At 45.7% G+C, this 71,860-nt stretch overlaps 2 protein-coding genes across 2 annotated transcripts in view; one reads left to right on the top strand and one right to left on the bottom strand.

Moving 5' to 3' along the window:
* The window catches only part of LOC308419377 (phosphatidylethanolamine-binding protein 2), a gene marked incomplete at both ends in the record, with an annotated part of 564 nt that extends 198 nt beyond the window's left edge, over positions 1–366 (bottom strand). Inside the window, one exon of the mRNA XM_080915091.1 lies at positions 1–366. This exon is cut by the window's left edge and continues 198 nt beyond it. Within this exon, the coding sequence (XP_080771217.1) occupies positions 1–366 (366 nt within the window).
* A 47,038-nt stretch (positions 367–47,404) lies between these two features.
* Positions 47,405–64,949, top strand: EMP1 (epithelial membrane protein 1). The gene is made up of 5 exons (XM_080913672.1): positions 47,405–47,526; positions 61,010–61,120; positions 63,749–63,845; positions 63,947–64,087; positions 64,770–64,949. Exons 2-5 carry the CDS (start codon positions 61,043–61,045, stop codon positions 64,934–64,936), a joined length of 483 nt encoding a protein of 160 aa, XP_080769798.1. The 5' UTR covers positions 47,405–47,526; positions 61,010–61,042; the 3' UTR covers positions 64,937–64,949.
* The last annotated feature ends 6,911 nt before the right edge of the window (positions 64,950–71,860 follow it).

The following is a 71,860-nucleotide window of genomic DNA, read 5'->3' as shown; positions in this document are numbered from 1 at the left end:
CCAGACATAGCGATGGAGACCAGTGCCCTTGGGAGGCCCGGAACCCACGTAATCCGAGAGGACCTTCCCACTGCTGATGTCGTTGCCTTTCATGTTGACCACCAGAAAATGGTGCCATTCCCTGTACTTGGGTTCTTTCCTACTGGGAGCATCCGGGTCTGTGAGGACCAAGGTGTAGAGTTTCCCTGGGTCAAGGCCATCCCACGAAATGCTGCTGGGTCTGTTCTTAACCTGGGTGGGCGTCAGCATTTGGCCCAGCTCACCTACCTCTGCCGCTGCGTAGGTGACCCGCAGTAGGTGCTGAGGTTGTTCGTCCACTTCCTGTAGGCTCAGCGGCCCGGCCCACATGCCCATGTCTGTAGCCATAGCGAGAGGCTGGAGTGGCGGTTGGGTGCTGGAAGGCACGTGCTGCGCCGAGAACTGGTTGGTGACCACGCAAACTCTGCAGCTGCGGGAGCACGTACTTTTTTATTCTTATATATCTCGATGAGTGATCCCAAAGTTCAATTTTTTTTTTCGTGCTAAAATTAAAATAACTCAAGAACAAACTTTTACAAAAATTATGAAAACCATAGTTTGAAAAGTACAAGATAATTGTATGGCTCTAAATAAATAAGTAAATGGAAATCACTCCATGTTTGTGGATAAGACTTAGGAATTAACAAGAAATGAACATCCTCTAAGACAGTGTGTAGATTCAATGAAGGTCCTGTCCAAATCGCAGTGTCTTTGTAGAAACTGCTGAGTTTAAAATTTCTAAAGGTGGATTTGCAAGAAGCCAGAATAGTCAAAGGTATCTTGGAAAAAGAGAAGGTTGGAAGATGCCCATGCTTTTTAGCTTGAAGTACAAACAGTAGCAGTGGAGCTAGTGTAGACTCACATGGTGTGAGGCACACAAGGATCTGTGCTAGTACATCCAGATGTCCAGCCATGTGAAGGGATGCTCAGCAAAGACAGCAAAGCTCTCAATGGGGAGAGAATAGTTCAGTCAGTGATCCTGACGTCACTGGACATTTACATGCAAAAGAGTAATGTTGGCCCCTAACGTAGCACCAGATATGAGCTAATCAAACCAAGGACCTAAATGTAAGAGTCTAAAAGAATATTAGAAGAAAACATAAAGTTTTATGACTTTGGGTTTGGTAATGGATTCTTAGCTATAACACCAAGATGTGGTGGCAAGATGCTCAGTGGATAAAGGTACCCACTGATAAGCCTCATGACCCACGTTTATTCCCAAACCCCATGTAGTAAAATTTGTTCTCTAACCTCACATGCATGTATGTATGTATACACACACACACACACACACACACACACACATGAGTGTGCTTATGCACCCCTACCATCCATCCAACCAACCAAATAAACAAAGTAATGTAACAAATCAAAACCAATCAAATAAAAAACATCATGACACATGAGCCATAAAAGAAAAAGACAATTTGGATTTCATTAAAATTAAAATAGATTCTGTGTTTCCAAAAGCTTTATTGACAATGAGAAAAGGCTGGGATGGACCAGCAACATGGTTCAGTAGGCAAAGGTGTTTGAAACCAACCTGACTCTGAATCAGATCCCTGGTCCCCAGATGGTTGAAGGAGAGAACTCCCAAAGGTTGTTCTCTGAGCTCTGCACACATGCAGTGGAACAACTCTCTTAACATCCATGTTAAATAAGATTTTTAAAAAGTACTTAAAAAATAAGAAAAGGCAGTGCATGAAGTGGTTTTTAAACATCTTTTCAGATCATATATTTGGTAAACGTTTTATATCTTGAGTCTATAAAGAATATTCACACTTTAATGATTCATTTTATCTAATCTAAACAATGGGTCAAGGCTTTGAGCAGACATATTTCTCTTAGGAAGATACACAAATGGCCAAGAGCACATGGAGAGATGCCAGATATTATTAGGTCATCAGGAGAGAGCAAATCAATATTATACCCACCCAGGGTGGTCAAATGAAAAGAGTCAAATACAAGTATTGTTGGGTGTGTGGAAAAATAGAAACCCTCAAAGACTCCTGTTGGAGATGAGGAATGGTACTGTTTACTCCTCGAGTGACTGCCCATAAAAGTTAATTTACTACCTAGCATCAGTTTCTGGTTATACACTCAAGAGAAGTCAAAATAAATGCCCACATAAAAACCTGTAGGCCAGTGTTTATAGCAATGGTATTCACAATAGCCCAAAGTTGGAAGCAACCCAATGTCCATGAATGGATAAGCAACACGCACTTATAAACAGCGGTAGCAGGATCCTATTCAGCCATAAAAAGAAATGGGGTTCTAACACATGCTATAACATGGGTGGACTTTGAAAACAGAATGGTAAATCTCTATCAGTCAGAAACTACCACTCTCTGGGCCAAGGAAAGTAGGTGAAGATGCTTTCCAGGCAAGCCTGTCGGCCCAGGTTCTATCCCCAGAGCCCACATAGGGTAGAAGGAGAGCAGAGGGTGACAAAGCTGTCCTCTGACCCCTAAGTACACTGTGGCATGAAAGCCCCTGCCTCCTTGAATCATGCGCATAAACATACAATAATAAATAAATTGAAAAGAAAAAAACCTAGTCTATATGAATCTACTTCTTTAAACTACTCTAAGTGGCAAATTGACAGAGATGAATCTAGAAGTCGTTCCGTGGTTGCTTTGTAAGGCAGGCTTGGGAAATAAGAAGTAGACAGCCAAAGGGTATAGGAGTTCTTTCAGCACAAAGAAAATACTTTCAGTTTGAAGGCGTTGATGGCTTATGTGTATCTGCAACTGTTTTAAAAGGCCACCAGACTGTACCTTTTAAGTGGTTAAATTATATGGCACGTGAATTACATCTCAGTAAAGACATTATGTGGGCTGGAGAGATGGCTCAGTGGTTAAGAGCACTGACTGCCCTTCCAGAGGTTCAATTCCCAGCAACCACATAGTGGCTCACAACCATCTGTAATGGGGTCTGATGCCCTCTTCTGGTGTATCTGAAGACAGCTGCAGTGTATTCATATACATAAAATAAATAATTCTTTTTTAAAATAAAAGACATCATGTAAAACACGCAGTCAACAACAAGAACAAAAAGTAAATTCCAAAAGGAATCTGAAGGTTCTCTGGGGGGACAGAGGATCTTCTTTGTAGCTATTCTTGTCTGTTGTCACTATGTGAGCTACTCCGAGGGGACTTGAACGTACTTTCAGACAGCAGCTATCTTGCCCAAAGGAAGTGACCCAATGAGGTGAGAATCGGAATGTCCAAGACAGCCTAATCCTGGAGACTGCATCTGCCCTCCTTGCAGAGTCTCTTGGTTACACAGGTCAGCCCTACACAGTGTGAAGTGGCTGACCAAGGGTGACAGTCTTTGCAACCAGAGCCTGGCTAGCACCAGCCCGCAGGAAGCTTTCCTTATGAACTGGGGCATTAAGTCTTCGACGCTTGGTAAATGTTAACCTGCTAGGTAAGCATTAAATATCCGTTGTAATGTTGACTTAGATGGTGCAAGGCGAGATGTGGCTTATTCCTATTTACCGCGTCATTCACTCAGAGTTCTCAGAGTCCCCCAGGTTCCTTCAGTATCACAAGCACTGTTACCCATTCCAAGGTCCATGCCAGCATCTGAGCTCTTCTCTCCTCTCCTACCCAAACTTCCTGGGCTCAGAGGCTCCCCTCCCCTCTGCTACTCCTTATAACCCTGCTGTTTCTGTGAGTCTCTCTCTGTCTCCATCTCCTCCCTTTTCTCTCTCTGTCTTTCTCCTCCCGTATCTCTTCTTTTACATGTCCCCAGTCGTCTTTCTTTTGCTATGTTCTCTCTCTGTGTCTCTGTCTCTCTCTCTGTCTCTCTCTCTCTGTGTGTCTCTCTGTGTCTCTGTCTCTCTCTCTGTCTCTCTCTCTCTGTGTGTCTCTCTGTGTCTCTGTCTCTGTCTCTGTCTCTGTCTCTGTCTCTGTCTCTCTCTCTCTCTCTCCTATTTTCCTGCTTCTCTCATGGCCAGGTCCAGTCTTCTGACTACGATCAGTCTATTTTCTCTCTCTGCTCTGTTCTCTCTCATGTCTATGATAAAGTCCTTCCTCTTAGCCAGACCATGGTTTACACACTTCCTTCCACCACGTGTGTCCTAGGGATTGACCTGCTACTGGACTTCAAGGCAAACACCTTTACTTGCTGGGCCATCTTACTAGCCCCCTTAAGGTATATTTTGGAGACTGTGTCTGTGTCTCTATTGGCATTTAGGTGACTCGATTGTGAAGTCAACATGGTGTGACAGGAGGAAAAGCAGATATGAGGGGGAAGCTGGCAGCTCTAGAGTTTACCAGGAGCAAGACCCAGAGTTCTTTGGTCTTTTGGACTCTGTGAAGTCAACATGGCTTTATCTCCTCACAGCTCAAAGGCATGCTGCAAAATTCTCACAGGGAAGGGAAAACAAGCTCAGGATGGATGAGCTGGGTAAGGGGGAGAATCACTTTACACTCCCACCCCCCCCCCCCCCGCTTGTTTGGCTGTACTTCAGGCCAGCCCCAGGGGTGCGGTTTCAGACAGGATGGAGATGAGGGTGTGGTAGCCAGATGTCTGCGATCCACTAGCTAAGCTCACTGTCCTTTCAGCTACCTCTCCCTCCCATCCTGATGGCTCAGAAACAGCACCCGAAGCCTCTGGAGCCCAGCGTCTAAGGGCACTTCAGATGCTTCCTGGAGTCTCTTGCTTAGGATTCTTTCTCAGAGAGCATGTAGAGTTCAGCAGGTTATAAGCGCAGCCTCCGGACATCTAGGAACTTTTTAAAATTGGCCGTGCATTTCCATTTAACTTTCTAAGTCTGGGACATCTTCTCCAGGGGACCCCCAGGAAGTGTCCAAACTCATCTAGTCCCAGCCAATTCATGCAGCTATGTAAGGTATTTCATGCTTTATAAACTGCTTCCCTGAGCAAAATGACAATGGCAGTAGGCATGCAGACAAGGCAAGTTCCACGTGGTCCCATCCCAAAATGAAGAGCTACAGAGCCACAGATGGCCAATGGCTGGAGGAAGGGGGAAGGAAGAGAGCGAGAGGGAGAGAGAGAGAGAGAGAGAGAGAGAGGGAGAGAGAGAGAGAGAGAGAGAGAGAGAGAGAGAGAGAGAGAGAGAGAGAGAGGAGGAGAGAGGGGGAGAGGGAGAAGGAGAGAGGAGGAGAGGAAGAACCAGTTGCCTTTAGGAACAAATTCCTGTATATGTTGTCCAGTCCCAAATGGTCCTCAAGGGACACACACACACACACACACACACACACACATTCAAGCAAAGCTAAATGCAGTTAATATGTGTATATGCATACATATAGTGTGTGTGTGTGTGTGTGTGTGTGTGTGTTAATAACGAAGAGGAGATTGTGACTTTAGAATGGAAGGAGTTCCATAGAAGAGAGAGAGGGTCTGGAATTGAGTCTTAGTTATTGGTGGGATCCTTGGGAGGCTGACACAGGGAAGGGGAATCGTCCATGTGTGGTTGCCATGGCTACAAACTGGCTTGGGATATAGGGGCTCTCCGTGTTTCCTCCCGATTCACTTTCTCTTTTCCTCTGCCATAGAGGCCATGGTTTTCTTCTAACTAATGGCAGACCTGCTCTTTCTTAGGGGCCAATACCAATAATAAATCTACTAGCCCTGGTGGCCATTGTACGAGGATCACCCAGGAACTTCCTTAGGAAGTAATAAGAAGACTGGGAATCTTGCCTGGAGATCACAGATGGGGTTATGATAAGACGTGAACCCGTGAGCTCTGGAGTCCCAGGATGAGCCGTAGAGGATGGAGGCTTGGCTTAGTAGTGGAACACTCACCTGGCAAGCTCAGTGCCTAGGGTTTGGTCCTCAGTCCACTCCCTTCGTCTCCCTGTCTCTCTCTGCCCCTCTGCCCCCTGTCACTCTGTCTCTGTCTGTCTCTGCCTGTCTCTGTCTATTTCTCTTTCTGTGTATGCGACAAAATTACAAAAAGACAAAACAAAAGTAACCCAGATGAGCTCTGGAATCACTCTCACCGTCAAAGACGCCTTTAAGTTGGACTAGTTCAGAAGGCTTAGCTGGGCTTCGGCTCCATTGTGGTGCAGGCTTCTGCCCCATGAGTGGAAAGTGCCATTCCCCCGTGGGCAAGCGGAGGATTTGCCTTATGGGGTGATGCAGCTGCTTTCGCCTTGTGGCCTCTTTCTCACCCAGTAGTCCTTATTGTCTATTTAATTAAATTATAGCCAATATCCTCTCCCTCTTCTGGCAAACTTATTCTAAAAATTAAATATGCTGAAATGAAGCCCTACCCACCATTTCTCTCCCGCTTTCTTCTTCCCCCAGCCTTCCAGGTCCTTTTTCTTCCCTTCCTTTGTAACCTCTGGAGCACTTGTGTAGAATGTTAATACATTAAGGCTGACTGTCGCCTTCCCACGAGCTCTACCCAGAGCAGTGAAGGAGAAACAAGTAAGACAGTCACACTTGACCTGCAGGATTCTCCTCTGTCCTACAGAGCACACGGAGAACACAACGCATCATTAACTCTACCTCAGATTTTTTAAGCTCTGTATTTTAATTTCCCACTTCCTGAATTAAAAGGCTATTATTCATAGCTCTCCACGCCCACTCCAAGAAACACCACAATCTTGAGCTTTCTGTGGGTGGCCTGGGAGGGTTCCTGAGCACATGCTCAGGGATTTGCTTTCAGCATCTGTAGACTTGAGTCTGGATTGCCGGGATATCGGGAAGTTTAATAAGCTGTCACCCGGGGGGTCTGTATTCTCAGAGCATCCCAACCTTCCCTCTTGGCTCAATGTTCTTAACATTCTCTTTTTTGTTCATTCATTCATTCATTCATTCATTCATTCATTCATATATATATATGTATATATACAATGAAATATTCATTTCATTCATCCATGTATATATATATACACACACACACATTTGTGTGTGTGTGTGTGTGTGTGTGTGTGTGTGTATGTGTTTGCTCAGTTACTTATTTGCCATGTGTGTGAGTGTGGTGTTTGTGTGGTATATGCACATGGGTGGGCATATGGAGGGTGGAGGAGGACGTCTGCTGTCCTGTTCTATTACTTTTCACTGTAATCCCCTGACATGGTCTCTCACCGATTGTGGAGTTAGACTATAGCCACTACACCCCAGTGACTCCCCCATCTCTGCCCCTCTGTACCCCTGCCTCAGCACTGGGGTGACACCTGGCTTGCTACAGGAGTGTTGGGATCTGAACTCAGATCTGGACCCAGGCAGCAAGCAAGTGCTTTGTCTTCTCTCCAAGAGAGCCGTCTGTCCCCTAAGAAGGCAGTGTGCTTCCAATGACAGAAGGAAAAAATGGTCTCATCCTTGAGGAAGTAGCAGAGGGGAGGCCATTAAGTGAAACTGGCTGGGTTAAGAGCCACTGGGAAATGATCTCAGATGCACAGACTTCACCAGGGTACCAGCAAGCAGGATGGAAAAAGTTTGAATGATTTGGTGAGAAAATCAGAAAAGCTAAAACAAATGAAGTGCAATAGGTGGTCAGAGGAAAACAAAGGAAAAATATTAGTCGAATATTTAAAATGAACATGAAAGATACAGAAAAATATTACTTTTCATAAGTTAAAAAAGCTAAAAATTGGGTCGTTTGAGTGCTATATTTTCAAGTTATTATTATTATTATTATTATTATTATTGTGGTAGTGGTGATGGAGATGGAGGTGGGGGCCGCAGCAGCAGCGATTATAATGATGATGGTGATGATGGTGATGATGATGATGATGGTGATGATAAAGATGATGATATTAATGTCGGGGTCTCATGTAGTCAGACTGGCCTCAAATTTTCTGTGTGGTCAAGGATGGCCCTGAACGTTTGCTCTTCCTGCTTCTGTATCCTGAGTCTTGGGACTGCAGGCATACATCCATGTACCTTTGTGTGCTGCTTGGGATCCCACCCAGAGCTTCATACATGTGGGGCAAACCCTCTGCCGGCTGAGCTACCTCTCCAGCCTTCAAGTAATGAAAGTAACTTAACACTTCGTCCTGCCATTCAGACATAGCCACACCCCTCATCTTGTCTAGAAGCCCAGTTGGAGGACTCTAAAGATCTTTATGGAGGGGCTAATTAGAGAGGGCATTTTTTTTCAGTGCTTGTAGGGCTTTCAGAGCCCAGAATGCCGACCCTTCCCCTAACAAGCACCTCTAACTTCTTCTTGTCTCTGACAGCCAATGCCTCCTTCTCGGATACCGCGCAAGACAGAGGATTATGATTTGGGAAAGCCACCTGGTCCTGTAAGTCATGAAGTCGGGACAGTGACTCCAGCTCCGGATGCCCCATTTGAGTCCAGCCGTAGTCTTTGGGACTCGAGGGGTAGCGGGGGCTGACGACTGTGTAGACCAGGCTCCAGGTCACCCACTCTGGCTAGACTTTCTGTATCGCCAGTGGTGCAGGAGTAGGGCTGGGCTTCGGTGCCACTGTGTGGACTTGAGCTTGACCTCAAGGAGAAGACCTCATCTTAGTAGCTGTCTGCCCTCCCTGCCTGAGGCAGAACAGAGGTCAAACGTGCCACCCAATGAGTATGTGGCTCTTCTCTTATCTTGTCACTCGGAAAGCCAGGGGTCAGCCAGCCATCCAGGAAGAGGTGGAGGCATTCATGAAAGGGTTAGTTCAGGAGTTTCCATGGATACGGGCATGAGATTCATAAGAGAGGAGGTTTAGGAGGTCCTGGCTCTAAGCTCAGATCCTCTTGCAGCCTCTGTTGAGTGTCTGTCATTAGCCTCTACAGTCATGACAGTGTTGAGTACCACCGGGGACAGATCCTGAAGACAGAACCACAGAGCCCCACAGAGAAACTGAGCATGCTGGGAATGGAAACAAGCTCCAGACCTACGGAAAGAAGACGGTGAGTTCAGACTGAGGTTCTCACCAGTAAAACTGTACCTGCCCCGTGACTAAGGCACATTGATGAGATTCTCTAGGGGCCCAGTGTGGACTCAGATTCTATCTATGTTTGGGATAGTTTCCCGACAGGAAAGGTGGAGAAGTGTGGAGAGATGGCTCAGTGGTTAAAAGTTCATATTGCTCAGGAGATGATCTGAGTTTGGTTCCCAGTATCCCACACCAGGCTGCTCACAAACATCTCATTTCTCTGGCCTCCTGGGAAACACACACACACACACACACACACACACACACACATACACACACAGAGTCACACACACAAAGATAGAGAGTCACAGAGAGAAAGAGACATACACAGAGAGAGTCACACACACACACCACACCCCTCCACACACACACACACACACACACACACACACACGGACACACACACACACACACACACAGAGAGAGAGAGAGAGAGAGAGAGAGAGAGAGAGGAGAGAATCACACACAGAGAGATAAAGAGAGTCACAGAGAGAGACATACACAGAGAGAGTCACACACACACACACAGAGTCACACACCACAGAGTCACACACACAGAGATAGAGAGTCACACAGAGACATACACAGAGAGAGTCTCTCTCTTTCTCACATACACAGAGACAGAATCACACATACACACAGATAGACACACACACACACACACACACACACACACACACACACACACAATTAAAAATACCTAACAAGCAAACAAACAAAAAAGCAACAGTAGATAAAGGTAGTGGAAATGTGGTCCAACAGAAGCCCAGATAAAAATCCTGAACAAATCTCTAAAGAATATGTGGACAGTTGCCAGATGCTAGTTTAAGATCTCCTCAGAGACACAGAGAAGCGTAGGCTTAGCTACAGGTTTGGATCCTCTTCCTGTTAGAGTCCTAGGTGTGTCTTTGGGACTCTAGTTCAGACGTAGCTGGAGACATAGGGCAGGGGAATTAGCTGTGCCTCCAGAGCTGGGTGCGGTATCTCTAACTTCTCTGACGTCTTCCTGGTGTGGAGGGCTTTTGCCTATGTTTCCATGGCCTATAAGGACTCAGAATTGGCAGACAGCTACTGAGTCAGATACGGTGACACACACCTGTAAATTATAGTGCCCTGGAATCTGAGATGCTTCACATTCAGTTTAGCTTGGGCTACAAAGTGAATTCCAAACCAGCCTGGGCTATACAGACAAGCCCTGCCTCAACCACAGAAATAACAACATAACAACAACACAGAAACAACAACAACAACACCTGCATAAACAAAACAAAGAAAGTAGGGGCTCAGGAAACTGCTCAGTCTGTATCTTGCTGGCTGAGCAAGCATAAGAACTCAAATTTGTATCTTCAGGACTCACAAATGGTAACACACACACACACCTATGGTCAGACCACTGCGAAGGCAAAGACAGGAAGACCCCGTGGAACCTGCTAACCAGGTGGGATGGCCAAATGGAGGGTCTCTAGCGAGAGATCTTGTCTCAAAAAATACAGCATAAGAAGATGACTTGGTGGACAAGCATGAGGAACAGAGCTCAGAGCCCCAAAACCCAGGTAAGATCTGGGCATGGTGGCCTGCATCTACAGTCTCAGTGCTGGGGGCAGAGACAGGCAGACTCGGCCAGCCAATGACACCAAAACAGTGACTGTCAGGCTCAGTGTGAGACTCGGTTCAAAATTTAAGGTGGAGATGTAATTCAGGAACCCCTGGCTACCACCATGTACATGCAGAATACAGGCACAGGGACACACACAAGATATACACATGCAGAGACACACACATACTCAGGACACATGCACAGACACACAACATACACAGACCCCCCCCACAAACACACACACAAACAGACCCCCACACACAGACCCACAAACACACACAGACACACAGACCCCCCCAGGCTTTGCTGAGTCTCAAGTCTTATCACATTTTTCAGTAGCAGAGCTGGAGCCAGGTCAACTCCTCATTTATGGCTTTGGGGGTGTCATCCTGAAATTCTTGGATGTCAGTGTCTCGGCTGAGGAGTCTAACACAACCACCTCTGTCTCAGATACCCCAGGCAAGTCCCAGAGGATGGGTGTTTCCCCCTGTAGAGTTATTCACACATTCTTTGAATGTTAGGAGAGTTACTCAGAGAACCAGTCACGATGCCCAAGTCTCCAGAGGCAGGCTATAGTTCACAGGGTTCAGTGGCTCAATGCTCCCTCAAGTTGTTTCCTTTCGCAGCAGGTGACATGGAATGAACATTACGAACCAACTGACTGACTGCATGCCCATTTCCACAAAACCTAAAACATATCTTGCTTTTACAAGTACTGATCAATAAAGACTTAGGGTATGCACTGGGAGGGTGACTTTGCCAAAGAAAATAAAGCTCAACACACCTTTTGCTTCCTTCGAGGCTTTGCGAAACAAGCATAAGGAGGAACGAGTTTGTGGAACTGTTTGAATTGTTGGTCAGTTTCCTCAATAGCCTCTAGTAGGGCGTTAACTGTCATTTCAGGCTCATTGTCATCATCTCTATTGTCTTTCTAAATTGTTACATTGCATTGGGGGGGGGTGCTCGCTTTGCTCATATCTGAAGGTCGTAAGACCTAAGGGAGTCGGTTCTCCCCTCTCACGTGACAGGCTTGGCAGCAAGTGCCTTCATCCTGAGATGTCTTGTGTGGACTCTTCTGTCTGACGTCCCGGGAATTTGGTGATTACTGCAGATTCTCACTTGCTAGTGTTTATGTCTGCGTTTGTGCAGCTCAGAAACTTTCTCGTGTTCCACAAAACCTTAGGCAGTGAGGATGTTGGTAGATGGGACCCTCTATGTATTCCTGTAGCTGGCATAGCCCTGTAGTACCAGCCTAGAGGGGACAGGGCAACTTACCACCACATCACAGACAGTTTTCAGTGTCTAAGAATTTCTTAGAAACGTCTACACAAATGACTACAGGCTCCCTCTCAGGCATAAATCCTAGCTTGTAATTTACCATTCATTCCCCTCTTCTGGTTGGTGCTGTCATTTTCCCTCCTTTTCTTTTGTTGCTTTTATATACAGTGTAGCAAACACTTCTCCAAATACAAGCCCTCATTACATTCCTGTCTTTGTTTCCGTGGCATCCCCAGAGGCTCACTTAATTACTAAGTCCAGAATTATAGAGGTTTTTATATCAACTGTAAGATAATTTCCCTGAGTATTGCTAGTAATTTGTACTCTTACTGGCAGTATATGAATCTGTGGAATCCTAGTTTTGCTAATGTAGAATATCACAAAAACTACTTCTGATGATTTAATCTGTGTGAATGGCGTGAGCAAATGTTGATTATTCTGCATCTTTGAAGATGACTGGATTTCCTCCCTTGAATCTGTTAATACAGTATGTTGATTTAAAAAGAAATTTAAAACTGTCTGTGGCAGTGAATAGCTGTCCGCTCGGCACCCAGGAGCTGAAGGCAGGTGGATACGGCATTTAGGGCCAGCCTAAACCCCAAAGCAAGTTTGAGGTCAGCCTGGGCTATATAGTATCCTGCTTTGAAATTTTTTTTTTTAGCACACTGTCATGATTTATATTTTTAAAAGCTTAATTACATATTTTAAATGCTTTGTTATAGTCAACAAAGAAAAATCTCAATATTGTTCATCATTTTTGACTAGATACATCTTACATCAGGTACCAATCAGAGGGCAGAAATACAAAGACACAAAGCACATAGTTTCTTTTTTCTAAAAAACTGTTTCCTTAGGATGCATCCCTATTATTTCCTTGGGATAGTAAAAGAAGGCGAAGGCCGGTGGATAGCAAGGGTACGGTGTTTGTTATTTGCTATAGTCTTTGAGTTACTTAAAAACAACGTCTCCAGCAGCTTTACAAGAACAATGGTTTTATCCACCAGACATCCGGGTTTTCCGACTTGAAGTGATTTGCTCAAACTCCTGGTTCAAAGGGCGGCTTTCCAGCTCTGCAGCCTCTTCATTGAGAGGGCCTGCAGATTCCAAGCAGGTGGGGAGAAGAGAGGAGGCCAAGAGACCGTGGACCACAGTGTGGATCACTGTGATGCACAGGGGGTCGAAGAAGGCATTGGCTGGAGTCTAGAGGGAGTCCTGTGATGGCCGAGGCAGAGGGGGAGAGTGAGGGAAGCCAGAAGCTCAAGCAGAGGTCACTGGGACAGTCACAGCTCCTCACGGGTCTTGAGGCTCAACCCGGGCAGCTCGAATACCTGGTGAGCCAAGCTGACCCTGCTCTCTCCAGCCTCTTCCTGTGCCCGCCTCCCAGCTCCAGCCTTACTGAGCGCTTCAGGTGTTGTGGGTCTCTCGCCATCTGTGTTCTTTTAGGTCAAATAGGCTATGTGTCAGTGATTGTATCAGTAAGCGACGACTCCTCCCCTCAGTGACCATGTTTGTTCATTCAGACAATTTCTCACTCGTCATTTTATGTTTTTTTTGGAAACAAGGTCTCACTCTATAATCCAAGCTATGTTAGAACTCACCGTGTAGACCGAGCTGGGACTGCAGGCATGAGCCACTATTCCTGGTCCTTGCTTCCTTTCCCTTAACCGTGTTTTGTCTTCCATATTGCTCACTTTTACTTGTAATTACATACACATTAGTGTTTCCTTGCACAAGGCCGGTCTCCTCTAACTGGTATAAGTTGCAAAGGTGGATCAAGGCGAGGCTGCATCTGATTTGCTCTCCCGGACTGCGACCAAAGCCCAATGCAGAGTGTGTATGCACTGAAAACGCTTTTCTTTGACAGAGGATGACAGTGATCAGCCCGAACTGAGGAGAGTGTTAACGGGAATGAGGTGCGTAAGGAGGAAAAGAAGTTGTGAAAGGTTTTCAAAAGAACTAATGGCCTTGGTTATTGATTATACACAGAGATAAGAGGCGGGGGAGCAGGGGATGGTTCTCAAGCCTAGTGTTTAAATAATCAATTAAGAGAGAAGTTTTACCATTCACTAGAAATAGAGAATCCAGAAAGACTATGGATTGAAGTTTAGATAATCAAGTCACGATGACAACCCAGAGGAGGACAGTATCACACGGATGTTGTCTGCTGAGAGTATCTGTAAAAGAAACAAGAGTTTAGACACATTTTTCACAGAGAAACAACTACTTAGTTATAGCCGACGTGTGGGCTGGAGAGATGGGCTCAGCAGCTAAGAGGAGGCACTGTCCTTGTAGAGCGTCTCAGATCAATTCCTAGGCACATAGAATGAGTGAATCACAGCAGCCCAGAGCTCTGGCTCCAGGTACATCTGATGTCTCTGGTGTCTGTGGGCACCAGCACCTGTGTGAATAGATACACACACACACACACACACACACACACACGGGGGAAGGGAGGAGGAGAGAGGGAGAGAGATCGAGCAACAGAAAGATATACACACATCAACACACATACATTTGGGAGGAAGGAGAGAGAAAGAAGGAGAGAAGAGGGAGGGAGAGAGGGAGCGACAGAAACACACACACACACACACACACACACACACACACATACACAGAGAGAAAGAGAGAGAGAATTTGGGACTAGAGTGTTGAGGAGTCTGTGTGTCCAGAGACACGTAGGGAAGAAGAGCCGAGTGAGACTAGACTGTGTGGGAACAGAGAGCAGGATGGAGACAGGGAGGCCGTGTTGCCACAGAAACTCCAGAAGAGGAGGAGTCCACTGCAGGGAACTGCACAGGAAGAATGCAGAGCAAAAGGCAGGCACTGCCTTTCTACAATTCTGTGCTGACCTTTGCAACGAAGCCTCCACAGAGCATGACCTGTGACTGCTGCTGACCCCAGGGTGTGGCATGGCAGGACAGTAGTGCTGTTATTGTGAGTGGGTGACAGAAAGACAGTCCAGGGAGATGTTCAAGATTGTCAGAGGGTAGCAGAAGTCAGATAGGAGGAGAAATGGGATGAGCTATTGGCTGCTGTCAGGAGACCGAGTGGGGCCTGGTCAGGGGAGAGCATACGAAATGCCGCGTCCTGTTAGAGAAGATGCAGGCTTTGGAGGTGGCAAAGGACTATGAGGTGTCAGTGTTAGCTAGGAGCCGATCACTTCTTCAACGTCTGCTGACACCGTTGAAGTGGCGTGGGAGAGAAGGTGCTGGAAGCAAGAGCAGGAACAAGCGCCAGGCTTTTTTCTGTATTCTCCCTTTGCACAAACGCAAGCTGGGAAAAGGAAAGAACAACCACCTGTCGGCCAGAACAGGAGTGACACGTCCACCTTTAAACTACCACGAGGATGGGGGGAGCAGGAAGGAACTACTACCACAGAAGCCTGAGAACCTGAGAACCGGGGGTGGAGGGCAGCCTCAGGAATGGACAGGGAACCTCATTCCAGGATTGTGCACACAGCTGACCCTAGCTGGAGCCTGCCAGTGGTGCCCTTCTTAGGGCTGTGGGAAGAGGTGCTTTCCTGTGCGCACAGGTGGGGCAGACTACAGTTCCAATTTTCAGGCCTGCCTCCGGCCCCGCCCAGCTTCTGGCAGCCTTCCCCTGGGGCTGAGAACTCTGCTGCACGGTCAGGCCTGAGCATCCCTCAAGTTTACTCCCACGGAGATGTCATAAGGGCTTCCCTCAAACATGATCTCATTCATTCTCAGGGCACCGTGGAAGTGTTGGCTTCCCTTTGAAGCTGCCAATCAATCGGTGCCTTGGATGAGACCATCTGCTACCAAGTCACCCCTAGGTCTTTGGTTTGAAAGCCAGATTCTCGCATGCATGGCACACTGTCTGCAGCAGGCTGTTCTGCTCTGGTGATGGTGTGTGGAGGCTAGACCTGATGCCTATGCTCTGGCAATAAAGCAGTGAATTGTGGGATTGGATGAGAACGGAAAAATAGTTGCATGGTAGAACCAAATGGCAAGGAGCCATTGTCATCAGCTAGAGCTTGCTAACCAGAGCCACTTCCTGTGCTTTCTATGAGTCAGGAAGCCAAATCCACTTTTTTTCAACTTGTGGTTTTCAAACATAAGTTTTAAAATTTTGTAAAAAGTTAGTATATGTTGATTGAGTTTTTATTATCAGTCACACTTCCGTTGGGAGAATAGATGATGTCTATAAACCACTAATCCCGTGGAGATAAAAAAAAAAAAAAAACAGAGCAGGCATTATATGTGGTGTGTGTGTATGTGTGTGTGTGTGTGTTAGGGATTAGGACAGAGACAGGAAGGAGAAATGTCTAAAATTACATTTTCCCAAGTTGAGCAGACCTCAGGTCTTACATCAAGAGGGAAACAGCTTGCTTCCTCCTGATTCACTCGGATACTGGTAGGTCCACCCAAGGTAAAGTGCTCTTATGACAGCCAGGCCTTCTCATCTCCTGGGCTTCGTTTTCCTTTCCTTGAAAAAGATGTGCGGCTTGTACCATTGGTTGGAAGTTCTGACTACCTTGACTCATCTGTGAACTCATCCTTTTTTTTAAAGCGCTTCACCCCTCCACACACTTTTTGAGATTATGATTTAATTATATCATTTCTTCCTTTTCCTCCCTCTAACAGTACATCATTAAAAACAAATGAAATTTCTGGAGCAGGAAGAGACATTTCTTCCTGGAAAACTCCCTTTCAAGGACTGGGGGGGTCTGTAAAAGAAGGTCATTTTCTTGAGGGTAGCTAACTGACTAACTAGAACCCGAATACAGTCAGGAAATTAGCAAAGAGCAGCTATGAATACCACCCTTCATTGGAACATGGGAACTGGAAGGCCTCTGGAACCGTAGCAGACCCTTAGCTAGAAACCACAGCAACTTCTGTGGCCATCCAAAATGACTTCTGTGCACGCACTGTCTCTAATCTTGGATGGTTGGACAGCAGCCCTAAGATGCTCTGTGACACGCACCTGTACCCTGTGAGCACGTCTCTGTTGGCAGGACAGTTTCATGGGGCCCTGCCAAGTGTGGAGAGAGGCCCCATGTGCACTTTCAGTCATGTGACTCATGACTCAGGTACTTCTGGTTCTTGCTTGTCACAGAGCATGGGAACCTGGGAGGAAAGGTGAGGACTGACTGCTCAGAGGTTCTCTGGGAGGGTCCAGGGTTGGGCAATGGTTTGCTGTTCCACAGGCTGCCCTGACCCTTTGTATGTGGATGTAATAAAGTTATCACACAGGCACAGAATTGCTGCCCTCAGATCGTTCAGAGCCACCAAAATCAGGGGTCGGAGGTGGGGGCTGGGGTTGAGGATCTGGTAGTAGATTGGTGTCTGACATCCTCATCAGGGAAGATATTTCACGGGCTGTCTAACCTGAATCCACCCTGCCACGTTTAGCCTGCTTGCTCTTGCTTTGCTGCTAGCCAGAGAGGAAAATGCATTCCTCAGCAGGAGCAATGTCTAAGGAACCTGTGGAGAAAATGTGAATATTCTGCCAATGTGTAGCTGCCCACACTTTCAAACTGGATTGCTGAAGTTTCTTTTCTTTAAGTCTTCAATGATTTCTTTTTACCGTCTGAAGATTATGAGTATGTGTGTTTGTCCATGGAAGGTATGTGCGCACGACCCCAGTTCCCTCTCTAGCCAGGAGAGGTCATTTAACCACTTGGGACTGTAGTTATAGGCAGCTGTGTGGGTGCCAGGAACAAAATCTCTTTGAAAGAGCATCAAGTGCTTTTGAAAGCTGAGCCACCTCTCTAGCCCTACGTCCTTCCTTAGAGAACCTCACCACTGAATGGCTTCTCTGCACAGAGAGGGGGAACACAGAAGCTCTGCATTTTCTCATCTAGACTGTCATCTTGAGAATCTCTCGAGGGATCTACTTCAGAGCACAGAGCCCTGGGTTTTCATAGGGCATACATTCTCTTTAAACTGACCAGGGTATCACAAAAGGAGCAGTGGGGTTGGTTCCATTGAGGTCAAAAAGCATAGTCTTGTTACCTACCAGGGGTCAGGGGAGACCTGTCTGGACCCTCTGAGGGTCTATATGTCCTCCTTTGGAAATACCGAGCGAGGACTTTAAGTCCTTGCAGTCACTGTGAAGACAAAAGAATGTGAAGGACAGTGCCAGGATATTGGCTGTCACTGAAGAAGTGACCCTCAAACACTAACAAGCCATCGGCTCTCAAGCCAGGGCCTGTTGTCTCTCTTCCCTTTCTCCTTCCTTCCCCTGCTCCCTTCAGTTTTTAGATTTTTGAAGGCAGGGTTTTGCTATGTATTCCTGGCTGACCTGGCACTGCCTATGTAGTCCAAGTTGGTCTTATACTGGTGGCCATGCTCCTGACTCAGCCTTCTGAGTGCTGGAGTTACAGGTCCAGGTTATACTTTCTCCTTCTTAGGGTTTATTTTATTTTATTTTATTGTTTTCTGAGACAAGCTCTCATTCGGACTAAACTGACCCTCAACTCCTGAGCCTGCCAGCTCCGGACTCTGAAATACTGAGCAAACAGGCTTGTGCCACCATGCCTAGCTTTTTAACTTCGACAGGCTCTCTGGATAGGCCCCAGTGTGTGGCAGCTCAGCCCACTGTTGAGACTTGGTAGTTGTTGAGAAGCAATCAAGAAAGGACTTAGGACCGTTCTGTGGTCTGGATGGAGTCCTGAGACGCTTATGGTTCCAGGTCTTCACTTCAGGGACATGAAGGAGGTGACAGGAGGGAGGCACTGTATCTCTCTGTGGGGAGACCTGGGGAAGGCAGATCCATGGAGTAAGAACACCGAGGAAAGAGAAAACTGGAGGGGTCCTAAGAGTCTGGTACCTGCATGTGTGAGAAGCATGGGGCCAGGAATGCCCTACCGTAAAAAATGCTCTGTGATTCCAGTTGCTCTTCGAGTTCACCTTTGATCTGTCCTACAGAAGGCAGCATTCCAAGGCAGCGTTTCTGGGCCTTATCTGTGGAGGGTGGGGCTTCTCTGTCCAGTGATTCATTTCTTTAGGTCGTAGGATCCTTTCCTGTTGCTCAAAGAATTTCTTTTTTCTTAGAAACAGGGAGCCTTACTCCCCCCTGGTTTCCTGGTCTTTAATCTTGGGTCCCGTGAGATGGCAACAGACTTGCTAAGTGAGGGCAAAGTAAGTGAGTAGGGTGAACTGGGCGGGAACTAATTATTAGGTTTGGTTAAAACAAACAACAACATCAACCAAAAAACACACCAAAACCAAAGCAGGCAAAGAGACAATGTATCAAAATTCACAGGGGAAAAAATATAGTCAGTTCTCTGGAGGGGAATCTCACTTCTAAAGGGAGATTTATTTTTATTTTTATTTTTTATGAGTTCCTTGGTCTCATGGCCCTGGGACTCCTGTGTGGGTGCGTATCTGCAAGGATGGGCAGGCTTTTCACCATCTTTTGTAGTAAAATTTACAGTGTATATTGTCTAGCCATTTGTGTATGGTACCATGGCCATTAGCTTTATCAATGAATGCAGGTCAGATGCTGGCGGAATGGGCTGGCACAAAATTTTGCTTCAGAATGAGCTTTGTTAGGTGGGTATGTTCTGTTCCTGAGGCGGGGGAACAACTGGAGTAACCGAGTTGTCAAGCCTGAGACTGCATTTCAGAGCCTTGAATTGAGAGAGAGTGCTTTCCCTCCAAAACCCAGAGAGGGGCTGTACTAGGAGATAGGGCCAGGAAGAGGGAAAGCAGATCCCAAGGTCCAGAGAAGAGCTGCGGTAGGAGACAACAATCATATACAGTGTTGTGATAGAATAGCTGCCCGAGCCCGGACAGACCACACCAGGGCAATGCAGTTCCACGTGGGAGAGGTTTATTGGGGGTGACGGGGACAAAATGAGGGAAAAGAGAGAGGGAAAAGAGAGAGGAAAAAGAAGGGACAAAGGTCAGGAAATTTCTGCCTTTTATTTAAACATAGGTAAAAGTGAGAGCTAAAATGGATGCTGGGAATGTATGGTCATTGCCATGGCAACAGATGCACGGGTTTGGGGGAGGGCACTGTCACCTGTGGGTGATGTCACTGCTGGGTTCAGAGGCAAAAGCCAGTTCCTGATACCGACATATAGTGTGGCGGGGATCCTGAGAGAGAACCTCCAAATCTCTCAAACAAAGGAAACGTCTGGACCAGAGATGCACCTTGCAGTTGCAAGGGAGAGAGGCTGGACCTTCTCACAGCTGCAGGTTGGAGGGGGAGCAAGAAGTGCATTGAGAGGAGGCGGTGAGGCCTGCCTGGTTTCTGAGACGGGAAAACAGCAGCTAGAATCTGTGACCTACCACTCAGACTCCAGCTCTGGATGCCTAAGTACAGCACCATGGGTGAGTCTAAATGGCTGTGGTCTGATCGCTAAATGAGCGCATATTTTGCTTCTCTTTGGAGCCCCTTGGTGATAGGAAGTTAGCCTTCAGTGTGCACCTCCCCAATTTGGAGATATGAGTACTAACCTCCATCCTTATAATGTTTGCATAGGCAATGCATTTTAAAGTCATTAAAGATTTCCATTGGGAAAGTGAAAATAATAATAGGTTTCCTCGTGTGCCGAGCACGTACTGGAGCTGGAATGCAAGAGGTGCTGTGTAGGATCGATATGTGAATAATATCGATTATTATTCAATAGCAATAAGTGACGAAGACTTGTCATCCCACTACTTTGGAGGGAGAGACGGGAGGGCCAGAAGTTCAGGTCCGCCCTCAAGTTCGAGAACAGTGTGTCCTGCAGGAGACCATATCTCAGAAACCAAAATTCAGAACCAAAACCAAGGACTCATCTCTAGATAATAAAGACAGCCACCAGGAGAGGAAGGGCTGTTGTAAAGTGACTGAGGATTTATCAGAACGGGAAGGAAAAGTGGAGTGTCAGGAAGTGCTTCCTTCACACCTCACATATTCTAAAGCAAACACACCCCCCAAAAGCCAGGAGGATGTGTTACTTTGAGAAACATTATACTTATTTTTCCCTTTCTTCTTTCTTAAAAAAAAGGGACTATTTTCGTTCTCTGTGTGTGCAGGGGTACGTAGGGGTTGGTGTTGGAAGAGGCCAGACGAGGTGTCAGATCCCCTTGAACTGGACTCACGGGTAGTTGAGAGCCACCTGAGCTGGGTGCTGAGAAGAAACCTTCTAGAAAAGCAGTAAGTGTTCTTAACTGCCTCCTTTTTTCTTTTTCTTTTTCTTTTTCTTTTTCTCTTTCTTTCTTTCTTTCCTTCCTTCCTTCCTTCCTTCCTTCTTTCTTTCTTTCTTTCTTTCTTTCCTTCTTTCTTTCGACTGAGTCTCATGATGTAGCCCAAACTGTCCTGAGGATCATTAGACCAGGCTGGCCTGAAAGTATTAGAGACCTTCTTGCTTCTGTTTCCCATGGTCTGAGATTAGATGTGAGCACCACACCAGGCTTAGACCTTTTTTTTTTTTTCACAAGATGAGCCAAATAGGCAATTCTGTTAATGTGCAAAACACAGACGAAACTCTGTGGCTTGGTCAACAACAATGTGATTTTGTGGCTAAGTTGTAGGACGGTTGGTCTCAGGACAACTCTGGGAAGGCAGGGCTGAGAGGTGCTGTGAAAAGCATCGGATGCCACAGTAAATCTGGCATTTCCTTTGCTGGCAAGGGAGCTACAGAGCATCTGGGACAGCTTGACTCCATCCGCTTCTCAGTAGGACAGCCCTTGTGGCAATAAGGAATAGTGGTTGGAGTGTCCACAGGGCAGGAAGAGAGCCACATCAGGGGCCACTCTCAGTCCTCCGTGGGAATCAGGCTCTCTGCCCATGTAAAAACTAATGTGCCCAAGATGGCAGCCAGGATTAAAAAAAAAAACAAAAACAAACAAACAAAAAAAAGGCCCCTTACGCAGCCCTGAGCTGATGTTGGCCTTATAACACCTCCTGATGGCAGCTGGATGGTACCCCCGAATGGTCCCTGCCCCCGTAGATCCCGATGGAGGTCCCTATTAGGGGATTACAGTGGGTAGCCCACTGGCCAGCCTGGCTCTTGTCCTTCCGGAGCCTCAGGAGCTACTTGGGCTGTGTTTCATTTAACCTCGCTAGATAGTTTTCCAAATTGTTTTTTGGGCCACTTTTCAAGACTTGTCTTAGTTCTTATAATCCTTAGCAGATCTCTCCACTCCCTCGCCACGCCCTTTAATGGCTCCCTTGGCGTTTGTGAGTGCTTTTCCAATTTTTCCCTTTTGCTCTGCCAACTCATCTAAGAAGTTGTGGAGGGGGGGGGAGTTCTTCCTCCTTTTACTTTTAATACTTAAAAATAATAAAATGGGTGGAAATGAACACTTTTAAGCTTCTAGCCTCTTGCTTTCTAGGCTCACACCCACAGGTACCTCCCTTGGAGACTTACTAACATTCCACCCTCAGGGTGTGTGGCTGTGAGGAAAAGCTCTCTAGAGCTTCAGCCTGGATGTGCAGCACCATTATTTCCTTCTTGTCTCCCTCCCTTCCTCCCTCCCCTCCTTTCATTCCTTCCTCACTTTCTCCCTTTCTGCCTCCCTTCCTCTACCCCTCTGCCCCCCAACCTCCTGGTTGCTAGGCAACATAGCTCAGGGACAGAGCCCCGCCCCCCATCTGTAGTCTGGCCAAGCATCAGGCCATGTGCTGCGGGTTAATGGCAGCCATCCTTCACCCCTGCGCAAACCTGACTCAAGAAGGGAAGGAAGTACCAGAGGCCTTCAGTGTGTGAAGTGGGGCAATTCCTTTTCCCTTCCTACCCAGGAGGCCATGCAGTTTCTGCCTCGAGGCAGGAGAGTTCATGAATGGAGTGGTGTTGGGCCCAGAGTACTTGAGGAGTCTGTATTTAATCTCACTGTGTCCCCACTGACCCTGCAGGAGGGAGAATTACCCTTGACTACTCAAGAATGACAAGCTCATGTGTTAGTGGAGGTTGGGGTTTGTTGTTGTTTTTGGTAGGAGTTTCTATCTCTAATGCTGAATTACTCAAGTGTGACCCAGGACTCAGCACTGGCCATCTCTGGAAGCTTGGTAGGAATGCTGACACCAGCCCCCTTTCAGACCACCAAATGAGAATCTACATTTTGTCAGGGAGGCTGAGTGGTTTATGTGCATGCTATATTTGAAACGCACTGATCAAATAAATAACCTTTTACTGACTTGGTGAGATTGAGCACACATGGCTGTCTGCAGCCTTTGGTGTTCCAGAAACTTCTGCCTTTCTCTGCTTGGTGGTAACAGGTGTGCAGATGCAGAGATAACCTCAGCCCAGCCTAACCCCCTGCCCTGTCTCCATCTGTCCTTATCATACTCTGGTGTGACAGAGTTATATTTAGATAATTAGCTCACCTCATCTTTTGATATTATTATTCCCTTGGAATCATAAACATATTTTATACGGATTAATTTTATTGATGAGGAAATGTCCTATTTACCACCAACTTACTAATTGGTCCCACCCAGGTAACTGCTGAACCTTTGATTTTCCAGCTTCCCTGTACATGTGACCCAGACTAGAACTTTTGGTTCTTTAAAACGTAAAGCTCAAAAAGTAATTATAGAAGAAGGAGGAGGAGGAGAAAGAGGATAAGGAAGAAGAAGAGGAAGAAGAAGAAAGAAAGAAAGAAAGAAAGAAAGAAGGAAGGAAAAAAAGAAGGAAGGAAGAAAGAAATCAGAAACATAATGCTGGGTTTGGTTTGAGTCATAAATTCCACCACAGAGGCTTAAATAAGGACATTTTCCCGAACCTCTGCAAAGACTTCAGTAGTTGAGAGGCCCTTTTGAATAAGAGGTTACATGGCTTGAGTTTCAAAGAAAAGAATGTTGAAAGAAACCTTCCAGATGAGAATGGTCTCCAGATGTGAACATGGCTCTTCCAGATGTGTGGACGAATTGGGCGGGAGGAATGGGGGATCAGATGCCTCACATGTCTGCAAAATGGAATGGAAAAATCTCTCTCAGCCACAGGGGAAAGTAGGGCAAGAGGAAGGGAAATGGCGCCCACCCGAGCTAAGTTCTTTACTGAGGGGCTGGGCTGAAGGCTGAAGCAAAGGAGCAGGAGTTGACAGCAGGCTGCTCTTTTAAACACACAGTACACACAGGCCGTGCCTCACAGAAATGTTGGAGAGTGCTTGTAGAAACTCACTGTTCTTAGACCTGAGCAGACCTGCTTTAGGCCTCTGGGAGGAGCCTCCCAGGGTAAAGCCATCAGGCTGCAGAGCCAGCCAGACAGGCTGAGAGACATAGTCAGGGGAGAAGGGAACGGAGCCCAGAATGCAGCAGGAGAAGCCAGGAATCACACAGTCCTCTCTTTCTTCAGCTTCTGAATCTGCAACGTTTCTCAGAGATCACCGAGTTTGTCCCTTTACAAAGTCCCAGAACGAGTAAATCACAAACTACACAAAAGGAAGGCCTGTGGCTGGTTCAATTTGGTTTGCCACGATTTTGCAAAGCTGAGCTGTTGTCAGGTTTCTGCATGCATGCAGGTAGCTGGTTTGATGTCCCCTACCAGGGTTTTCACCTTCTATCAGGTAGTTGATCTAGGTTTTCATCTACCTAAGTTACCATCTTCCCAGTTCTTCCATTTTGAGACCATCTAACAGTCCCCATTTCCCCAACACCAGGAAAACCCCCTATTTTATTTATTTGTGTGTGTGTGTGTGTGTGTGTGTGAGTATGTGTATGTATGTGTGTGAATGTGGGTGGGTGTATGTGTGTGTGTATGTGTGTATGTATGTGTGCATGACTGTGTGTATGTATATGTGTGTATGTGTGTGTGTATGTATGTGTATGTGTATGTATGTGTGTGTGTATGTGGGTGTGTGTATGTATGTGTGTGTGAATGTGTGTGTGTATGTGTGTGAATGTGGGTGTGTGTATGTGTGTGTGTGTATGTGTGCATGACTGTGTGTATGTATATGTGTGTGAATGTGTATGTGTGTGTATGTGTGTGTGTATGTGTGTGTATGTGTGAATGTGTGTGTATGTGTGTGTGTGTGTGTGTGTATGTTGGGAGTCTGCTCCTTCTTTCCATCACATGATCTTGGGCTTGACCTCATGTCATCTGGCTTGTCCCACAATTACTATTACATGATGAGCCACCCCACCAGCCTCCAGCCCATAAAAAGCCCTGTCTGACATGAATGTCACTGTGTAGACCAGGCTGGCTTCAAAGTCACAGAGACTCACCCATCTCTGCCTCCAAAGTTCTAGGATTAAAGGTGTGCACTCCCTGGCCTACACAATTAATACACCGCGCTAGTGCAACTAGTAAAGTCAATATTTTATTTCTTTATAAGGGTTTAAAAGATATATCCAAACTAAACACAACATTTAAGTTACAGTTCATTTGTATCATTAAAAATGTATACATGTAATATTCCCTACATATTGATCACACAAACTACCCGGTGTACTTCTGTGATATGCTGGTAATAATATACTTAATTCATTTCGTAGTTGTTTTGTTGAGCCTGAAAAATTATCTCAGTAGTTAAGAGCACTTGTTGCTCTTCCAGAGGAACTAGGTACAATTCCCAGCACCCATGTGGTGTTCTGAAACTTCAGTTCTAGGGGATCTGATGTCTTCTTTTGGTTACCATGACTACCAGGCATGCATGCAGTATACAAACATGCATGCAGGGAAAACACCCATACACATAAAACAAAAATAAGTGCATCTAAAAAAGAGAAAGAAAAGAAATAGTTGCTTTTCTGAAAAAGTTAGTTAGCTGTCCTCTCTTTTGATATTCAGAGACGAATGGTCCCTGAGATGTCTAACTCAATGACACCTTTCTCAAGGGTCCTGAGCAGTCGAAAGGGAGACTTTGCAGTCAGACGGCAGCATTGAGATCACTGGAAGGGGTGAGTTCGAGACTGGTATGTCTGGTCTCAGGTAGACGCTTTGAGTATCAGGAAGTATAATATTGTCTCCATCAATGACATCATCACCATCTCAAGGAACAGAAATTCTTCATGCCCCTTTGTTCTTTTGTGACTGAATCCTGAAGCTGCTGATTGCTTAAGCTTGACTCTACATACATTGTGATATTCCAACCAGTTACCAGTCCTCGGTTTTTTAGGGTTGACTCTGTCCTGGCTTACTAGGAGAGTACATTAAATTTTTCTTTATCATTCTTAAACTCACTTGAAATTGATTCAAGGCAATTCAGGAACTTGGTTCAGGAAATTAAGCTGAGTTAATTCTAGGGATGTTCTCGGACAACATGCACATATTTGTTCTGATTTTTAAGCATGCGCTCAGTGTATTCATGCCTCTGAAGTGGGCAGACTCTATTTGCTGTGCATCATGATAAAGGAGTCTTTTGTTCTTGTAAGTTGGTTGTAGTCATTATTTGGAAGATTCCATAGGACCTGTTGCCATCAATAGACCACCTCATATTCACACACTGTGCTGCTAGCTTCCAAAGACTGCATTTAGATAGAGTATCAGCTTGCAAAGATCTCATGTCTTCCACCCCCTACCCCCAGTCCTAAGGCAGGAGAGAGGACATTTTGGCTGACTTTTTTCCCCAGAGGGGAGCAGGGTTGTCCAGCCAGATACAGTGCCTGCCTGAGAAGGAATCTCAGCTACATTCTCTACAGTTGGCAATCCCCAACACCATCTAAGGCTCAGCAAACGTGCCCTTCTCTTTGGAGTTCAAGCGTATGATTTCATTTGGAATGCTCCTTCCTGCTCTCTGCTTTCCTCTTCAACTCCTTGTTGTACCCTGCACTTACTACTTCTAAGATATTGATAATGGGAACAAGTCACACTTCAGGAAGAAACTGTTTAACCCACCAGTTGATCTCTTGCATGACATGACACCTCACCTCAAATGTTAAGGCATCACACGAAGTTCACTACTGTGTGGGTGGGTGTGTGCCAAGTAATACACACGCAATCATATTTATGGTTTCCAACTACCTATCCAGTGGGAACATGCCATTCCCATTTTTAGATGAGAAAATGACTCAGGCTGAGTCCCTTGCCCAAGAGCCTGCAGCAATCAATCAAATTAAACATGGTCAATCCAACTTCAAGGATTCCCAGCTCTGATTCAGCCATGACATTAAGGACTTCTGAAATGCTCAAGTCAGACTATTTTAATAAGAGAAATAACAATGCCTAGCTGGTTACTGCAATAAAAGGAAGGAGACCCAAGCAGAAGCATGCAAGTTACCCTTCCATACGAAAGAAAGAAAGCCTTCTGGCTGCAAAGAGAGTTTCCCTAAGAGTGACTTTTAATTTGGTGGGTTGTTAACCCTGTAGCCCAATATGACCAAGGAGATTCCCTTCCTGGTTCATGACCCTGCTGTTGGAGAGGTAGAATCTTTACCCAGTAGCCTCTGAGTAAGAAAAGGAAAAGCTGGAGGAGTCAGGGTGAGACATAGCAGTGGTGGAAACCGGATCAGCAGCCGTGATGGAACCCGGTCATCCTTCGATCAGACCACCAACTTGATAGAACTTCATCTTGCAGGGGAGTGATTTCTGTAGGAAAAATAAATGTCATCTCCAGTCTTTCTTGTGTGCGTTATTTCCCCTGATACCTTGAATAGTCTGTGCTGCAAGAAGACCAACCTACATGTTGCTTATGGTTAGAAATGGGGTTGGTGTGCATTTGCACCTCATTCTGATTCTTCCAAAGGAAAAAGACAACAGATGTCTTTGCTGTGCCCCAGGCATTCAGTAGACAGACAGGTACTCTGAAGACAGACACTCTGTAGACAGGCATCCTGCAGACAGACACTCTGTAGACAGACAGACACTTTCTTTAGACAGGCACTCTCTGTAGACAGACACTCTCTGTAGACAGACACTCTCTGCAGACAGACACTTTCTGTAGACAGACACTCTGTAGACAGACAGACAGACACTTTCTTTAGACAGATAGACACTTTCTGTACACAGACAAACTCTCTTTGTAGACAGACACTCTGTAGACAGTCTAGAGGTTCATCAAAGCATCAGCCAGAAGTCCTCAAGTCATTAGTACCATTCTGAAGTCTGTCTTAAGACACAGAATTCAGGAGGAAGCACAGGAACTTTCCCCAGGACATCAAGAACACTATTGGATCAAGTAAGACAGAAGAAAAGGCCTTATATTCTGAGCCCTCAAAACATGTTTTCAGAGAAGCACCTACTCAACCTTCTTTCATCAATGACAACAAAAGAGATGAACACACAGCCTCTTCTGAGCTCTTTTTTTGCCCGCCCACCCTTATTTAGGACAAAGCTGGATTCAGGAGGGAGGGCAACTTGTCTTATTTTTCACATGTATGTAGTGCTTGCCCAGGGAATATGACCAAGCATCTTTTCATCTTTATCATGATGTATTAACTGTCTTACACAGACCTCCGTGTTTATGAAGATAAGACGGTACCTGTGTGCAGTCTCTCATCATAAGATTTCATGGCCAAGTCACCTTCTTCCTGATTCGCAGAGCTGGCAATAAAAACAAGGAGAGGTCACTGGTTAAAGAAGTCATTGGCAGAGCAAGCTGACTGTTCTGCTCCCTTCAGCTTTGGCCCGTGACCAGGCAACAGGCTCAGGGCATGAACCTGGTCTTCAGGCTGTAACTGGAGTATATAGGCAAACTGTGATAGACACAGAGAGACAGGCTGGGTTAGTAATAACTCAAAATTGTTTGCTTGACATGAGGAACGGATACACGGAGCATGGCCTTTTTACACAGAGTTCAAAAAGAAAAGTAGGGCAGGAATAGTTGTGAACTCTGCATAAGCATCAAGTCGCTGAAGATCGATGCAGGGGATATCACCAAAATGGCACAAAGAAGAGGATGATGGGAAATCTGCTGGACAGCCAGTGTCGTGGGTTGTGAAGGACAATGTACTAATACTTCTAATTTGTTAAAAAAAAAAAATCTGGCCAGAAGCAAGTGACGGGCATGGCATCGAGGGGTACCACGGCTCCCAACTGTAGAAATGTGAAGTGTGAGGTGTTTGCTTATATCCCGGTGGCAGCCAGGAAGCAAAGCCCTGCCAGAACCCAGGCAACCCTCTTATCTTCCTGAATGTCACTACCTCATTGGGTCTCATGTTCAAAAGTTTCCATGACCTTCAGGAATATGGCTTTAAATGCGTGAGCCCACAGGGAGCGTGGCACATGTCTTTGACAGCAGTGAGCTGGTAAAGACTGGTTCAGAGACAAGGGAAGACACATAGAAATACCGCTCCAGCACAACGGGGCCACAGTCTTTGGGAGCGTGAAGGACTAGATAAGGAAGGGACCTGAAGGCCGGGGAGATAGTTCAGTTGATGAACTGCTTGTTCTGCAAACACAGGGATGTGTGCTTGATCCCCAGAGCCCACATAAACAGGTCAGGGTGTGATGCATACTTGTGACCAGTTCTAGGGAGGGAAAGATAAGAGCCCAAGGCTCGCTGAGTAGCTAGCTTAACCTACTTAGTTCCAGGCCACTGCTCTGCCCCAAAACCAAAACAAACAAAACACCTACTGGGCAAGCCAAGCACCCAGGTGGATGGTACTTGGGAAATGACACTGAGTTTGCCTTCTGGCTTCTGCATGTATGTGCATGGATGGAGTCTGACCTGAGTCTTCGGGTCCTGCGGTGCTGTAACAGGCGTGAGGAGGTGAAGGAGGCATGGCGAGACACTGAGGAGCCATACACAGATTCAGAACCAGATAGGAAATGGGCCCTGAAGTCAGTTGTTCTCAGTGGCTGCATGTGGCATGAATTAGACCAGAAGCTAAGCAAAACCAAACCAAATCAGGGGTTCAGGGCAGGGTGAGGGCAGGCAGTAAGACAGCACTGATAACTGAGAATTGAGAAGCTGAACCCCTGTGGATACTGTTGGGGGTCCCAGGAACAAAAGTTCCCCACTCAGGAGGCAAGGAAACACACTAATTGGCTGAGCTTAATCAAGAAATAACTGGAGCCAGGTGTGGCAGCATACACCTTTAATTCCAGCATTTGGGAGGCAGAGTCGGGAAGATCTCGGAGTTTGAAGCCAGTCTGGGCTGCACGGTGAGTTCCAAACCTGACAAGATATATAGTGAGACCCCGCTAAAAAATATACACACACACACACATATATATATATATATGTATATAGAAAAATACACACACACACACATATGTATATAGATAGGGGGTGGAGGAGTAAGATTAAATGAACTTCTGTTGTTGTGTTTTGAGGGTGGGGTATTTGAGTTTCAAGGCCTTTTAGTTCAACACCCTCATTTTTATCACTCAGAAAACCAAGACCCAGAGAGGACAGGGACATTGTATCCCACAGACATCCGCATGGGCCAGTGAAGTTCTGGTAGGCCTATACTATATTTAGAAAATAGCAAATATAGCTGATTTTCTTAGGCACAGAAATTCCTGCCATGTGACTGAAAGATGAGCGGAAACAGAACCCTGAGGTTTGACTTTTGGCCTCTGCATTCTGATTTCAAAATCTTGACCTTGCTAACCTCAGTCCCCACAGACCTTGGTAGACAGTGAGATATTTAACAACACGGCCATCTAAAAGCTAAAAGAGTCCCAAGAAAGCCACCTCATCCCAAAAAGTTGGAAACCACTGTAGGCGAAGGATAAGCGGGAACAACCCCCAGCTCTCAGAGCTCGGAGATCTGGGAAGACTCCTGCTAGCTGGAACCCCTGGCCCTTTTCCAGGATGTCCCACTCTGGTCTGGGCTATCTGGCTCTTGCCCAGACTCACATCCTCCTTGAACCCTGTGATTATCCACGATGCTTCATCTAGCACCACGTCTCCGTGCCACGGTTTGTCTCAATACATTAAAACGAATTGAGACTCTCACATGGAGCGTGAGTGCATTCCGTTCAGCTCCATTTGAAATATGTTTTTGGAGCTATGCTCCACAAATCTGTCTGACACAATGAATATGTATGAAGTCCCAGCGGCCTCCTACACCCTCCGAGCGTCCAGCTCTGGGATGGATAACGGACAGGGAGAATTTGAAGTACATCCTGTTCCACCAAGGCTGAATTCTCTCCCATTTCCCTTTCCTTACTTCTCTGCTGCCTGATGCTCAACCTTCTCCTCCCGACCCAGCAGAAGAATAATTGCTTGGAAGGCTGAGTCTGGCAGAGTTGATTTCTTCTTTTCCTTTTCTAATAGTGTTGCAAAACCTCAAAACTGTAAAGGAATGACAGCCTTCCCCCCACTGTACAAACACAGCGCTGCTTTGACAAACAGGAAACCATCCCAGGGCCGTGGGCTCCTGAGCCAGGAAATGGGTCTTTGCTGCTTTGGCTACCTTCCCCACAGGTTCTTCCTGACCATTCGAGACAGTTAAAAATAGCAACCACCACAACCAGAAGGAAAGATTCGATGATTTATTGTCCAGCCACAGATCTGGGTGGTTGTAGAGGGAGCTAATCCTCTGTCTCAGTACGGTGAGGACTCTTACAGGATTAAGGCTGGTCCCTTTCGTAAAATTTCAACCCAGGGTATCTCCCAGAAACCAGTTTATGCCAGGTAGGAGGAGAATTAAGGAGGGCTGCCTAGCCATGCATGTACACTAGGGGGAATGCATATGTGTGCATTATAGCTGAGATGAAACCCCGGACCTCCCATGGGTGTAGCCTCTGTGCCGTGCAGGTGGCACATGGGACCCAAAGAATAAAAGAAAAATCATTTTTATCATGAAGTGTTCCTCTCTCTGGGAGTATGAGTCCCCCAAAGTAGAGGTCAATTCACAATGATGAAAAGACTTGAATCCTCAATGTATGGCCCTGGTCCTCAATTTTGCCAGATTGGTTACTCTGTCAGGTAGGTGGACAGTAAGAGGACATACATGTGCAGGGAATACAGCTTCAGAAAGTTGTCAAGACACAGGAGACATATTAGGAAGCTTAGCAGGAAAAGGGCTTGTTTCACAAGCACGAGGACCTGAGTTTGAATCCCTGTAAAGCCAGAATCCATGTAAATCCAGGCATGGTCTCTCTCTCTCTCTCTCTCTCTCTCTCACACACACACACACACACACACACACCTGCGATGCCCAGGCTCCTGTGAGAGGTAGAGGAAACAGAGAAGCTGTGAGCTTTCAGGCCAGCCAGCTTGCTATTTGCATGCACAGAAGGAAGGTGAGGACTGGCACCTAAGGTTGCACTAACACAGAAGAATGTGCACGCGCACACACACACACACACACACACACACACACACACACACACGAGTACACATGCCCCTCACACACAGGAAACAAGAAAGTACTACAATGTCTGGTCAGGAGAGAAAGGTTCTTCTTCTTTCGTAAAAAAAAAAAAAAAATATTTTATGTATGTGAGTACACTGTGACTGTCTTCAGACACACCATAAGAGGGCATCAGATCCTATGACAGATGGTTCTGAGCCACCATGTGGGTGCTGGGAATTGAACTCAGGACCTCTGGAAGAGCAGTCAGTGCTCTAACCACTGAGCAATCTCTCCAGCCTCCCAGAAAGGTTCTTTCTTCTTCAGAAGGTGAGACAAATGAAAATGGGAAGACAGTTGTCTCTCAGTGTCCTAGGAGGACTGACTTCAGGACACTCCAAATACCAAAATCTGGGGATAACCAAGCCCCTTACAGGAAGCAATATTCACAGTACTTACATACCACCTATGCACGCCTTCCACAAGCCCACTTTGTTTATTTACTCCTTGTTTTCTGCTTGTTGTGTTCTTTTGAGACAAAGTCTCATCATGTAACTTTGTTTGCCACGAAACTCTAGGTATATACCAGACCACCCTCAAACTCACAGAGATCCTCCTGCCTCTGCCTCTGAGTGGAGTGCTGGGAATGCATGTGCCACATCTTCATTATTCATTGTCATACTTAGCATCAGCATCATCATTATTATTTTATTACTGGTTTTATTACTACTACCATCTGTCTACAAAGTGCAGGACAGTCTTGAACATTCACAGTTCTCTTCCCAAGGACTGGAACTACAGGTATCTACTACCATGTTTCACTTTTGCATATAGTTTTTGAAAACAGATTAAAAAATTTTAATGTGAGTGTGTGTGTGTGTGTGTGTGTGTGTTTAGGCCATATGTATGGATGCCTACAGAGATCAAAAGATACATTAGATCCTATGAAAATGGAGTTACAGGCAGTTGCGAGCTACCCACGCAGTGCTGGGAACCAAACTTGCGTTCTCTAGAAAAGCAGAAAACTTGAACCTCATAATTTTACATAATCTCTTAGATGATTTGTGCAAAATAAAATGTAAGTTTTATGTGACATGTACTGTTTAGGAATAATGAAGAAGGGCTAGGGAGATGGCTCAGCGGTTAAGAGCACTGACTGTTCTTTCAGAGGACCCGAATTCAATTCCCAGCAACTGTGTGGTGGCTCACAACCATCTGTAATGGAATTCAATGCCCTCTTCTGAAGACGGCAACAGTGTACTCATATACATAAAATAAATAAATATTTTAAAAAATAATGAAAAGAAAAACCTTTAGGTATAGATATATTCTCTCTGCCCCCAATACTTCCAATCTGGTAATTGGTTGAATCTATAGGTCCAGAACTTGCGGGTGCAGATGGTTGACTATAGCAAAATATACAATTCAGCTAGGACAAATATTCCCTTTAAACAAAATTTTTAGTAGATTTATTTCTTTTGTGAGATGGGGGGATTCCATGCCATGTGTGAAAGATCAAGACTACCTGGGGGAGTCAGTTCTTCCCTTGCTCTATGGGGTCTATGGGATTGAACTCAGATCATCAGACTTTGAAGCAAGCCACTTTACCCATTGAGCTATCTCAAACCCAAGTTTCTGTAGTCATGGAGAGACTAGGGGACTACTTGGGGGAACAGGGTAGGAACAAGCTTTGCCTGGATCCTAGGCTGGGCTCTGGTCTGAGTTCCCAAAGGGGCACCTGCTAGTCATAATCCGAAGGATGAATATTCTTTATAAGAAGGAAATTTGTGACTAGGAAGAGGAAATTCATGCAAGAGTGAGACATAATCTAAACCCCTGAAAGCCGGAAAAGCTTTGTCCCCTTAAAGGAAGGGAGAGGAGAAGCAATACTGCTGTCATTCACACGAACATTCAACTGTGAACTCCACCCAGGGTATGAATTGTGGCCGTGCATTGTACACCCTAAAAGGGTTTGGTTTAATTGTACCATTTAGGAAGATACATAAGCATCCAGAAATTTCTAGTGACACGTGGCAGTCCCCATCAGTGTGCCTTGGGCAGCACAGGTGTGGTGTCTTTCAGTCTAGCAGGACTCCTAGGAGAGGGGTCTGTGAAGAAGTGTTTGGGTTCAAGCCCCATTTAGTCCAGTTCTATTTTGTGACCCGGTACATACCTGATATTTCCCTGAGCCTCAGTTTACCCTTCTAAATTCAGAATATTACTTTATTTTTTTAAACATAAAACCTGGAGTGGTTGTAGGTGTGTATTAACCACTAAGCAAGGCACACCTATGATTATCACCACACAACTATGTGGGATAAAACGGTGGCTGCCTAGCGTTGTGAAATCCTGCCCTAGGTCTCGGGGATGTTAACATCAGTCCACATAGAACTCTCAGCCTGGGGCCAGTGACTAAATGAGAGACACAGAAAGGCTAAGTGAAACTCACTGTAGCTTGGGAACATAAAGGAATAACCCCTGAAGGAACTTGGTGGTCACTGCAGGGATGGGGGCAGCTAGGAGGGTCAAGGGAAAAGGTGGGTAGAACTACCAAAGGGTGGGTCTTGAACAAGATGGCAGTCAAGGGTCATGAGTTCTGGAATCCTCCTTCCAGACTGTGCCCTGGAAGTGGTGTCATTTACTAGAGCCTTTGGGAAGGGCATGGGGACTTCTGCTTCCCCCTCCCCCAACCCTGCACTATTTCCCCTCATCCCTTGATGCTGATGGTCAGTGCTCAGTAATTATGTAAAAAAATCTGATAAACCCCACTGTTAAACTGTGAGGAGTTTCGGTCGCTTAAAAACCGGCCTGCCTAAGGCCTGAGGGTGCCCATAGTGAGTCAGGAAGGCCAGTGTGTGGGAAACAAGGCTTGGGGTTGAGAGCAATGAGTGTTTGGAGGCAGTCAAGGGTTCATGGTGTGTGATGGAGGAGCTCCGTGGGTGTTGGGGAGGACAGTCCTGCTGCAGAGGTCATATTTAGCTTCTGGCCACGAGTGTCCCTCTCCAGTTGGGCTGCTCATTACCACACTTTAGTCTTCCTTTCAGCACGGGGCCCACGGATTTCTGCTGCCCTCTGCTTGGTTCCTCCCGTGTGTAATCTAGATTCCACAGGAGATGTCGATCCAGGCTTCCCTTCTCTCCCCAGCAGTCTAACAAACAGGCGTTCAGATGCTTGCTGATTCATTGATCATCGAGGCAGTTAACGAGAGCTTCTTAGCTCTTAATCTGTTTTATAAAAACGTTTATTAAACACTTACTACACTCCAGGCAACATGTTTTACATGCATCATCTAGTTTTGTTTTTGTTTTTCCTCACAAACACTTTATGATCCATGGCCTTGTATGTGTTTTTGCAAAGAAGAAAGAAAGACTTGATGAGGTGGTAGAAGATGCCTGACCATCACAGTTAGAAAACACTGGGGCCACAGCACAGACTTGGTTCTGCTTCATACCAATGTCTGTGTTTTAAGATACATGGCTGCTTAAATATTACTTGCTCGTGTCTATTAACGTGAGTTTCTAAAGTATGGAGATGGGAGAGATGGTGTGGGGAGTGGTGTGGGAGATCTATCTGACAGGACATTAATGTTATTTCAAAACAAGTTTCACCATCTCACATTATGTTTATGAACCCATGTCATTGTAAAAAGCAGCAGCCATGCTTAGGTATTGTTAGTAATTGGTGAGGAGGATTCAGAGATGGACATCAGACAAACAAACCAACCTTGCATTCGTTCTAATGGAAAAGGGGTGATGGAGGAGACAGGGCATCCTGGTCTCTCTCTGTGATAAATGTAGAGGCAAGTGTGCCCAGGGGCTTTGGGAGTGGCCGTAAAGAGGCAACAAATCCTTGAAGGAATGTTTCTATAAAAGCTGATGTTTACGCTGAGCCTTGAACACCAAGCCACAGCCAAGGGTACAGCTTCAGAGCAGACCCTGAAGGCTTGGAGTCTCAGGCTTTGCACAGAGTGTCCTCTGTGTGGCTGGGTCATAAAACCTGTGGAAATTAGGGTTAGCAAGGCCATTAAGGCTAGGATATTATATTATGTTATGTTATGTTATGTTATGTTATGTTATGTTATGTCATGTTATATTATATTATAGTCTTCCTTAATGTCCCAATAGTGGCCACAACCTGAAAACAACAGAGTGCCACTGAACCTCTTTCCACAGAAGCTGGTGTAGTGGCTTTCGAAACCAGCTAAGAACAGAGAGGAAAAGATCAGAATAGGGATGGGCACACTCATGCAATCCTAGCACTTGGGAAAAGGAGAATTGGACATTGGGTCTGAGGCTGGCATGGCCCCATAGCATATCCTAGGCCAGCCTGTGTGAAGATCAGGACCGCAGGGCAACTGAATGGGGAGAAGAATTTCAACACTGAGTTATAATTAATAGAGTCTACAAACAGTTATTGAGAGCCTCTGTGGCAGATACAGTTTCAGGTTCCTACCTCTCTCGTGTCATTTCCATTCTGGGACATATATTACTCTCTTCATGTTTATAGATGAGTTTGGGGCTCAGGAATGTCAAGAATAGATCCAGAGTATGTCAAAGCAACAAGTCTGGGATTCAGATTTAGCCCGGCATTTGTATGTCTTTAAGAATGTCCCAAATCTTCCTCTTTCCACTCACACCTATGCTTTATAACTGTGACAATCCAGGTCATTTAATGCATGCTGTTTCATACCCTCCAATTCATGTAACAAAGTTAGGGTCAAAGTCTGTGCCAGGCACTGGAACAAAGGTGCTGGAGTTCACAAAATACTTTCTTCTAGCTATGGGGATGGCCCCGGTGGTAAAGAACTTGCTGTGGAGCATTGATGTTGGATCCCCAATTACCATGTAAACAAGCATGATCATAGATACTGGGAGTCCCAGCCCTGGGATGGCAGAGACCAGAAGCTTTCTGGCAGTCCCTGGCCAGCCAGCCTAAGAGTCTGTGAGCTCCGGGTTCATTCAGAGATCTTGTCTCAAAACGTGGTGGAAATGGTAGAGTAAGATATCCAATATTGACCTCTGGCTTCCATATGTACCCACATATGCATGTGCACACATGGGAGTGTCTGTATACACATAAACACATGCAAACACATGTACAAGCACCTGCACTCGAGAATGCATGCACACACACACACACACACACACATGTGCGCGCACATACATTTCTCTCTACATTACCTTCCTTTAGGTATCAGGAGATAGGCAAATGTCATTATTTACATATTGGGGTTGAGAGCAACAGGCACCACTTGGCCCTATCCTCTTAAGCTCATCCTTGTCCATTTTGTTTGGTTTTGTTTGTTTGGAGCCAGTCTCACCATGTATCCTTGGCTGGCCTAGAACTTGCTGTGTAGACCAGACTGACCTTCAACTCTGAAATCTACCTGCTTCTGTCTCCCAGGTGTTGGGTTAATGTGTTCTTTCAATGGCCTCTTATTGATCCTTCGCTCACGTGCCCAATGGCAGCACATGACAGTATTTTTAGTTAAGTAGTCTCTAGGGCCAAACCATTGAACCTCCTTGTTATTTCTGCTTCGATGCCCAGCCCAGCCCATTCAGAAAATGCTGAGAACCTACTGGGTGTTCCGAGATGCCTGACTGCCCTTGGGGGAGCCTGTGGTAGAAGAAGAGAAGTGAGGTGTGGTGGGCGGGGCAGAGCAGCCTGGCTCATTCGGAAGATGACTCATCCAGCTATGGTAGGGTGCGGAGGGGATGAAGGCGCCACAGAGAAGGTGACTTTTGAACTGGCCATAGAGGCAGAACTGCATTTCTTTAGGAGAGATGTCAAGGGACAACAACACCCACTGTGTCACAGTTAAGTCCTGGCTCTGCCTGGCTGCCCTGACTTAAGACCTTTACAGATATCATTTGTCCACTCCTCCCAGTAATGACCTGTGAGGTGTCAACTAGCATTATCCTCAGTTTATAGATGAGGAAATGGAGGCTTGGAGAGGATTTATGCCTAATGATCTGATCCCAGCTGATTCTCTAGACCAATGCATAGCACTTGAGCAAAGCGTCAGAGGTGGGAAGATGTCTGGCTCAGTCACAGTGGAAAAGGTAGGAGGAAGGTAAAATGAGGGAAAGGTACATGGACCAGAGTGGATGTGAGGTCCATGGTTTTATCCACGGTGTAGCTACGTAGCAACCACATGGTTCGATTGGATCAGAGATCTGTGTTTCATAGAGATGCCAACTAATGAAAGAGAAGACGCCACAAACATTAATGTCCATCTTGTGCCCAGCTCAGGAAGGTCATGAAGGAGGGTGGGGTCTGTCCTTGACAACGGTGGCACGTTCTTTGCCTTCATCGCCTCCTGGCTGATTTCTCTAATTGAAACAATTCAATCAATATATAATTATTATTTCCCTCCTTTCTCTTCTGCTTTCTACCCCTCCCATGTTTGTCTTTCTTCAACCCCAATTCATGCCCTCTTCTTTAGTCATTGTTGTTCACACACACACACACACACACACACACACACACACACACACACTCACACTGATTAGTTCAGTGATTGAATGTTGGTTTAACATTTGTGAAGTCCTGGATCCAATCCCCAGCTCTACAACCAAATTTAAAATTTTTCAATTTTTTAAAAGTAAAAATATAATTTTAATTGTTTTAAAAACAAGGTTCTCACGGGTACTAGTCAGCTGCTGTGGTAGGGAGCATGGATTTAGGTAAATGGGACTTGGAGACAAGGAAACTAATGTTTGAGGCTCACTGTTAGTGGTATAGACTCAGAAGAAGACTGAGCCAAGGTACTGGCATCCAGGATGCAGAGGGGTGGTCTTGCCTGAGAAGATGCATCCTAAATTCCTACTTGGTGAATTTAGACAGCGATGGTGTCTAAGCTGTCAGCATAGGCAACAGGACCATCGATTTAGTTAATCTTTGGACAATTACTTATTGAATATTAATTATATCTAAATTATAAGATACTAAGACAGAGCAAAGAATGAGACCTCTGTCCTCTCTGGAGCGGGACTGTGGCTCTCTCCACTGGAGACTCTCTGTAACATGACAGCTTCTCAGCAGCAGATGCCACACCGTCCCATGGAGAACTGGAAGAAGTGGATCTAGGTTCAAAATATTACTATTTCTCTACACAATCTAAAATAGGGTGCTCTCTTTTCAGAAGCCAACTTAGCTCCGTAAATCATTGTCATTAGCCACAAGGCTAAGTGGAGGACGAGAGAGCCAGGGGACGCTCCAGGGGTCGTTTGGGTGGGGTGAGTTCTTCACTCACAGAGAGTGGTGCAGAGATCTGTTGGCGTTTTAGACCACCCTGTGAGGACCCAGGAAGTTCAGATTTGAAATGGCACCCAGCGGGCAAGGTTTAGAGCCACCCCACATTCTAGGAATTCTAGTTATTGGGTCACCCTCAGTCTATGGCAGATTCTGCAGGGCTTCTGTGAGTTACAGAATAGCTGCATTGTGAAGAAAATAGAACACACACACACACACACACACACACACAGAGTGAGAGAGAGAGAGAGACTGAGAGAGAGAGACAGAGAGACAGAGAAAGGGGACAGAAAGATAGTATGTTGTTCCCACTAATTTTGTAGCATTAATAAACAGTCTTATCTCACCTTTACCTCCCCAATAATGTTTTAAAAATCAATGAAAGGGGCTGGAGAGAGAGCCATGTGGGTAAGAGCGCTTGCCGCCTGCATTTAAGGAACTGCATTCAGATAATCATACAAGCAAAAAGTCGGCTGTGGCTGGGTTCACTTGTAGTGCCAGCACCCTGTGTGACAGAGACAGGAATCCTGGGGCTTGCTGGCTGCCAGGGTAGTTTTGTGTTCTGTGAGGGATGTTGTCTCAAAAGGCAAGAGGACACTTTATGTCCTCCTCTGACCGCCGTGAGCAAGCACATGAGCAAGCCTAGTCACATACAGACCCATACCCACGTAACCATGTGTATACACACCACAGTGACACAAAGGAAGAAGAAAAGCTGCAAGTAGTGGTTCATATGGCAGTTTCAGTACTTGAGAGGTTGAAGTAGAAGGATTGTTATGGGTTCGAGCCTGGGCTGCCTAGTGAGACGGAAACCAGCCTGGCCTGTGGAGCGAGATCCTGTCTTAAGATAACAATAGCAGTAGTAACAAAAATCTAGCAAACAAATCCGTGACATAAAAGGGCTGATATGTAGGAAATGTGTGTCACAATCCATTATGCAGATATGTTGTCTTATGTGGTTACTTATTATTGTTGCATTTATATATAATTTATTATTATTCTAACATATATATATATATATATATATATATATATATATATATATATGATTTAAAAATTTTTTCTCTTTTCCTTCCCTTTACACTCTCCCATACTTACATTTCCCTCTCAAATTCATGGCTTGTTTTTCTTTAGTAATTTTATGTGTGTGTGTACATATATATATATACATATATACATACATACATTTGTACATACATACACTTAAATATATAAATGCAAGCCCATTCAGCATTGCTTGTGTGTATATGATTTCAGGGCTGAGCTTCCTGGGAACCCACACTAAGCTGGACTTGAATCTTTAGGGCTGTCCCAGTGAAGGCCAAAGTCAGCAGGGCACTCCCAGTCCTGCCCCTGCAGCAGCCCAGCCCCCAGCCAGCCCAGGCTGTCACCTTGCCACCAAATGAGTGTGGCCCTTACATTTTATTGCTTCTGAGCTAAGGCCAGAAATTCCTTGGCAAGGAAGGGATCAGCTCCGGCTTGCCTGTTTCCCTTTACCCAGGCTGCAGAGGAGTCCAGGGTCTGTACACTCAGTGGGGACACACTGCCAGCATGTAGTGTAGCCTGCTGCCCTTGTGAGTCTGATATGCAACTGATGAGGGTCAGACCCAGAACCATGGGGATCAAGACTGAAATGACATCATGAGGGTGAAATGTGGGTAGTGGGTGTGCTGAGACTGAGAGCAGGCATGAGAATGGGGGGCAGGGGGAGGGTGGCAATCCCCCACTGTATCTTTAGGGACTGGTCCTGGTCAGCTCCGTGTTCCTGGGTGAGGGATCAGGTAACTGTATGAACTGTCGAACGCCATTCACGAGATGAGAGGACAGGAAAGCCAGAGAAAGCTAGTTTCCATTCAGCTCTCCATTCCGCATTCCCATGACTTCACATGGAAAAGGTTCCATCCCGGCCAATACTATAGAGGACACTGCAGATTGTGAGAAACGTCCCCCTTGGAGGAAGCTGAAGTCCTGCGTGCTTCTAAGATCATATAACATCATGCGATGGATGAGACCAGGGCCATCTGGCCGGCCGTTGAATGGGAAACCATATTTAGACAAGATGTTGACTGTGTTACAGTGTGTATAGATGTGCTGTGTGTAAGGAGTTTATGGTGCCCACTGCCCACTGATAGGGAGTTGGTTGTTTTTGTTTTGAGGCAGAAGATGAGCTTGAAGTGCAGGTCAGCCTGTCTTGGCGATCACTGAGAGTACAGGCATGTATTGCTGTGTCCAATTGTTATGTGGTGCTAGGCCAACAGGAGATGCTAATTGGATCCAGTGGGTAATTAACCACCAGAAAAAAAAGAGAAGAGGACATGAATCACGAAGGGGAACACGTTGGAGATTCCTGGTAGGAGTATGAGGAGGGATTTAGGAGTTCATGTGGTCATAATACATTGGTTACCCATGTAAAAGTATTAAACCTAAGTTAAAATATTGAGTTTTTAACAAGTTGTTTTATGGTAAGACTACTTATAGTACACTTCCTTAGTAATTTTCTAATACATACTATTCTATTTTTAATAGAGTATGGTTGTTTGAAGGGAAATTTCTCCAATAGTCTCAGGTATCTGAACACTTGGTTCTCAGATGGTGACACTGTTTAGGGAAGTGGTCCAGCCTTACTGGAGGAAGCACATCGCTCGGAATGGGCTATCACACTTCATAGCCTTCTCACTTCCACTTTGACTCAGTTTCATGCCTGTGGTTGAAGATGAACCTATTCATTCTGTCTAATTGAAACTATGGACTCATTGCCCAATACTTCCTCAGCCGTATCTCCAGGCTCTAGAAACCATCATTTGTCTCGCTCCCTGAGCTGCAGTTTCCGTAGACTGAACATATAGGTGAGATCATGCCCTGGCCTTTTCCATCCCTGGCTTATTTCACTTAGCAGTGTGTCCACTGGTTCATCAATTCTGTTAAAGATGACATTCTTCTTTTTAAAGGCCAAATAACACATGTGTGCTTGCATTGTGTGTGTGTGCATTGTATGTGTGTGTGTGTGTGTGTGTGTGTGTGTGCGTGTGTACTTTACTATCCATTGGTGAACGCCTACATTGGTCTTATATCTGCTATTATTACCTATAGTTAAAGATCAAACGGCTTAAGGACTGAATCCCAGCATGCAGTGTACGATTTGCAGAATGTCAAGAGTAAATTTCCCACATCCACTTGGCTTAGTGACACTGTTGCTGTCCTCAGACACACTGGAAGATCACATTACAGATGGCATTAGATCCCATTACAGATGGTTGTGAGCCACCATGTGGTTGCTGGGAATTGAACTCAGGACCTTCGGAAGAGCTGTAAGTGCTCTTAACCATTGAGCCATCTCTCCAGCCTCTACTTTTTATTTTTTCTTTTCTTTTTTTTTTTTTTGTTTTTGTTTTTTGTTTGTTTTTTTTTTTTTTTTTTTTTTTTTTCAGTAATTGAGAAACTATTGCCCAGATGGTAAGCAGAGAAAGGACAGTATGGAGTGTGATATCTTGGATCTTTAAGATCAAATGGTTAGGACAGGGTGTAGGTTAAGACAACTCCAGTCCTTGCAGATAAAGCCTCCCTTTAAGAGTAAAAGTGGGGGAAGTGCGGGGGGAGCACAGAGCTGAAGAGAGGGATCAGCAGTTGAATGTTCCATATTGGGTGGCTCAGAACTCCCTGGAACTCTCCAATGGATCCAACCTGCACTCTTGGGCACATACCCCCATAATAGTACACACACACACACACACACACACACACACACACACTTTTAAAAATACTAAGAATAGAATAGTAGGTTTGAGTCTCCCTGGACAGATTCACTTTACAAGTTGTCCCAGAAAGGTGGCTTTGGAAACATAGAGGTACCCAAATCTTGCAAAGATGGCTGGCATGGCTATAGGCTAGCATGGCCAGATCAAAATTGTAATCAGAAAGATGACAATTAATCTTGGCATTAGATAGCAGTGTAATTTGGCTGAAGACATGGTGTTCATGGGCAACAAATATCCTGAACTTACAGGTCTCTCTGTGTATGTGAGAGAACAGGTGTGTGTGGGGGACAGGTGTGTGTGGTCTGTGGGGGCACAGGTGTGTGTGTGTGTGTGGACACAAGTATGTGTGTGTGTGTTGGGGGTACAGGTGTGTGTATGGGGAGGGCATAGGTATGTGTAGGGGGCCCAAATGTGTGTGTTGGGGTTACAGGTATGTGTGTGGGGAGCACCAGTATATGGGAGGGCACAAGTATGTTGGGGCATAAGTGTGGGGGGCACAGTTATGTGTGGCGCATGTGTGGGGAGCACAGGTGTGTGTGGGCAATCAGCATCATCTTGAAAGGGGAGATGTGTGGTTTCTTAACTCTGGTGTGTTACAGGGTATGGAGACACTTCTAGACTCAGAGTTTTATGGCATGGATTTTCTTAACCCTTTTTCACTTGTAAACTTTCTTAATGTTGTTGCCAGAGAATTTTTTTTCTGCCATGTATTCATAGAGATATATGACATAGGTATACGAACCAAACATCTACTGATAATATATCATCAGGAGTTATATTTTAAAATGAGTCTGTTATATGTTTAACTTCACTATTTACTCAACATGAAAGCAAATTCACATATTTATGAGCTCTATATGCTTAAAGAGTTAAATCTTGGCCGAGTAGTCTATTATATTGCAGGACAAAGAACACCTCCAACATTTTAATGATGATAGATATTTTGATTATATAGTCATTAATACCAACAATGTTAGTTCCCCAAATGACATCATTTGAAATGGCAGAAGGATGTTTTGACATATTTTAGAAATTGTTGGAAACCCAAGCCAGCAGCTGGAACAGTTTTAAGGTTTGTCTTTAGGACCTGGAGAGATGACCCTGTGATTAATCACCCTTGTTGCTCTTGAGAAGGACAAAGGCTTGGAATCCAGCACTAACAACCATCAATAACCTTGCTTTTAGGGGATTCAGCACCTTCTTCTGACTTTCACAAGTACCGGGCAAGAACACTCTATACATACATGCATGCAGGCAAAACACTCGTACGAATAAAATTTAAAAACTTTTAATATTTGTGTGTGTGCATGTGTTGATGCACAGACATTGTGGGCTATCATTGTTTTAGAACTGGACCAATTAACCTGTCACTTAGCCAGAATGAATAAATATCTCATTGCCCAACGGGCTTGACTCCCGTTAGAGTTTGCTTTCACCATGTAAACCATCCTGCCTTTCCAAGTGTTGACCAGCCTGAAAGACACTTCTCGCATGAACCCTAGTGCCATGGTGACCGTCCAGTCTCAGTGGGGAGCATGTTTTAAGGTCTGTAGGCTGGACTGCTTATCCATGACAATTCCCTTTAGATAACTTTAAAAATGCATACTATCTGCTTTCCCCGCGGTGGTGGGATCTGCGCTAAAGGGGGACTCTGATCATTTCCTAGGTTTTACAAAAACATCTTGAAGAAGAGCATGAGATTTGTTTGCTTCGGTATGAGATGCTCGTTGGTTGAGTGGGATGTTGGCCTCCCCGTTAGGCAAGCTGTGTCTGCTCATGTGGGCTGACCATCGCATGGGCCTCAGTCTCTTCATTATCACTTACAAATATTCAGTCCTGTACCTCAAATCATCTGTAAAGTGGCAGGAAGAGGCAAAGTACAAAAGACACCCCGCTTTGTCTAGACCCTTTTAGTCTTTCTTGGAAGTCCACGCCTTCCAATACTGCGGTTGACATGAGCTGGAAAGAGCTCAATCATGCACGGGTGTGTGGGGGTGGGGATGTATGGGGAAGTGGGTGTCCAAACATTAGTGGATGCTCTCCTGTAAATGTTCAACACATTTAACATTTCTCTCCATACCTAAACACCTCCAGGCAGGCTACTCACTTATGGCTGTAACTCAGGGGGTAGATTTCTGGGTCCCCTCCACTGCCAGGCAGGAGAAGAAAAACTTGAACTCCTGCTTTGTTTCTGATCTCAGGGCCCCTCCCTTCATCCACCAGCTCTAGGTTTCTCTTTTTAAAAATGCAACCAGCCCACATTCTCCTCAGTGTCTGCAGACTTGACTCCTGAACCCTAGCTCTTCTTTACAGTCTGCTGCAGGGGAGGGGAGTCGGGGGGGCTGCTTCAAACTGGAGGAAGACATCCAAGTTAGGGCCAGCCGCTCTGTCAGCCCTGCCCTCTATGCTCTCCTCTCCTTCCCTGAGGGCTGCAGTGCAGCCTTGCAGTTCTCAGGGGCCCCAGCCTCCCACTGGGAGCAGGTGACAGGCCTTTTCCCTCAAGACAAGCCTCTTATTTTTATATGAGTGGAGGCAGAGGTGGGGGGGGGGTTGGAAAACCATGAGAAACTGATGTGATGTTTGTCACATCATCGGATTACAATGAAAAATCCAGATAGTTTTACTTTCCATGTATAGAGTCCCGTTGTCAGGGCTTGTGAAGAGGAAAGAGTCAAATCAGCGTGTGTGTTTGTGTGTGTGTGTGTGTGCACGTGCGTGTGCATGTGTGTACACATGTGTATGTGTGTGTGCTCGTGCGTGTGTTTTCCTCAATCATCCACTTACAAATACCCTCTTTTCTATAACACTTGGAGAAATAAAGACTGGTAACCAAGCACCACTGAAATTTACTTATGGTCTTTACCACCTAGCCTCACCAACACTTTGTTGGACTTGGAGCTTCCCATCCCTTCCTGTCTTTCTATGGAATTTAAATTCCGAGAGGGTGGTGGGGTCAGTCCACTCTGACCCAGTTTTATTAGGGTCCCAGGAAGGTAGTTGTGGAGTAAGTAGTGCTCTGATAAATGACTAATGTTTTGATGCATCATGGATTGGAAGGGAAGAGCAGCAACTCTTGCTGGGGTTTGGCAGCTACAGCGACTATTTCTTCTCTGAGAGGTCTCTTCTCCTGTTTAAGAAAGTTTTCAGGGAAATACCAGTGCAACTAACATCGAATGACTACTGGGCACAACTGTATAGGCTCTATGCTAGTCATGACTTTCTATTTATCTATCATCCATCCATCTTCTCTTTCATCTCTCTCTCCCTCTCTCTCTACCATCTTATGTATCCCAGGCTAGCCTCAAACTCTCCTTGAACTTAAGCTTTCCTTCCACTACCTACCAACTGTCTGTCTCTGTCTCTGCCTCTCTCTTCCTTCCTTCCTTCCTTCCTTCCTTCCTTCCTTTCTTTTCTCAATAGTGTCTCACTCAGTAGCCCATGCTGGCTTAGAACTCATCATATAGTCCAAGATGACTTTGAACTAACAGCAATCTCCCTGTCTCAGCTTTTCAAATGTTGAGATTGCAGGCACCATCCACCAGACCTGGTTGATACATGTATTTCTTGCCACATATGTGTGCTAGGTACCTACTGTTCCCATTATATGCACAAGGAGGCAGAAAGAAAGAGGGAGCTTACCCAAAGTCACATCACTGGTAAGAAAAGCTGGGATTAAATGTAGGCACCTAGGACCTGAACCTCTTTAGTGAGGTGATCAGAGCTGTGGGATTAGACAACTCTGTAGACACCCCCCATCCAACTCTGAAATTAAGTGGGGAGTGGTTCAAGAAGGAAGTTGTGATTGGGTCTCTGGCTGGCTTCACAAAAGCCAACTGTGGAGCAAGGTCCAAATGATTATCACATAAAGATCAGAGTGCAAAGATCAGATTCATAGACTTCTTCCTGCAATGGCCACAATCCATAGGGGTGAGAGGGTAAGTCAAGACCCAGGATTCCGTGCTGTCAACCAGTGCCCCAACATTCAGAGCGTGCTGGGTGCCTTTCTGCTTCGTGGACCTCATCCCACTGCCGCCTACAGGTCAGGGGCACAAGGGTCAGGCAGGGAAGTCAACGAGAAATGAGTCTGATAAATCCTGGTGATGAGCAGCTGCTGTGTGTGCTGGGGGAGGAAGAACGGGGGAATCCTGTTTGATGATTAGCCTGAGACTTTAATTAACATGGAACTGTATCTACCTCCCTCTCTCCTCCTCCTGACCCTAACCTGTGTTTTGCCTTATGTCCTTGGCAACCGAGGCTCCTTCTGGGTAGAAGAACCGGGCTTCGGTAAACAGATCTATTTGTGTGACTCCTCTTACTCATTTGAAGCAATGTCACTCCTTTTTCCACTGTGGTCTGTGTGTCTGAGTCAGAGGGAGCTACAACAGGGTTCTTTGAATTGATGGCTCACTCCCAGCCACATCTGACCGGCTGCCAACTTTGCAGGGCGTAGCTCACCAACTTTTTTTTTTTTTTTTTTTAAATCCAGACTGATTCATAGAAACTCCTTTAAAACACGGGGAAAAGAAACCGCCCATCACACACCCCAGCACACCAGCCCAGGAAACTTATAACCTCGGGAGTCAGGTCCCTCCCCTCACTGTGGTCACAAACCTCTTGAAGAGCGGACCAGACCAGCAGCCAGCTCTGGGCATCTGCCTCTGTCACTGGATACTCCAGGTAAGATTGTCCCCACACTGGGGAAACTCTGCAGAGCCCGCTCCTTTCTTCCCCATGTTAGGCTCCTTGAAGCCTTATTCTCTCCGTTCTTCTCAGCTATCCGTCTATGGCTCAAAAGGAACGGAGTCCCTGGAACTTTTAGCTTAAGGTAGTAGTGGAGGAGTCTGGGATAAGGCTGTGATCTCGTTCTCTTGCTGGTACGTGGATCCTTGTTCCGAGGAGGTGGAAGGAACCGGGACTTTGGAACAAACCTGGGTGGAATATTCTTTATGGAAGGAACGCTAGGTGCCTTCAAAATGAAGTAACAGGCTTGAAAGATGTTTCCAAATCTTCCATTTTCATTCAAATTACTTTGAGCTGAAATCTAGAAGGATGGTACCTTGTGAAGATACTTCCAACTTTTCTCTCCACGCAGTTTAAAGGCGGTCTCTGAAAAGAAAGTTTGCTCTGCTTTGTGGGTTGTTTGTTGTTCTTTTGCGCTTTTAGGTGATGATAGATACTTATCTGGGTTTCAGTTTATTTTTTGCCATTGTATTTGCTGTTCCTTTCTTGTCTGTTTAAGTGTTTCTTTGTTTCTCTTGTTTTCCTCCACCCCCTTCTCACAGGAAGGGAAGAGGGGATTGGTTTGTTTAAAGAAAAACCGTTAGGGAAACAGAGGCAAAGGGTGTTTCAAATAAAACGTGGGAGGGGTTGGTCTGGTGGAATGGGAGGATTGGTGTGGGTTTCGGAATCCTTGGCCAGATGTGGAGGTGGGGGAAGAAGGTGGGGGTGTGGGGGAGAGGGTGGGGCTGGGGGGCTTCAGGGATTCCTGTAAAGCTGTTGAATGGCTTTGTGTTTCTACCTCAGGTTTCTGCATTTTGGAGCCAATTTGGGGTGGGGGGGGGGAAGATCTCTCAGAATCTATTAAAGATTTTTTTCCCTAAGTGGACATGTAATTTTCTAGTGTGGCAGTGGTCATATGGGAATGTTTATCTTACTGCTTTTGACCAGAATGTTGTATAACTCCAAACCCACGTGCTAAATGCAGAAAGAACAAAGGCACTCTCCACTCTCGGCTCTGTTTGCTTTTGTTTTTATTAGCTTAGCATTTTGGTTGAATGTCTGTGGAGGTGTGGTTCATTTCAAAACAGATGTGGTTTCTCCCCCCTCCCGCCCCCCACCTCTAGTAAACAAGCCAGAGGAGAGTGACAGGATTCAGCTTGCCTGGTGAAGGAGGAGGCTCCTTTTGCTTTAGCAATGCAGCTCCCTGGTTGGAAGAGAAAATTTAAAAGTAATCAGCGTGTGATTTGTTTGAAATCTTTGCAAAGCTAACCCTTTGCTCCCAAGGTGGGGGTGATGAGTGTTAGGACCCACTTCTCAAGACTTGGGGGGGTAGGGGGAACAAATGCTTTTGCTTCCAAAATTTATTCCTTTCAATTGCATGGGTGTGAACACAGCCACGGTTTCCTGTGAAGATCACACATGTGATTGTGTGTCATTCTGATCCGGTTGAAACTAGGCAGCCTTAAACAAGTCAGCAAAAAGAGAACACTGTACTGTTAAACAGCACACGCTGTCTCAGACTCCACTGTCTCTCCATAAATGAGATAGAATGCTTTGAGTGTCCCCCAGTCCCCATGGAGTTGGAGGACAATTAAAAAAACAAAATCGCTGCGCTGACTTTTTGCCTCCAAGGAGTGGGAGGGCCCCCTGGGTGGTGAGCTTTTCTGTACTTAAGCTCTACTCCTTTGGTTGTCCTGGAAAAATCGGCCATGACCACCCCCTCCCAAATCATGGTCTCCTGTTCTCAGACGGCTCCAGTTTCATCCAGAGACTGCAGAATAGGGTAGAGGCAGGGCTGCTGGACATCCGGTCTGGCATCCATGTTAGAGAACCCCCAGATTTTACATTGTTCCAGGGTACTAAGCTGTCCAGGCAGTGGGCAGAAGGCCATCGGGGTCCAGCCGGAGAAGATCATGTCCCAAGACCGTGGCTATGGGCCAGTAGTAAGGGCAGCCCTCTGCCAGAGGACAGATGTCTGTCCCCAGACCTTGAGAAGGTTGGCTGGCTTTCTCACTGTCTTTGGTCTCCTCTGGAAACAAGATTAGGCTGATCTCCAACCCCCAGGAAGGATGCCATGGAAGCTGTCGGGAATGTGGGGCCTCTTGGCTGTTTCTAGGCAGCACTGGGACTGCAGGGCAGGAAGTCAGGCACATTTCTGTGAAGGCAAAACTGATTTTCTGTAGGCTCCACGCGGCCCGAAGGGATCTCCCCCTGGGATGTGGCCAAGGGTCCCTTCCCTTTTCTTCTTCACTGCTTTTACAGAATCTTCTGTTTAGATGTTGGGCAGGTAGTTCATACCGGCAATCCCAGGACTCAGGGAGCTGAGTCAGGAGATGGCTAAAGGTTCAAGGCTAGCCTGGGGCCAAACAGTGATACTGTCGTAAAAACAAAACACTGACAAAAAAAAAAAAAAAGGTAATCTTATCTTACCATATCCGGAAATCTAACTTTTACATCATTATGAACGGATGGTTGTCCCATGTCTCACAGCTCTTCAGGATACCAGGGACGGGACACCCAGAGTATACACGCCTCAGAATGTTCACTCACAGTAGCCCTCCTTTCTAGACAGCATATCATACCAGAGTTTCTGAAATTCAGCAAAAATGGCTTCTCTAAATGTTCTTGTTTTGCAGGCCTGAGATGACCCAGGGGAGTAGGGGGAGGGGACCTGTCCTGCTGCTGTCCCCCCATCCCTGATGCTCCACTCCCTGTTCCTCTAGACATTTCATTTTTATTTAACATTTAATCAGCACGGCTTGGTTGAGTGTCATTATCCACACTCTCTTGCTCTAGTCTCTTCTTTATTCTTCAAATGCAGAATCTCACGATGCAGCCTTCCCTGGCTTTCTGGAACTTACTATGTAGACCAGACTGGCTTTGAACTCACACAGATCTACCTGCTTCTGCTTCTTGAGTGCTGGGATTAAAATCATCTGGCAGGACGCTCAGCTGTTTTGTGTTTCGAGACAGGGTTTCTCCATGAATGGCAGGCTGGAGCCTAGAACTTTCTCCACCCTTCCTCCCCAGATGCTCAGGTCATGGGTGTGTACCACCACTGCTGGTGCGTGTGGAATGCAGAAAGAGCATTTTCGGAATGTTAGGATTCTCCACCTAGTCAAACCATTCGTTTCTATATGGTTGATTCCAAAATATTTCATTTCTGCAACTCACTACATATGCGTATACATAGCTACTTAACTCTAGGACTCTGGGACTCTCAGATACACATGGGGTGACACACCCAGTGTTGCTATCTATTGGTCATAGTTAACTCAACCAGACCCCTGAAACACAAGCTTCTAGCAGCCTTTGGGGGATTGCCCCTGATTTGGTCCACAATGCTTGCAGTATAGCCTATGCTTTCTTGTAACCTGGTACTGCAACACTCAGTCAACCAAAGGAGGCTCCGTTTAATAGCCAGAAGCCAGAATCTCAGTTACTTGAAGGGCTATTCCTTTTGATTACCATTGAACTAGAATTTTCTGGACCTAAGTCTCGTTTTTTGGAATAATTCTTCTTAGTTGACTCTGAATTTCTGGGTTGTCCTTGTTTTTTCAGAATCAAAGAATGCACCTTGGCTCCTGCTGGGGCCTCCTTGGGTTTCTAACACTCATCTCCTATACATGAATCCAAGAGAAAACTGGAACACTTCAGTCTCTGGTACCCTAACTTGTGAAACACATTTCTCAATTTGACTGGTGGGTTTCCTGACACCAAAGGGGAAAAGGAAAAACACAAACATGGTCTTGGTGCTTTTGAACCTCTCTTTTAAGCAAAATGCTGTGTGTGCACACATGAGCATGTGTGTGTGTGTGTGTGTGTGTGTGTGTGTGTGTGCTGTCAATGTTTTCTTCCCTGTTCAGAAGGCTGGGCTGACTCAGACTTTCCTGAGTCTCTTTCATGGAGTCTCCTTTCAAATAGGCAGTTACAACACAGCGCTGTTGGCACATGTTGGAATGGTGTCAGTAATTGTGGGGAGGATGTGAGATGACAGGGAAGCAGATTGGCCTTGCCTGGAATCTTCCCTGTGATCAGAAGCAAATCACTAAGAAAAGAGGAAGGAACAACTTGGCCACCAAGATTACTCGAGGCTCTGAAATATCTAGGACTTTACCATGTTGGTTCTAAGAAGACCCTTGAATTCATGCTAATGGCTAACTTAATCCAGGGGCTAGAGATACAGCCCATTGGCAGTATGCTTGCCGAGCGCGTTCGTGGCTCTGCATCCAATTACAAGAACTGAAGGGGTCTGGGGTGAGGAGGTGGCTTCTGCTGCCCTACAAGATCCAAGATTCCTTGGCACAGTACTGAAGAGCTCACCCAGAATGGCCCTGGATATGAGCTGGGCGTGAAAAGGATGGTGTTTGGTTTATCAACCATGAGGCACCATCTCTGGAGGAGTCTCTGCACACAGCTATCCCCTAGGAGCATAATTGGGCTCAGACACCGAGTTGGTCCTGGTTAGACCACACTCCCGCCACACTCAGGTGTGGATGAGAGTCTACTGGGAGGAAAGGAATGCTGGGGAACTGGACCAGAGTGAGAGAGAGTGAGCAGAAACTTGGTGTTTGGAGGATGGGCAAACAGAAAGGTCTAGAGGGAGCCAAGTAGAGAGAGAAAGTGAACGGGCAACGGAGATGTGACTGGTCTTTTCCCCAGGATAGCCCTTGAATCAAAATTCTGTTTTTTTTTTTTTTTTGACCTCCATGATTTTTTCCCCCTCTTCTTTGTTGTGGTGTGGTTGTCCCATGCTTGGGGACATTGGGTTTTATAGGTAGAGTTCCGTTTCAGATGAGAGAAGAAAGCCTAGTGAGGACCCATATCTTAAGCTTCTGTTTTCAGAAACCTAAGTTCTTCCCTTGGGGTTTGAGAGAAGGAAGGGGAGAGACCTTTGCTAAACTGCAACAGAGAATTTTGCTTAAGCAGGAACATTAACAGAGGCCCGGTGAGCTGTGTGGCTGAGGCCAGGAGTTTGCCCTTGCTCATGGCTGCTCCCTTAGCTCCCATATCGAGGGGACTCTGCCAGTACTGAGAGTGTGGAAACCAGTCTCAGAAGTGGCTCGGAGGTCTTTGACAGGGCCAGCTGTCTGTCCTGGGTGGGCCATAGAAAGCAGTGTGACCGGAAACAACAGTGACCTTCAGAAGCTCAGTTGTATAGACCATTTGGGACTATTTAGAAGGGCTGTCTGCCTCTGATCATCTGGAAAATTGTTGGAGGAACAGACCCACCAGTGACTGTCAAACCCTCAGACAACAGCCGGGTGTGGTGCCACATGCCTTTAATTCCAACACTGGGGAGGGTTGAAGCAGGAGGATTGCTGTGAATTCAAGGCTAGCACAGACTTCATAATGATTCTGACTCAAAATATCAAAGGAGGGGCTGGGGAGACAGTTCCATGGGTTAAGTAAGAGCTGTCTGTGCAAACAAGAGGACTTGAGTTTGATCCTCAAAGCCCACATGAATAATTGGGTGTGGTCGGATTTGTACTCTCATCTATGGGGAAAGGGAGACAGGAGGATTCCTAGGCTCACAGCCAGTCAGCCTAGCTGAATCTTGAGGTCCAAGCCAGTAATAAGACCCCATCTCATAAACACAACAACAAAGAACAGAATAAATGACACCAGGGTTGGCTTCTACACACACACACACACACACACACACACACACACACACAAAACCCTCAGAAGACAACAAACCTAGCTAGTGTGGAGATCCAAGATAAGGGCTTCATTCTAACTCTGTTAGCTGGGATGTAGAGATCTTGGTCAAAGGGCAAGGCTGACAGACTCCAATACCTCTCAATACAAAGTAGCCAACTTTTCTGAAACTGAGCCAAGCCTGTGCCCACCCAGCACACTTGGGTGCCTCTGCTGTCCACAGTCCTCCTGTTTTCTCAGCCTTTGCTGGTTGAAGTCTGTTACTGCCATCTGCCGTCAGAGGCACCCTGAAGCCTCTAGGGCCCAGCCACACCTTGAGGTTTTTTTTTTTTTTTTTTTTTTTTTTACCAAACCCTAGTTATTATCTTGGCAATGTCTCCCTGGAAGACAATCTGGCTGCAGGAATACTTCTCCTTTGTCGGGAACAGAAGGCAGCAGAAGCTTCCGTTCTCACCCAGGAGACATCCTCCCCGACACTGGCCAGCTGCAGAGGGCGTGGGCTGAGATCAGGCCTCACAGCCTAGGTCTGTCTTCAGCCTTTGCAGATGTTGTCCAGATCCACCCACTCCATGGACAGAACAGAGGACAAGCGGAAATAAGAGAGAGACGAGGGTGGGGTGTCTCTGGATGCATCTGCAAAAACAATATTCATGCTCTTTGCTTCCCTTTGTGAGTCCACAGCTCAGGCTGCAGAGAAGCCTCCAGACCACCTGGCCAGAGCTTTCTTCCTTACGCTAATGACCTACAGCATTTGGTTTGCTTTGTGTTCGGAGTGGACCCCTCAATGCTCATGTGAACCGTATGAGGTCTGTTCTTTATCACTTGGGACTCTGCCTCCCTAGATTTCACTAAGCACACAGATTTTTGCAAAAATCTTTCAACTCTGGTCAGACAAAATGTTTTTGGGACTGGGCCTCACCTTTCTAATTGGACCTCCGTCCCTCCTTCCTTCCTTTCTTCTTCGTCCTGATTTTTTTTCTTCCCCCTTTCTTCCTTGTCCCCCCCCCCATTTTATCTTCTTTTCTTTTTCCTGTCTTTTTCTTTTTCTTTCCCCTTTCCTTCTTCATCACGTTTGTCTTTCCTTTTTTCCCCTCTTCCTTCTAACACATTTGCTGTTCTACATGATAACTCTTTGGCTCTATATTTTATGTGTGGAAGGTTATACAGGTGGTATTAGCTCCAAAGAGACTGCCCTACTTATGGCAGGCAACCTTTGTAGCCCCCTTGCCCCAGGGCCACAAAGAAATAGCCATTTCTCTGAGTCATCCAGACCTCCATGTCTTTCACTGTTCAACTGCTAACGGGCACAGAATCCACCAGGACTCAAGCATCAGCCCTGGTGTGAGCTACACAGATCGAAGGGTGACCTGCAGTGTTTTCTTTCCACGTCGAACATCCCATACACAGAAACAGGAAGACTTGGTCTTGTCAGATCTCCCCACCGTTTCCCACACAGAGATGCATGCCTCCCTTTCCATCTGTGTGTTAGAACAATGTGGAGGACGGAAAAGTACACAGGACATAAAAAGCAGTAACAATGGCCGGGAAGCTCATCCAAGGTCCCATCCACTCAGCTTGTCTTCAGTCCCAGCCTTTCCCTCCTCCAGATACATCCTCCACACTGTTCCCCAAGGGCAGAATTTCCTCTTTTGATTTGCTTTTTGTCCCAAGGGTATCTACTTTTCCAACTAAAATGATCCTCAGTGGGAACGCAAACACATTCGAATCCCAAGTACAACAAGAACGGTGTTGATGGGGAGGAGGGTAGCCAGGCTTCCGTGCCACCCGGTAGGGGAAACACAGATAGCCTCAGATCCATTTCCAATGTCACACCGAGGAAGATGTGCACACTCAGTGCTGACTCACGAAGACCACTTGACCCAACCCCTTTCAGTTCAACTTGGCCTTTCCTTTCCCCTTCCCCCCACCCCCATGCCTTATCAGGTCTTGGAACAGAGGGGGTGAGGAAGCCTTCATTCCAATTTGCACTTAGCCAGCAGAAGATGGGAATGCCATTGTTACAACAGCACTGGCCAATGGAAGGACAGAGGAGACTCTAATAAGAATAATCTCAGGACTGAGCTCTGTGTGTGTGTCTGTGTGTGTGTGTGCTGAACTGTGCCTTGAGTGTGTATGTGTGTGTGCTGGGGATTGAACCGAGGGCCTTCTGAGTGCTAGGCAAGTGAGACAGAGTCTTGCTATGTAGCTCTGGCCAATCCTGGGACTCATTCATGTATATATAAATCAGGCTGACCTTGAACTCACAGAGCTCTGCCTGCCTCTGGCTCCCAAGTGTTGGGATTAAAGGTATGTTCCACTACAACTGGGATAGGCAAGCATTTGCTCTTCCCAACTGAATTAAACTCAAATTCTGTGGGTTGCATGTACTCTCGGCAGGACTTTTCTAGTAGGGCCTTGGTAGATAGTTCTGACGAACAGGTTGAGTTTACATATGATTTGCATAGATTTTCAGGTTGAATTTGGAGATGAGTTTCATGGTTTTAGAGCCAAATCTTGAAGCGCTCCCTTAGCCTTGAAGTTCTATACTTACCCCCACCCCAAATAGTTCCAAAGGTTATATAATATGAAATAAATAATATGAAGTTTGTGTATAAGAAGGTGTCCAACCCAACAGTGATGTGACAAATAATTTATAAAAGTGACTAAATAATTTGTAAAAGAGGACTAAAGTATATGCTACCTTAAAAGAAGAAAGGAAGTTCTGTAGAGATGGCTCTGTGACTCAGAACACTGGATGCTCTTCCAGGGGACTCCAGTTTCAGCTTCCAGCATTCACAGAGCTGGTGGTTCATAATTATTTGTAATTCCAGCTCCAGGAGACTTGGCACCATTTTCTCACCTCCATGGGTACCACACTATCTTAAGATACACAGACATACATGTGGGAAAGACACCCATACACAAAAACACAAAGATTAAAAAACAAAAAGAAGAGAAAGGAGTTGTTCTGCGGCCTTCAGCGAAGGAAATATTGACCTCCTCAGATCGTTTACTTGTTCATTAACGAGGTTTACCTGGTATGTGTCATAGAGTCGGTCCTTAGGAACTCAGATTCCTCAGGGTGGAGGAGACAAACACGTACATAAAGAACGCTGTCATCAGGCAGGCTGACACGAGGGCCTTTATTAGGACTGTGTAAAGGCTGTCACATACCAGGAGGGAAAAAAAACTGACTTCAGCTCTCCAAAAAAAAGAAGGCAGAATTTGAGCTTGGTGAGCAAAATTAGTAGGTAGTTCCCAGGGGAAGCAGCTTTCAGTTTCAGAAGTCAAATTCCCAGAATTCCATGGGCAGCTGCCTTGAGTCTCATTTCCTGGAGACCGGTACTTGTCTCAGGTGTGGTGAGAGGACCAGGGCTGTAGGTTGAGGAAGGACATAGTCAGATAACCCAATACCAGTACAGAGAAAGCATGGCGAGAGGGAGATTAGAGAGTGTCATGGTAGGAGGAGCTGATGTCAGCATCCAGGCTAGGGTCCTGACTATGGGGACAGGATAGAGACCCAGTGCAAGAGGATTCAGGTAGAAACTCCCTGGTGACTGTGATGCTTCAGGCAGGATACCAGGGAGAGGCAGAAACAGTAGCTGAACCATTATTGGTCTTTTCTTCCCAGTAGTAGACAACTTTAAATACCCATCATTCCTACTCCAGAACTGTCTAAACTAGCTTCAGCCACACACATGGTCTTAGGAAGCATCTTATGTGGTCTTGCCATCCATTTGCAAGAGTGTCACCCAGTCTCTAGTGAGTTGCTCAGCTCTAGGCACTGAGGATGTTAGCTCAGCACTAAAGAGGCAGGAGAATTCTGACGAGTTGGGGGCCTGTTTGGATCACATGGTGATTTCCAGCTGCACTTGGCTCTGAGTGTTTTATCCCTATCTTTCCTAATAGTTACTTCTTTCTGGCGTGGCCATCCACACCTTTTGGTTGTTTCTCTGTTTCCCTAGACCCTGAGCATACTCCTGCCAATCACACAGTGTGGGTGGGGCAGCTGCGTACAGGGGGCGGGTCCAAGAGAAGTGTTCTTGTCTGCACAGAAGCCAGAGAGAAGAGCACTTCTGAGGCTTTCCAAACATTGTGAAATGACCAGGTGTGATGGTTTGCGGTGGGGGGTGTGAAAGCACCAAAAGCCATAGTCCTGGTTTGGGAGTCCCCAGCAACACATGACATACTTTAGGTCTGTCCGTGCAGCAAGAAGGGAGGGAGGTGGTATAGTGGGACAGTAAGTTCTCTGCATCCGGGTTCCCTCCACGACTTGAGGTTGAGGAACATGCCCTCCTCCAAAGGATGCCAACCGCATTTTTTTTTTTTTTTTTGAGAAATCCCTTATGGTTTCAGTGAGAATCACGTTGGAGCAGCCCATACTTGCAAAATTGTCTAAATGCTTCGGTTTGTTTCACCTTTGTGGTGGTGCTGAGGACCGATCCTGATAGGCTAGTGCTACACTGGTCAAGTCCACTCGGATCTGAGGTCAGAAATGGTCTTACTCCTTGGGCGAAGGATGAGTCAGAAGGTGAGCTACAGGAGACCATGGAGGGTGGAAGTGTCAAGAGCACCAGCTTATACTCCTCATCTGTCGCCGTTTAGCAGCTTGTCAGATACCCACCTATCAGCCACCGCTGGTGGTTTTCTTTGGTCCCCCTAGACCCGTAGTTCTCAACCTTCTTAATGCTGGGACCCTTTAACCATCAAATTATCTTTGTTACTACTTCATAACTAATCTTGCTACTGTTATGAGTTGTGGTGTAAGTTTCTCATATGACTTCCGTGAAAGGGGGTCACAACCTATAGGTTGAGAACAGTTGTCCTAGACTAAGGGTAGGCTCTCTAATACAGAGGCTGGGTAACCACAGGGTGATCTAACACAGGAATTTCATAAAGTGTTCCATTGGGTTTCCAAGTATTTTAAAAGAGGAGTGTTGAAAATAATGGAATTCCCTCTAAGGTGACAATGGGTGACATTAGTCAACTTGACAGAAAGATGAAGTTCTGTGTGTCAATCAGTAACTCCACCTAAACCGACTCCATGGTGGCTAGTCAGAGCACCCGGAAGCAGGGAGAACTGTGGGTCTTGTTCACTAAGAACGCTCACTGCTCTGAGATATTTTGTTCCTTGCCTTACGGAAAAGACACAGCATGCCTGTCTCCTGCCACCCATCTCAGATAAAAGAGTCGCTTTTTAGTGTAAGTCTCCTCACCTGGTCTTCAGGTGGCAGCAGGGCAGAGTTAGGACAGAGCAGCCTGCTAGGGTTCACGCTTCCTAGATATGATGAGGATTCCTGGACGAGGCTTTAGCAGGATGAAACAAGAGGGACTCGGCTGGACAAGGTCCCAGGGCAGGCAAGGAGACAGAAAGTCTCCTGGATCCACCTGCCTGTCAAGCCATTCATTTAAAGAGGCCTCATTTGGTGGACTATATTCCATTCTTGGCTCCTTGGCTACTTCTCTCGATTAGGAGGAAATCTGTCAATTATAAACAAAATTAACCCAGAGAGTCATTAAAGGGTCATAGAGGGTTGGATGAAAGTACCATTGTGTAACTCGTGTCGTTTTCTTTCCCGAGCCAGCTTTATTCTAGACGGGCGAGCCTGGGCTAAGAAAAGCCAGCTTTCTCCGGTGATTCTGGAGGATGTGTTTTTAATACCCTTCTTACTCGAGGGGCCAGGACTAGACAAACGTGACGATGTCTGAGGACTATAGTGATTTTAGCCATATGCTTCGCGGTGAACTACTCTGCAAATGTCTTATTTCTTGACCTTGATTGTGGGGCGGAATTCGACCAAGTAACTGGATTGGGTTGGCAATAGCTAATTTGCTTCTTAGAATAAAACAACAACAACAAACAACAAACAACCTCCCCAAAACAGTAACAATAACAACAACCACGGCAACCGTGTTATTAGTACCATGTGACACACGTGGTACTGTACCATGCTGCAGAAGGCACTTTTACTCACATAATGCAGTTGAATCCTTACACCTCTGGGTATAATTGGTATCATTAACCCACTTCACATATGGGGAAACTGAGGCCGAGATCAAAGCACTTGGAATAATTCTAAATCTACTTCTAACTCAAAGGGGGAAAAAAACCAAACAAAACACGTCTTTTTCTTCATCCATTAAAGCCAAGTGAGAAATTATGGAGGTAGGTGAGAACTACAGGAAAGCAGCCGTGAACTTGAATGTTGGGAGAGAGGATTCATAGATATAAGAGCGTTCCAGTGTCTCCCTAGAGGCAGCAGGGAAACTCCGTGTGTTTTGTCATTCCAATTCGAAGTTAAGTTGGAGGGAAGCAGCCAGTGGGGAGGAGGCTTTTTTTTTTTTTTTTTTTTTTGAGAGTAGAAATCAGTGTCTACAAAGAGCCAAGAACCCAGGCGTGTAGTAGATCATGGCTGGTTTTGAGTAGCTAATGAGAAAGCGAGAGGAGATAAAAGACATCCAAAATGTCAGAATAATGATAGTATCGGGGTTCTAATAGATACCTAGTGGAGCTCGAAGGTGGCTTAAGCACAGACAAAGCATCAATTAAATCAGGTGGAGAGAGTTGGGGAAGCAAGCAATTTCAGGGTGCATGGAGCACCTCCTCTGAGGTCCGAGCATCCTCCCCTCCCTGCCTAAAGGGTGTCCTTTCCTTTTGATGTCTCTCTGAGCTGGCTCTGCATCTAATTGTCATAGGCGTGACACAGGGGCTATGCACAACTCCCCCATGTGTGCCCCTCATGTTTTTATAGCTTCTAGGTTTTACGATTAGTGGTCACTGTTGAATTATGACTGAGAACTTTTGTTTATCTTTTATGTTAGTTCCCACTCTTCCTCCGAAGGGGGATTCTGTTTGTCTTCGGGGATGGGTCCTGAGTGACTGAAGTTGCATAAACACCACACACCAGCACATCTGGTGTTACTTCAAGCTTTACACTGCAGCCCCAGAGCTGTCATGTTGAGCCGCAGGAAATCTAACACCACCCTAGACCCAGAACAGCCTTCCCACGGAGAGGCACGCAGGGCCACAGGCTCAGGTGTTGCAAATATTAGTCTGGAATGCTAAATCAGAAAACGGTCGGACCATTCCACAGTAATTAGGTTGTCATACTATTGGATGCCGAAGAGCATTGTAATAACAGAGGTTGGAGCTCTGCTACTTTACGTCTCATCCGGGATCAAATTAGTAGCCAATTTGCTTGATGGCCATTGAGTAAATAGTGGCTTGTTCTGCAGAACTCATTGTTTCTATGCAGCCTGCTGGGTGAGCATTCTGCTGCAGCGCGCGGATGCAGATTGTGCGTGCTGCTGCCGCCACAGAGTTCCAGAGGTGACAACAATCCCTGTCAAAACTCAAGAGTTCCAGAGGTGACAAAAATCCCTGTCAAAACTCAAAGCCCTACCGTTTTGGCCTGTCAATCACAAGCAAACATTAGCAGCTGCTATAAAGCATGCCATGTTCTGCTTAGTATAATGAGTATTATAATATTTAATTGTACTCATTACATTCATGTCATATTCATTATATTAAAGAGAGGAATCTATAAACTCGAGGGAACCAAACGGAAGTACGTGTCTATACTCAGGTGAGCAGGCTCTTAGGCACGTGTAGCAATCAGGGAGGCAAAAGGCAGGTTTTAGAAGATTTTGAAGTCATTTTGAATTTTGAAAGTTGTCACACTTTTCTTGTGTCAGCTGAGCGCCCACAAAACGAGAAGGTGGCATGTGTCTTGCTGACCGTGACAGTAACCTTTCCGTCTCCCCTGTCTTTTGTTTGCAGAATTCTCTACTCAAGAGTCACCAAAAAGCCAAGATGCTGGTGTTACTGGCCGGTCTCTTTGTGGTCCACATCGCCACTGCCATTATGCTTCTAGTCTCCACCATTGCCAACGTGAGTCCCATCCTCCTCTTCGTCCCTCCCATGAAGGAATCTTTGGATTATTTGGGCAAAATGTTAAGAAACTCCGGAGGTGCGAGTGTTAAATCACAGCGCAGCGAGCTTCCTGATTAGCTGTGAGGAGAAAAAGCAAACAAACACGTACTTACTCATAGATCAAGGGATGAAATAACCCAAGTATAAAAGACGACTGTCCACACGTGATTCTTCTAGAGGGAGTTAGAGAATACAAGGCGTCCGCAGCTTCCAGAAGGATCCTCTCTATGGGGGGTGGGGGGGGGGTGGAGACTGAGGTGCATTTGGAGGATGGGCGTGTCTCCTCTAGAGAAGAAAGCGCAGTAGAAGAGAATAGAAGCGCCGTCCACGTCCACGCAGGAGGCTGGCAAAGGCATCTTCGTGGGACAGACTGTCCCTGGGCACGGGTTAAAGATATTCATTCATGCGCTAGGCCGCAGAGATCCCTGATGAGAGGGTAGAAATGAGAGAAGGATACTGCTTTGGTAATGAGGCTGGCAAACTCAAGGTTTGTGTGGAAATCAGTGTGTGGATTGACTTGGCGCCCCGTGAATCAAATAACATGAGTAAAATGATCTCCTTCAGAGATCGCTAGTCTCTGCTCTCCGAACCCGGGGCTAGTCTGACCCCTAGTGGTCATTTTTAGCGCCTAATTTGTTTGTATTGTCTCAGATAAAATGAACCAGCTCCTTGGACTTAGACGTTAAGACAGCCCATTGTGATGGTAGGATGTGTGTGAAGAAGGCAGAGGCAAGAGAATCATGGGTTTGAGGCTAGCCTGCACTACACATTTTGCTGGGTGTGCTGGTTTCTGCCTTAGTACCACTTGGGAGACAGAGTTTGAGGTCAGCTAGTCTACGTATCGAGTTTCAGTATAGCCAGAAAACTACATAAAGAAACCCAGTCTCAAACAAAAACCCCAAAATTCAAAAACCTCCAACCAACCAACCACCACCACCACCACCACCAACAGCAACAACATAAAGTTAAAACAGCCAATCATTAGATAGACAAACAATGGCTTCAGAATGGGCTACAGTCCTTGCTGTTGTTAAAGGGTGAATAAGGTTTGTTTTATTTTTTCCAGATAAGGTTCCTTTGTGTAGCCCCTTTTGTCCCTGAACTCATTATGTAGAGCAGACTGGCCTAGATCTTAAGAGATCTGCCTGCCTGCCTCTGCCTCCCAAGTGTTGGTATGGAAGGCGTGTTCTGCGACTGCTTGTCAAGAGTGAATAAGTTTTAAAGTCCAGACAGAAGGGCTTTGCAAACACCAGGGTGTAATCCAAGCTAGGCTAGTTTAAGCATTATGAGATAGGACATAGCCCCTGCCCATTCTGCCTGCTGCCGGTTTGTAATTTGGCCATTCTGTTAGCTGACTCCTGCGCCTCACAGGAGAATGATGTGGTAAACTTCAAACTCAGTCTGTATTAAGACTGCTCATGGGCTTTATATGCACGCAGTGTCAGCCCTGCCTGACGTGGGGCCAGAGATCAGGCAATGCGTATGCATGCTTGGGCTTCCTGTTTCAGCATGTTTTGTGCATGTCTAGGCAGGACTCTGTGCTATGTTTTATCCCAGAGGGACATTGTTTTTCTTGGTCCAGGCAGGAAGGGATGCCTGGTGACATGGTGAGTCTGGGGACATACGTTTTGGCCACTCTTGTGCTTTTAGCCGCCCCTGCCTTGAAGCTCTTGATGCAGCATTTTGACCTCATGTTCCGATGGTCCACATCTGATTCTTTTGTATAGACGAAAGTTGCCTGTGGGCGCCCAGGTTCATTCCTGTCTCCCCAGTAGCCCTTCTGTTTCTTCCTGGTCTCCAGTTGGACATTTCCCCTTATTTTTCTTCCTTAAAGATTTATTAGTAAGAGTCTGTGTGTGAATGTGGGCACACACACCAGTGTCAGTGAAGAAGACATCGATTTCCCTGAAGCTGTAGTTACAGGTAGTTGTGAGCCTCCTGGTGTGGGTGCTGGCACCTGAGCTCTAGTCCTCTTGCAAGAGGGGTAAATGCTCTTAATTGCTAAGCCATCTCTCCAGACATCTTTGAGTGTGTGCGTTGAGACAGAGTCTCATGTAGACTACATTGGTTTCAAAACTTACTAAGTGGGAGCTTTAATCCCTGAGTCTCCTGAGTTATTTACAGGGGGCTTGAATCACAGAGACGTGTTAGCAGGCAAGACTTAATATTGTTTCTTCTTACTAGCTAAGTACATAAATGTGAGTCTCTGAAGGTGTATTATTTTCTCACCCAGAGTTTTTGTTCCTTAGAACTTCAGAATTTTAAACAATTATGGTGGAATTTCTTCAGTTAGTGTGTGTGTGTGTGTGTGTGTGTGTGTGTGTGTGTGCACGCGTGTGCGCGCGCACGCACGCACTTGCCACAAATAGTGAAGTCCAAAGAAGGAAGGTGATGTCTCTTTTGGGTCACAGTTCTTTCTCCTGGAACCTTTGTGTACTTTGGATCTGATTTCTACAGAGACAAGAGGTTTAGCAGTATTCACAGCTGCATAGGGCATCTTGGTTAAGATGTGGTCCTGATACATGATGATGTCCTCTTCTGTAAGCAGAAAGGTAATTCTTTATCAACTCTATCTTCTGGTTTCAGGTCTGGATGGTTGCAGATGGCATGAATTCATCTGTAGGGCTTTGGAAGAACTGCACCAGTGGTAACTGTGATGCCTCTCTGACCTATGGCCATGAAGGTATGTGTGCAGACATCAATGCCTAGAGCACCATGGGCGTGGCCGGGAAGATGTCCAGACTCTCAGGTTGCCTAACGTCTGGTCCTGCTCTGTCTTCACAGATGCCATCAAGGCAGTGCAAGCTTTCATGATCCTCTCCATCATCTTTTCTATCATCTCCCTTGTGGTTTTCGTGTTCCAGCTCTTCACCATGGAGAAGGGAAACCGGTTCTTCCTCTCAGGGTCCACCATGCTGGTGTGCTGTGAGTATCCAGAGCAGCAGAGTCCATTTTCCATGAGAGTATCCCCCTTCCCCCACTACTCCAGACTGAACACAGGGCCCTGAGATGCTAAACAAACACCTTAACACCGAGCCACATACACAGCCCTGCAGGAAAATCTTTCCTCGACCTGACATCCCTGCTTCAGTCAGTGCCTCAGATGAGCACACGGCTGTGCGAAGCTGCCTTGAGCTGTTCTCTCCTCTAGTTATCTGTTGATGGTCTGCTATTGCTGCTTAGATCAGCAACTCCAATATGCTTGGGTACCATCAGGAGTCCCTCTGTACAGAAGGTGGGAATCCCCAGAAAGATGCAGCCATTGCTATGATGTGCACGGTTACTGCAATGCACCATCTCCTCCATCCTCTCTGGGAACATCCAGTTAAATAAAAGGCCAGACTGCTCTCATCACACCATACCTAGATCAGGGGAGGTCCAGATGAGAAAGGCAGGTAGAAAGCAGGATGCAATCAGAACAGATATGAGAGCCCAGATATCTCTCATTCACTAATATCCCATCAAGCGTGAATCTGGGCAAACGGACAGAGCCACCTTTTAGGGACACAGGGATAGAGTTCATTTTCCCATTGCTAGCCAGGAAAATGGGATCATAAAAAAGAAAACCACTTGAGTGCCAGCCATGACAGCTCCCCCTTTCTTGCAGGGCTGTGCATCCTGGTTGGAGTGTCTGTCTACACTCATCATTACGCCCACAGCGATGGGCACTTTTTCTCCAGCAGCCACCAAGGCTATTGTTTCATCCTGACCTGGATTTGCTTCTGCTTCAGCCTTATCATCGGCATACTCTACATGGTCCTGAGGAAGAAATAAGCTGAATAAGCTCGTGGGCATCTGGGGTGGGGGTGGGGTAGTGGGGAGGAGGAAGCGACTTAATCTGGGAGGGAAGCAGAAGTCATTGTGTAGGAATGACCAAGGGAGGGGAGGGGGGAGGGGAGGGGGAAGGAAGAGTGGGAGAGGCCCAAACCCAAACCATATCTGGGGTGGGGGTTCTCTACTGTCAAGCACCCATCCTTGGAAGAAAGTTGTTGGCTACTATGCTAATGTTTCCTTGAGGCCACCAGAGAGTCCTCCTCCTGCCACCAATATGGCCCAGTCATCAATCCTCAACTATATACACTTGGGGCCTCACCAGCTGCCGTACCACTGGCGCCACTCCTGAGGGTGAATACTGGGTCACACACTGAGGTCTTCCAAACCCACATCAACAAGTTCGGATAGTGGTACAAGTCCCAGCAAGAGCAGATACTGCCTCTATGCTGAGGCTAAGTCTGGAAGCCACCTTGTCCCTGTGACCTGAAACAAAACACCAAATACAGATCCCAAGTGCTTCTAGTGGGAGCTTTGGCCAAGAAGCCAATACCCATATTTGGTGGCCTTTCAAACAAAAGTGTAGATAGAGAGATGGTTTGTAAGGTCAAGTTGATGGAATTTGTTTAACTAGGAAATAGAAGTTTTTACCCCAGAGGGTCTGGGAGACAGGTGGGGATAGGCAGAGCCCCTCAGTCATGTTCACTAAGCTGTTCCTCATGAGGGCCTCCTGTTGTGGGCTCTGCAGACCCTTACTTCAAGCCAAGGCAGCTTTTCTGGAGATTTTCTAGATTCTCTAGAGCCAAAGATGAAAATGCCCCACAAACCATAGGGTCAAAGTCCATGCCCACCACAGTGCTATAGTAAGATTGTGGGTTTTTAGGGTTCCCCCAATGCACCCAATGCATCTTGTAACTGTAACACGAGAGAGATGTATGTGTTCCAATGCCACAGAAGTCTTTTAAGCTTCCCCTCAATTAGGAACGTTTGAGGAAGTCTAATGATAACCAAAATAACACTGGGGACCAGAATGTAAGATCTATACTATATGCAGTGGTCACTGTAATTTTGGCTTGGGCTGGAGTGGTCTCCTCTCAACAGCTCTCAGCACACTGCTTTCCAGCTAAAGATGGCAATTCTGTAAGCCAATTAAAATATACACCAATCTAAACTAAAAAACAAATCCTAGGGGTGCGGGGGAAGGTGCTATCTGGTTATGGAGTATAAAGCATACTATATTTCCTTTATGTTAAGAACAGAGTGCCTGCTCTCAGGAAAGAAGGAATTTCATGAGATGATTAAAGTCCTGGTGGTGGGCAGACAGTTTCTTTTTTTAAAACAGGAGAAACTCTTAGGGCATCCAGTCAGATGGTGGCTGAATTGTTGGGGCTGCAGGGGTATTCCTATATAAGACTTAGAGGTAGTATGCTATCTCAGATTTCTGCCTTAAAGGGCTTTCTTCTTAGAAATAGTTTCTTTTATCACCCTTAGAAGATCACCCACAGGAAGAGTCTGAGATGTCTTTTCTACATTTCTTTTCCTAGGAATATTTTTATCCATTTCTTATATACATTTCTTTTGGGAGGGAGTTGTTATGCTATAGTTGCTAGTATTTATGTAAAGGGACCATTATTAAGTACATTTCTCTAGTGTATTATGTTTAAGGGAATGTTGAAGGGAGTCTACTAAATTGCTGGGCTGATGGTAGAGATACTGGCTAGAAAGATTGTAATAAATTCTTAAATTATAATTTGATCACTATACATTTCTTATAGACTGTCTTATGTTCATAAGAATATAAACAGACAGCTATAACCAGAAAAATATTGTCATGTTTTGTTAAAAAGTTGAATTATGACTGAATTGAACTATGCATTCCCTCGTTTTTTTTTTTTTTTTCTGTAACATTTACGTCTCATGTAATTTGCATTGCATTGGTGGGTTATTCTAGTACTGTATCTGACTCCTTCATTAATAGGATATTTCATATGCTATAATTGTAAATATTTTGATACAAATGTTTATAACTCTAGGGATATAAAAATAAATTCTGATCCCTACATTGTGTGACTGTTTTTTTTTCTAATAAAATTATGGGATAATATGGAGAATGGCAGCATTTACTCCTCCTCATTAATTTACCTACTGGCTTGGTTTGGGGAACTTGACATTTATTTGAGACATTAAGCTACTTTCTGCTAAAACCTTAAGGATTTCTCTAACAATTATTTCAGGCAGCTGAATGTTATTAAATATAGTTCTGCCTTGCTTTAATTAGACCTCTTAGGCAAAAATGGAATTTCAAAAGCTAATAGATTAGAAAGAAGTTGTTATTATCTTAAGTAAGAATGGCTTATGACATTAAGAAATGAGGCACTTATAATGTGTGGTTGAAGTAGCCAGCTCCTCCAGTGTGTCCTCTCAGTACATGGTAATGCCCAAAGTGCCGGAAAACTATTTTCTGCAGAAGCCCCCTGTGTTAACATGGGCTCAATGAAGGCAAGAATAACCCCTTTCTGTGAGCTGTCAGAGCTGTCATTGATGGCAGAGAGCAAGTGGACATTACGTGTCTCACCATCACATCAACACTAGTACGACAAATACATTTTTTGATAGTTTTTCCGTCCTCTATGGTTTTGTATTTAAAAAAAAAAAAAAAAAAAAACTATACAGAAACACACACCAAAAATACATTATGAGGCTCAGTGGTTAAAAGCACTTGCTCCTCCTTGCAGAGGACTCGGGGTCAGTTCTTAACATCCATGTGAAGGCTCACAGTCATCTCTACCTTGACTCCTAGGGGACCCTATGCCTTCTTCCAGCAAAATACTCACACCGAAAAATTGAGTATTAAGAAATACATTGTCAAACCTGAAAATGAGCCTGCAGCATAAAAGGCTAAGAGATGGCTCAGCAGTGGCTCAGTGGGTAAAGGTGTTCACCGCACAAGCATGAGGACATGAACTTGGAGTTCCAGAATCCATATTTAAGAAAGGTGCAATAATGCTTCCCTGTAGCTCCAGTGGGGGGAGGGTAGAGACTGATCTCATTGGTCAGCTAGCCTAGTGCAAAATGGCTCCAGGTTCAGTGAGAGGCCCTGCCTCAGAAAGTAAGCTGAAAACCAACAGATCGTCCTTTATCAACCTCTGTTTTCCATGTGTACATAAATGGATGAGTACACACACACACACACACACACACACACACACAGACACACACAGACACACACACACACAGACACACAATTTTAGTATATTTCAAATGAGCAGATCAAATTGCATTAAATTTTGTGATGCCTTCTCAGAGGCCCATATGATATCTTTTCTGTTTGTCTTGTCTTGTTTTTTGTGGGACAGAGTCTCATTGTATACCCCTGGCTAGCTTCAAACTTATAATCCTCTGAGCTCAACCTCTTCTGAGTGGTAGAATTTGGTGTGCCCTATCACGCTGGGCTGCCCATAAGATGCCTTAGGCTGTTTCTAGGATATTAGTTCTCAACCTGTGGGTTGTAGCCTCTCTATGTGTGAGGGTGTTGACTGACCTTTTCATAGGGGTCACATATCAAATATCCTGAATATCAGATACTTACATCATGATTCATAATGATTGCAAAATTACAGTTCCGAAGTAGCAACAAAGTAATTGTATTGTTGAGGGTTACCACAACACGAGGAGCTGTACTGAAGGATCACAGCATTAGGAAAGTTGAGAGCCACTGTTCTAGAACATCTTTATAAGAAGTCTATTTCTCTCACTTAGACTTAGAGGTTTTCTGTCATGATACAACTCATTGGTTGGCTCTTCTGATTACCCATCCCTTCCCCAAAGGTCTTCAGTCACCAGTGAACACCCAGACCCACCCAACATGTCTTCAACTGCAAAGGTGTCATCTTTCATTTCAGGAATCTAGTGGTAATCAGGCTGTATTTGGACAGGCTCCAGGAGGGCTATCAGCAGGATCCCATACAGCAAATCACACCCCAGAGTGGTTTCCTATAGGTTTTCCTCTGAAGACCTTGTTTTCTTCACTTCTTCAGCTGATCAGATGAGGCCCACCCACACCATGGATGGCGATCACTTTGCTTAAATTTTATCCGTTTAAAAGTCATTCTCATCCCAAAATATATTCCTAGAAACCGCCAGAATAATGTTTGGTTACATAGTTGGATACTTTGACCCAGCCAAGTTGACACATAAAATTAGACATCACTGGGGTATCTTCTTGTTACAGCCAAGGTGTACTAGCTTTCTGTTTTAGAAATAATTTGAAGAAAGCTTAAACATCGGTTATTTCCATGATTTCAGATGACATTTAATTCTGTGCAGAAGTGAGAGAGCAAGACAAGAGAGTTTATCTTGAAAAATGAGATTACGTTCTGAGAAAGGGCAGGAAGTTGTGAGATTTCCACATATAAAGGTGGTTACTAAATATTTGAGCAACTAAATGACTTGTATAGAGTTGAATTGAATTAATGTGATTAAGTAAATATGCAGGTGACTTTGGTCCAAATGAGGAGTGTGGAGAGAGGTGAGTCACTGAGCTCTCCCTTGTCATTCAAGAATGAGGCCACGGGCACAGGAAATCCATTCACTGCAGTGAGAAAACCCAGGTGCCGCATGGTTAATAGATAACTCTGCCACTCTGCTTGGGACTTACTCCAGATTGTCCCTTTGTAAAGCACATCTTGCTTTTAGCCACAGAGAACAATGTCTCGGGAGCCTTTGAAAGAAGGCATGTGGGAGTTAAATCCTGCTTGAGTGAGGCTCCCTATTTCAGCAACACAAGAAGCAGTTTTCTCTGTCTGCTGAGGAAAAGCCAGACCATACCAACAGGCAGGCGACATGTCTCTCAGGAATGTGGCACTGAGTATGAAATAGCCCCATTCTGGGGCACAGAAGGAACGTGGACAGTCATCTCCGGTACTGGGATCACAGGCGTGTCCTTCTGGATTTAACAGTCTTTTAGCGAATCGTGTCTACGAGAACCTACCAAGGGACCTGCAGTTCAAAGGTGACTGTCCAGGTGGCAGACAAGAGACATTACTGTTGTAAGAGCTAAATTTGACAAAGCAGAATGTGAAGAAATATGGACTGTTGAATTCTTAATGACTTATTAGGTTGGTACTAGCCAGGAGTTGTATACATGCCAGTCGTCCCGACACTAGGTGAGGCAGAGGAGAGGCAGGAGCCACAAGTTTGCTGGCCTGGTCTATTTCAGGCCAGTAAGGGTTACATAAACAAGACTGTGTCTCAAAACTCTCCCAGAAAACTGTCTGGGCTGAAATGGTTTTGGTAATTTATTTTGGAAATTCAATGTATTTTCAGCGGGATAGGATTTAGTTTAAACACCAGACTGTTCTGTTGCTCTTCCAAGCCCTTTCGTCTTGGAAAAGCTAACTGTGTCTGGTAGAAGGAGGGTGGAGAACGAATGTGGGTCTCTTGTCAGAAAGTCTGGCCTGATTAATGCAAGGAAGTCGTGTTTAGTTTTCCATTTAATATGGAAGAATATGGCATCCACTGTGACCCCGTCTGGTTGGAGGTACCCCCCTTTTCATCTGTTTGTTGTTGTAATCTGAGCACTCTGAGGCTGATACTTCTTAGCTGCCTCCCTTGTGTTAGCAAATGGATCTCAGAAATTCAGATTATTTAGGCGTGTTTGAATGACATCAACTCCTCAGTATTATAATTTTCAGGCTTTGAGCATTATGAAATCTTTATATTTTTAGTTTTGTTTTGCCTCCTGAAATGCGCGCGCGCGCGCGCGCGCACACACACACACACACACACACACACACACACACACACACACACTTTTCTGTGACAGCATCTCATATAGCCCAGGATGGCTTCCAATTCACTACATAGCTGAGGTTGATCCTCCTGCCTCCACCTCCTGAGTGGTGGGATACGAATCAACCACTTTCAACTCTTATATTTACAGTTTTTAAGGTGAGTCAAAGTTTTGCCTGTTTTGAGGATTTTGCAATAGGTTTTGAGGTAAGTAGTTATTGTGACATTAAGTCTGAATTATAGCAACCTGCTTTGTTGAGTGAGTTGGATGACATTAATGAATCTGACATTTAGTCATCCTGTCTTAAGAAACATTAAAAGCATTTGGGCAGATTTCTTCCCATGAACCAAGCTACAGAATGCATATCAGCATAGCAGAAATGACGACTAATATCTTTCCCTGGGGGTAATTCAGACTCTGCCTTGTCATTGTGTTTAACGCTTGTCGTAGCCTCTGGAGAGGTAGAGGAAAGCTGCATGCAGACAATTATTGTTTGGTGTAAGCTCTTTTCCACCACCTGTTCCCTGACCTCGGCCTGGGCCTCTCATTTCTCACCACTGCTTGTCCTGACTCAGGATGCAGCTCAGGGCTCCTTTCCCAGTGTAGCCATCGCTGCCACTATCCTGTGTTCTCTTAGCTCTCAGAGATGCTCCCTAGATTCACCCCTTTCTCCCTACATCTCAACCTTTCTCCTGCTGGAAGTGTTCTCTCGAGGATCAAACTTGCCTATGCTCTTCATATTCTAAGCAAAAGAGAACAAGTGTAAAAAAATCTCTTCCTTCCACTTTAAGATTCTGCTTCTTGTCAACCCCATTTTTGTCAGGTTTCTCAACATGTGGATAATTTCTGCTTCTGCTGGTCCGTGGACTTCTACGAGAGGAGAGGGTTTTCCAGGAGACTGCTGTTGCTGACCTCTGGCTCTCAGCTTAGCTTCTTTAGGGCTCATATTCCTGTTTCATTCTTCAGCTTGAGTGACTTAGGGTGCTTGTATGTGCATGCCTCATGGCCAGTCTCTACCCTTCCCCTTCCTGGAAAGGAGTGTTTCTCAGCTGGTTGTTCTCTGAGCTAGGAGTGTGTACACTGTGTACTCGGTATGTCTGCTATTTCACATACCCAGAGAACATCCTAGTAGTGGG

This window comes from Micromys minutus (genome assembly GCF_963924665.1).
Source record: "Micromys minutus genome assembly, chromosome: 3".
NCBI classification, from domain to species: Eukaryota; Metazoa; Chordata; class Mammalia; order Rodentia; family Muridae; genus Micromys; species Micromys minutus.
Note: the sequence above shows the minus strand (reverse complement) of the source record. Positions and strands in the feature narration are given on the sequence as shown.

Coding starts and splice junctions, on each gene's coding strand:
- EMP1 (XM_080913672.1), top strand. CDS start 61,043: ATGCTGGTGTTACTGGCCGGTCTCTTTGTGGTCCACATCGCCACTGCC. Junction 61,121..63,748: donor TAGTCTCCACCATTGCCAAC/GTGAGTCCCATC, acceptor TTCTGGTTTCAG/GTCTGGATGGTTGCAGATGG. Junction 63,846..63,946: donor TCTGACCTATGGCCATGAAG/GTATGTGTGCAG, acceptor CTGTCTTCACAG/ATGCCATCAAGGCAGTGCAA.